Below are 72,089 nucleotides of genomic sequence, written 5' to 3'. Positions count from 1 at the left end.
GATTCCTAACAGTGGTATCAGAGCCACTGTCGCCGTCGCCGCTGATTTTCGCCGTCGGATGCTGGGTCTGTTCGGCCATTACTAGCTTCTCGTCGTGCCGCTGATTTTTTGTCCAACTCGCACAAGCGGCCCTGCTGCCTTTCTTTGTTTCTGCTTTCTGCATGTGCAGGTTCAGAAACGAAGAGCCGTCGCCATCGCCTGGACATCAGCCGGACCGCCTGGACTGTCGCCTCCTATCGTCATCGTTGCGTGTCGTACTGGTTCGTGGGATCGAAACTCTTACTTAGAGTTTCGCTCTGGTAAATTGGCTTGAACCCCTTTTATCGCTTTAGTAGTAGCCGCTGGCCGCGGTTTAGGTACTGGGATTACGTGCTGGTAGATTCCTAGTACTTATGTGCTTATTTGTGTTGGCTGTGTTTTCAGACTGCTCTAATTAGTGAGTTTACTGCCTTTTCTGTGAAAAATTAGCTGGTTTTGCTTTGGTGTTTTTTCTGTGTGAAAAATGTCATTCACTGGCTTTAATCTTGAACCTTTTAATGGGAAAACGGATTTTTCAATTTGGCAGCAGAAAATGAAAGGAATTTTAATACAACAAAAAGTTTTCAAAGCAATAGATTTATCGTATCCTGCTGCCGAAACGGCTGAGAAAAAAACTGAAATGGATGAATTTGCTTACTCCTATATTATCTTGAATTTATCTGATTCTGTGCTAAAAAAAGTGGGTAAACTGAAATCGGCCAAAGAACTTTGGGAAAAATTAGAAGAGCTCTATACGGAGACTTCACTGTCGAGTAAATTGTTTTTACTTGAAAACTTTTTCCGTTTCAAACTCGATTTGAACAAAGACATTGATGAAAATATTGATGTGTTTACCAAACTAATTCAAGATATTAAGCAAACAGGAGATAAACACATTGATGATTACACACCTATTGTTCTCTTGAATGCTATTTCTCATTCTTACAGTGATGTTAAATCTGCTATTAAGTATGACAGAGATAATATAACATTAGAAACTGTTGTGAATGGTCTTAAAAGCAAAGAGATCGATTTGAAAACGAATAGGTGTGGTAATAATTCTGGTGAGGCTATGTTTGTTAGGGGAAGGTCTAAAACTCGTTTTCAAAGATACTCAAACAACCATAACCAATCTTCTGTGAAAAATGGAGGTAAGAGTAAGCAAAGATCTCAGTTGAGGCCTAAAAACAGAAAATGTTTTAATTGTGGTGAAACAGGTCATTACATTAAAGATTGTTCAAGGCCTAAACAAAAACAAAACCAGAATTACAAAAATTAGCATGATGATATTGCTAATATGGCTTCTTCTAGTGAAAACATGGGTGATGTTTTTATGGTGACTGAAGTATGTGATGTGCCTACGGTGAATTCTGTGCATTCAAGTGCTTTGTGTGAAAATGAATGGCTTGTACATTCTGCGTGCACTTTTCACATGTCTCCATTCAAAAATCTGTTTTCTACTTATAAAGAAGTAAAGCATGGGTCTGTTTCTATGGCTAATAAAAAGATGTGTCAAGTTGCTGGTCATGGTGATGTATGTTTGAAATTTGATTCAGGTTATGTGCTGACTTTGAAAAATGTTAGGCATGTTCCTGATTTATGTCATAATTTGATTTCCTGTGCTGTTTTGGAAGATGACGGTCTACAGGGTAGATGGGGTAATGGGGTCATGAAAATCTTGAAAGGTTCTTTGGTGATTTTCAAAGCTGAAAAATTGAGAAACTTGTATGTTTGCCATGCTGAACCTGAATCTTGTATGCAAAAATTTGTGAATGCTGTCTTGAGTGATAAAACTGATTTGTGGCACAAAAGACTAGGTCACATGAGTTCTAAAGGTTTAGAAATTTTGCATAAAGATGGGTACTTTGGTACTGAAAAATTGTCTTGTGTGCCATTTTGTGATGCATGTGTTCTAGGCAAACAATCTAGAGTCAAGTTTCCACACTCCCCAAGTCCCAAACAATATGTCACTTCTGAAATTCTTGAATATTTTCATGCTGATGTTTGGGGTCCTGCTAGTGTGCCCACGCATGGTGGAAATCAATATTTCTTATCTGTGATTGATGACTTTTCAAGGAAAATTTGGGTGTTTTTATTGAAAAACAAATCTGATGTTTTTGAAAAGTTTAAAAACTGGAAATACTTGATTGAAAATCAAACTGGTAAGAAGATTAAAATTCTAAGAATCGATAATGGTCTTGAATTTTGTAACAAATTGTTTGACAACCTGTGTGCTGAATCTGGTATTCAAAGACACAAGACTGTCCCTTATACGCCTCAGCAAAATGGTGTTGCTGAACGTATGAATAGAACTTTACTTGAAAGGGTGAGGTGTATGCTTGCATGTTCTGGACTTTCAAAAAATTTTTGGGGTGAAGCTGTTTGTACAACAGCTTATTTGATAAATAGATCCCCTTCTGTGCCTTTGAATGGTAAGTGTCCAGAATTTGTTTGGTCTGGTACGCAAACTGATTTGTCAAATTTGAAAGTTTTTGGTTGTTCTGCTTTTGTGCATCAGAAACAAGATAAACTTGAACCTAGATCAGTAAAATGTGTTTTTCTTGGCTATCCTGATGGGGTTAAGGGTTATAGATTGTGGTTAAGGGGATCAAGCTGGTTTTAAAGTGTTAATCAGTAGGGATGTTGTTTTCAATGAATCTGATTTTCCATGTTTATCTGCTCCCTTACCCATTCCCCAAGATGCAACTGCTCCAAACAAGGTGGAGCATTTGCCTGGTCCAAGTCTTGTTTCTGAAAATGTGCAGAATGTGCCTATTGTGGATGAAGTGTCTGATAATCTGTCTGATAATGCTATTGATGAATCTGATGTGCATGAGGAAACTGCTGAAAATGTACATGAAAATGAATTGAATGATTATCAATTAGCTAGAGATAGATCTAGAAGGAATATTAGGCCTGCATAACACTTTGATAACTTTCACATGACTTTTTATGCATTCAGTGTCTTTGAATCTATTGATAATGTTGAACCTAAGTCGTATGACGAACCTTTAAAATCTGAAAATTCTGGGAAATGGTTAAATGCGATGAAAGAAGAAATTAACTATTTGCATGTTAACAATACTTGGATTCTTGTGCCTAAACCTGAAAATTGTTCTGTTGTGGACTGTAAGTGGTTGTTTAAGGTCAAGAATGAGTGTGAATCTGTCAGATTTAAAGCTAGGTTAGTATCTAAGGGTTTTACTCAAAAAGAAGGGATAGACTATACCGAAATATTTGCTCCTGTTGTGAAATTTACTACTGTTAGAATTATGCTTGCTCTTGTTGCTCAGTTTGATTGGGAGTTGAAACAGTTAGATGTTAAAACTGCTTTTTTACATGGTGAACTAAATGAGAAAATTTTTATGAGGCAACCTGAAGGCTTTGTGAACTCTAAGTATCCTGATCATGTTTGTTTGCTCAAGAAATCTTTGTATGACTTGAAGCAATCTCCTAGGCAATGGAATAAAAAGTTTGATGAATGCATGCTATCATTTGGGTTTTACTAGAAGTAATTATGATCATTGCTTGTATTTTAAAAAAAATGCTAAAGTTCCAGTTTTCTTGCTTATCTATGTGGATGATATGCTATTGATTAGTTCTTGTGTGAAAACTGTTGAGCATTTCAAAAATTGCTTGAGTGCTAAATTTGATATGAACTTCCTAGAAGATGCTAAACGGATTCTTGGCATTATTATTTATAGGGATAGAAAACGGTCTATCATTTTATTGAATCAGGATACTTATGTTAAGAAAATTTTGAGTAAATTTTCAATGTCAAATGCCAAACCTGTTAATGTGCCTCTTGCTGGTCATTTCGTTCTAAGTAAAGAGCAAGATCCTAAAACTGAATATGATGTTAAATGCATGAAGAATGTTCCTTATTCTAATGCTATTGGTTCTGTCATGTATTTAATGGTTAGCAGAAGACCTGATATTGCATATTCTGTGAGTTGCTTGAGTCGTTATATGTCTAATCCCGGAGTTTACCATTGGGAAGCTCTCAAATTTCTGTTGAGATATTTGAATGGTTCTGTTAATCAAGGTTTAAAATTTTCCAGATCTGAAAATGGTGTCAAATTGGTAGGATATGTGGATTCTAACTATGCCAATGATAGGGACAATAGATAATCTATAACTTCTTATGTGTTTACCTTGTGTGGTGCTTGTATTAGCTGAAAATCTCAATTACAACACATTGTTGCCCTTTCAACCACCGAATCTGAGTATGTAGCTGTAACTGAAGCATTAAAAGAAGCTATTTGGTTGAAAGGTCTCATTTCTGAAATTGGTTTTCTTGAAGGTGAAGTTGTTGTATTTTCTGATAGTCAATCTGGCATCCAACTGGGTAAGAATCCTGTTTTTTATGATAGAACTAAACATATTGATGTTAGATTCCACTACATTCGTGATGTGGTTGCTAAAGGTATTGTCTATCTTGAAAAGATTCCGTCTGAATTTAATCCTGCTGATATGGGAACTAAGTGTTTATCTGTTGAAAAATTTAGATCGTGTTTGAAAATTTTAAACTTTGATACTTCCGACTGATACTGACTTTGTGTTTTTGTTGTGAGGCGATGATGATAACTGTAGGTGACTCTCCAAAACCAGTGAACCGGCGTTGGGCCAAAAGGTGGAGATTTGTTGGACTTTGGCCCAACTAATTATTTTTTCCCAGCCCAATTGATGAGGCCCTTGTTTATAGCGTCCCCAAACCTATTCGGCAGATAGATCGAGAGAGCGTGAGATCGAGAGAGGGAGAGCTTGAGCAGCCGCAAAAAGAACTTGTGCGTTTTTGGCTTTCTTCGTGAATCAAGTGAGCGTTCCTTTTTTCCTTTTCTTGGTTCGTGAAGTGCTGTCTTCTTCCTCTTTTGTTGAGCTTTGTGCTACTGAGTCTCTCTCGTTCCTTCTTGGTGTCGTTGGGTGTTCTCCTACTATGTGTAAGGGATTCAAGCGTGAACAGGGTGGGGATCCTTTTGAGCCTTCGCCTTGGTTTGCCGGTTTATTGGAGAGACGGTTTTAGTTATCTGAGCCCCGAAGCCTTTGTTTTTCTTTACGTTATTATTTGGTTCCTTGCTTGCTGTTTTCTGTGTTCTTAATGTGCGGGTGATAGGTCCAATAAGGCAGGCTAATCGGCTCATGCTCTTTGGTGGATTCCTAACAACCATCATTAATAATTATCCAAAACGCCAATTTCTATCCATTCCCACGTCTAAATAATTTGTTTCCTTTTGAAAAAAAAAATATATGTTCCCTTCAATATTCATAAACTTGAGCAACTGGAGATTGGGAAGAACAAATTGTTGTGAATCGAGGGGCCGAGTAACGCCCTCCAAGTAAAGATTGAGCCAAGAATTTGTAAGCCGCCTCTGTTAAGTGTAAACCATCCCAGCTAATGTACAAAGAAGGATCTTCACAACTCGCCGAAGAAGGGAAGCCACAAAACGCCGATTTATCGTAATTATACGGTCCTCCTCCCCCGCAGCAAGCGCTAAGCATTCTCTTCCCAAATCCTGCATCAACAGATACCCAATTCTACTATGTTGACGAGAGTAATTAGAACATGCATGCATGCTGCCGATATTAAAGTTCAAAAAATTAAAGTACCAAATTCTTCAGGAGAAAGATAAATCTGCATAAGGGCGTTGTAGTAATCTGCGTATATTATGGAAACGTGTGGATAAAGCTCTTGTATGCGGTTCAGTTCCTTCTGCAGCAACTCATTATGGTACCTAGAAATCTCATTCAACCAGTTAATGCAGCCGGTTTCGGGATCGTAGTAGTTTTCTTGGTCTGGCATGAACATTGTAAGAAACGCAGGAAAGCATCCAACTGGAAAGTTTCCTGGGACTAAAATCGTCTTAGCACCGAGCTCTATGAGTTCCTATGAAAAGCATATATTCATATTATACTCCAAGGCCTATTGAAAATGCTTGCGAATTAATATGCAAAAACAAGGGGGTATAATATTGCTTACTTGTAGAGTTCGTCCAATGTATTCAACGACCATTGGAGCAAGAGATCGAAGTATTTCGGGGTTAATTCCCAACTCTAATGGTATGTTGTAATCGTTGCCTCCTATCTCTCCCAGAAGAATTAGGGAGCTTTGCACAAATATTTTACCATCTGATTTAAGAACAGTAGTAACCGTTATATATATGATCTTTTTTAGTGTAGTATTGTTTCCAAACAAAACTGAGAAGTCTCGAAAACCCATATATGTATTATTATTAGAGTTATTTGCATTGAATACTCATGTAAAATATTGAAAATGCACATTTCTCTTCTGTGAAATTTTAATAGGCATTTTCAACCCTGATTTTTTATAAATTAGCACACGCGCCCCTTCATATGAGCAATTGTTGCGCACGCGCCCCTCATGCGACTGGGTCAATATTTTGATTTTTTTGGCACCGAATACCACTGTGAAATATTAAAATTATATATTTGACATCTTTGAGAGTATAATTTTTAAATTTATTCAACTCATAAGACAAAATTATAAAATATTTATCAAACATTTACATTTTATAATTTTTATTTTTATTTTAAATTTATTATTATTAATTAATTTGTTTCTAAAAAAATATTATTACTTTATCTTGATATCATTATTTTATTAAACTTACTTCGTGCTTCCAATATTTTTCATTAAATTTTCATTCATAAACAAGGATTTTTTTTTTTATAAACAACACACACACGGTACAGAAAAACCACATATCCACTTCAAAAGCCATGGTAATCTTTGAAGAGATGTTACAAGGATTTAAATACTTTAAAGTACCAAAATATTGAACCAACATGATAAGTTCATGCATATTACATTTTCAATTTAAGAATATATATGTTTGAACCAAAATCTAAATTTTTCGAGAATATATATTGCACAATTTGCAGTAAATAATAAAAAAAATAAATTGGTTATATAATGATAAAATTTATATTGAAATATATTTTTTGTATAACTAATACTAAGATAAAATAACTAATATTTTTCATATTATTTAATTAAAAATATTATTTTATTCAATTAAATATAGAATTAATAGTGCATTTAATCATTATATAATCATTTTATTTTTTTAAATTATTTATTGTAAATTGGGTAATGCATCTTTTCAAAAATTTAGATTTTGGTTCAATACTATATAGTCCTAAATCGAAAAAGTAATATGCTTGAACTTATCGTTTTAATTAGTTTACTATTTTGATATTTTTACATATTTAAACTCTTGTTTATGAATGTATATTTAATGGAGAAGTTAGAAACACGATGTAAATTTAATAAAATAATGATATCAAGATAAAGTAATAATATTTTTTTAAAAACAAATTAATTAATAATAATAAATTGAAAATTAAAATTAAAATAAAATTCATAAAATGTAAATGTTTGATAAATATTTTATGATTGGATCTTATATGGATTGAAAAAATTCTAAAATTATACTTTCAATGGGTCAAATATGGATTTTTAATATTTCACAGAGATATTTGGTGCAAAAAAAAATCAAAATGTTTGTTCAGTCGTATGAGGGGCGCATGCGCAACAATCGCTCATATAAAGGGGCACATATGTAAATTTTATAAAAGATTAGGGTTGAAGATGCCTATTAAAATTTAACAAGGAAAATTGTGTATTTTCAATATTTTACAGGGGTATTCGATGCAAATAACTCATTATTATTATTATCACAATCATTCTCAAAGAAGATTTTTTTGGTGCATTAACTTGTCTAATTTTGGTTTTTTTTCATTAAGTTTTTAAATTTTGATTTTGCTACACTAACTTTAAATTTCTAACTATTTAAGTTCAATTGCTAGCATTATATCTGACAGTTATTCTAGATGTATGTCTCACATATACTAAATTAATTAGTTTTCGAGGGTTGTACATAGATCTGTTTTTGGTAATAAATTACTTCATGAAAAATATTTCTCATCTGTTCAGATCCATCCATCAATAGCTAATTATTACTCAATTACCTGGCAGCGAGGCCAAGAAATGCTTGAACCAATCCATTTGAATTCCCAGCGAAGCATTGGTGTACGGATTGTAGATCCCCATCTTCTCCAGATACTCGTGGTCCAGCGCTGTTGCTCCGGCCACCGCGAAATTCACCCCTTTTTCGAAACTATTTTCTCGGCCGCCAACATACGGCTGCACTAAAGGAAGCCCCAAACTCTCAGCTACGAAGACAAAAAAAAAAAAAAAAGCCCGAAATTCAATCAAGTCATAAGCGTAAATTCATCCACTTTAATAAAATTTAACGTGTCAAAACGGGTCAACTAGACGAGTCGATCCATATCCCACCAACCAGGGGCGGTCCTGAAAAAAATGTGGCCCGGAGCGAAGTTAAAAATATGATTCATTTCATTAAAAATGTGTGTATATATTTATACATATTTATTAAATAACATTCGCATTAGAAAGAATTTTACCCATAGTTTTTCAAAATAAATTATTCAACAATCAATATTATTTAAAATTCACTCTTATTGCATTTTTTTTAAAAACAAAGTCGTTATTTTTTGACATTTTATGATGAATATTTGTGAAATAATGGAACTATTTAACTAAATTCATAAAAATGTGAAATAGTATTAAATAATGAAGTCAAATACGAACAAAAAATATACATAGAGAGATAATAAATTAATGTAATATAAATTAATAAAATAATGATGCAACAATCCATTAGTAAATGAAAAAAAAATGAAAAGAAAAATTTTACCTTTTGTAAAATTACTCAATTTTCATAATCTACAATCTGAGTAATCAAAATGGTTTAATTGAATAATAAGTAAGAAAATATTGACGATATGTCTACGGTCTACCTAAGATACAACGTAGGTCTGCGAGAAATTTTCGTGCATGAATTAAATTGGTTGGAGGGCCGCATGAGAAAAATAGATAAAAGTTGAACAGAGTTAGTGAACCATTTAACTCATTTGGAGCAAAATTTTTGTCATAAAAACTTATTGATCACGATTTATTTATTTTTTATAACACTATTTATTAATTAAATTTATTTGAATAATAATTTAAATACTATTTTTAAAAAAATAATCGGGAGACCGTCTGAAGGTGGGGCCCTAGGCGGTCTCCCGACCCGCCCTACCTTAGGGTCGCCCTTGCCACCAACTTATAATCATATTTGGTGGGTTGAGGCGAACTCACCCCTAACCTGCTACAACGTCCCGTCCATTGGCAGTTGCCCCACTATTTGGACTGACCGACAAGTTATCAATCCAACCCGTCTTTTGGTGGTATGGGGTCAGGGGCGGAGCCAAAACTAGATACCGGGAGGGCCAATAACAAACTCGAGAAAGATCAAATATTTATTATATATAACAATAACATTTTAAATATATTATATTTGTATCAAATACTACATCAATATTCATCATAAAAAATTATAAATATATATATATATATATCATTATTTCACGAAACTATTAGAATTTAGAAATTCTGTTTGCAAATCACGAAAATCATCTGCGACTAAAGGTGAATTATATCGAACTTTTCAGAAATTTGATTCTCAATATACATTAACAAACAATCATTAAGAATTTCACCTTTCATCGTATTATGAAGCATAATTCTGACTATATTTATAATATAATTACATATTTAAAAAAAACAAAAAAATCAATATATTTCAAAATATTAAAAATTCTCTCGAATACATGTTAAAAATAATTAAAACAAAGAAAGTTATTTTAAAAATCTCGTAATAAAACATTAATGATAATTGATTTAAAAAAAAAACACGTATTACAAAAATTTAAAAGGGAATTATAATTCAAGAGAATAAAAAAAATAAAAGAAAGAAACGCAGCTTTTATTGTAGATTTTAAACAAGATGAAGTAAAGGGGAGGAAAGAGAAGAAAAAGTTAAAAGACATAAAAAAAATTGAGGTATAGATTATGTTTCTCAGTTTTGTAAAATTAAACCATAACATGCCTCCGCCCTGGGGCTGCCTGTCTGATGTGTGGAGCCAATCCATTTTGAGAATTAACTCTAAATATTACCGATGAAATCGATGATGAGACGACCGTTGGAGTAGCGTCCGTTGGGGTGGTGGAAGAAAGTTTCGCCGTAGGGAGGCCGAGAACAGGGGAGCCTGGAAACATTCGGCTCGCTGAGGCGGAAAAGATTTCCGGTGTCGGCGAGTGAATCGCCGAGGCTGATAATGGATTCAAATCTGCAGCTGGGTGGCGATTGGCAGATTGAGAGTACCGGCAAAGTGAAGAGCAGCGATAACGCTAATGTAACAGTTGGTGGTGGATTTTTGGGAGTCATAATTACTTATCACTTGCATAATTTAGTGCACCACCATTAAGTTGAATTTAAAAAAAAAAAAAAAAAAACATCGATTTTTAAATTTGACAAATGGAGCTCCTCCAGGACCCATGAATAATAATTTCCTACCATAACTGCACACACTTGCTGTGTATGTATAAAAGTGACTTTATAATGTTAGTTGCGAAAAATATGAAAATATATATATATATAAATAAAATTAATTTTTTTTATTTATATTGTGCAAGGACGATTTTGCAATAAAAAATTTGGTGTCCTCATTCTATGATACTCAACTATCATATAGATTTAAGTACGCTGTCTCCCTTAATTGCTCCTTTGTTTTATTATTCGATTACTTGTTTAATATTTGAAAGAAAAAAAAAACGAATAATATGCATACTGCGTATATGTGAAGTTAAGAATAAAAATAATCAGTATTTATATTTGAAATAATACTTTAAAATTTAGAAATATTTATTGGTGCAATCTATTGAACAAATGAAAATTTAAGAGGTACGCTTTAGCTAGCTAACACTCAAGTTTATATTTTGAATGATACATTGCAAAAGCATATTTGAATCCAATTACAAGTCGTCTTCGTATTATTATTATTATTATTATTAAAGTGAGAGCATGTAATAGTAACTGTTTTTGGTATTTTAAGTGAACTTCTAAAATTACACTTTACCTAATAAAACCACTTTTAAAAATCAAATGTGCAATTCAGTAATTTCAATTGATTTTTAGATTTTGAAAATTAACTTTCCACTATTTGCTTAACTGTTTGAGGTTGTTGTTTTTTTTAAAATAATAACAACAACAACTATTACATATATTTTTTTCTTCTAAAATGGTAGTTTAATAATATATGCATTAACAAACACACGCAATGCATGTGAAAATGGCTAGTTATTATTATCTATTACGTACCTTGAAAAAAAATATAGTCTTAAAAATAACTTGAAGTGTACATCTAACATGACTCATTATAATGAACAATGTGTCGAATGTTAATGCAACATTCATTTCAAGTTATAAAGTTAATGTAAAATTTACTAGTATCTATGCTATTAATTAAGAGAGTGGGGTAAATAGAAACTAAACTTTGGTGAGGTTTTTGTTAATATACCAATAATACTATTAATTAGTTTTTTTTTGTTTTTAAAATTTTAATTACATTTTTTACAAATATATTTATTTTATAATTTAATTACAAATATTTTAAAAACAAAAATAAAATTATGATTATACGAGCACGAACGCGTGCTCCAAGACACTAGTTATTGCAAATAGACAACTCATTTAGAAAACAATAATTTAAAAATGGCAAGGCAGACGGAAAAAAAAAAATAAATGAAAGCAATAAATTTGGCTAACTTGTGAAAATTTGGGGAATTAACCTTGGTCAACATTTTTTAAAAAGAATTCACCTCCTCAAGTGATATGAATTGCACTAGGGAAACCCTCTAACTTGTCGTCTGAAATGGCCTCTTTAATGGGTAACGAGACCCTATATATTTTTTTTTATTTACGTTGAAATTATTTAGTTGGTGAGACTTTAATGTACGAAATCGATTATATATATATATATATATATATATATATATATATATATATATCTATTAAGAGGTAATTTATTAGTCTCAAATATTTAATTTTGTTCATTTTAAAGACAAATTTACTTACAATTTTTTCAAGTAATTCAAAAACTGATTGCAACTAAATGTTGAAACCGGATATTTGAGATAAAAATAATAATAATAAAGGAAATAAATGTAGCTCGAGATATTTGATGCAACTTGAATGGAATTAATTTATTTTAATTATTGATTGTACTTTTTTTTTGATGGGGGGAATCCGCAGCCGCTACCTTTCGGTGCGCTCTGGGTAAATTCCGAACTAACGCAATAACCTGCAAACTACGCTAGTCAAGTAAACCACACTGGGCAAATCCGGCCCTGTGTGACAGGCTAGTTCAAGAAAGTGTTGGCAAGGGAAATCGAACTCCTGAACTTTTGGCCAAGAGTTCACCTATTCCACTAACTTAAACACCCCCTTAGAGATCATTGATTGTATTATTGTATAATATTCCGACGGCTTTCATGCACACTTGTGCCATTAATTAATTTATATGTAGCCACATCTTTTTTTAAAAAAAACGGAATATAGCCACATCTTTTATTCAAAGAAGATGGAAAGAAAAAAAAATATTATACTCATATCTGTCGGGACCACTACATGTGACCTCAATTCTTCTTCAATAACTCAATAGCTACAGCATCAATAAACCAAGTTGGAAAAGGACCTTCCAGCAAAACAACTTCAAAATGAAAGACCCACTCTAGCTAAATGTGCTACACCATTTGCATTTCTACAAGGGCAGGATTTTAGTCATAGGGGACCGCTTGTAAACTATACACTAAATTAAAAGAGAAAGAATAAATTACAATACTGGTATATTCAATTAATTAAGAATCAATTTGTATTTTCGACAAAATATTTATAAATTAAAAAAATTCAATGTTCATTAGAATTTTCAAAAAATTTCGATGATAATATAAATACAAAGATTTTTAATAATTTTTCTATACGTATAATCAATGTATCAAAGAAAAAATTAAAACATCTTTCATTTTGCTCTAAAGTATAGTTTTGTTAATATTAATGGTTGATAATGACTTTTTTCCTACAGTAGTTATAAAAACTAAAAAAGTAACCACAAATACGATATCTAAAAACAAAATCATATATCTCTCCATCTCCTTTTATTTATATTAAATATTTTTTATTTACTTTTAAAATATATATTTCTATCTTCAAATATATATATATATATATATATATATATAGTTTTGATCACATGAACAACTATCATGGACAACTACGTGAGCAACAGTTGACGTGACAATCACTTATTGGATGTACAACGTGCCACGTCAGCTGTTGCTCACGTAGTTGTTCATAATAGTTGCTCATGTGATCAAAACTCATATATATATGTCATTTTATTTTATACTCAATTCGTGCAACATATTTATTTTTATTTTTTTTACACATATTAATAATTTTTTTGAAAATGTCAATTTGTAAATAAATTTAAAAGTTTACACTTATTTAATGAGTACCTATGTAGTGCAAAACATTATTAAAATAATCAATATATTTAATGATAAGCCTAATTAAATATGAGCATAATCGTAAAGAAGTAGAGAAAATAATACTTATTATCGTAATAATCTATAAATTTTGGACCAAAAAAAAAAAGAAAAAGTGATTTATATACAAGATAGAAAGAATATAATTTTAGAAAATAAATTTTAAAAATCTCGATAAATATATAAATATTTTATATATTTGGAGTTGTCTCTTCGATTAATATAGTACATTCTTCCATTTTATTTGTTATTGTAATATCATTTAATTTAATATAATTTAAGAGAATAAATTTTAAAAATTTCAGCAAATAAATAATTTATTATTAATTAAAATATAATAATAATTTAGGTATTTGGTGACTACGAGAGAGAATAAGAGGTAAAATATGAAATAAAATTCACAAAAAAAGGGACGGGGAATCGAAACTGAATCCCAACAAGTACAAACAAACCTTTATTCCACCAAGCCACTAATTCTTCTCGCTAATTGTAGGGGCCATTTAATTATATATTTCCATTTTTAAAAATATTAATTATAAACTACAAATTTTTTATTTAATTTTTGTGGGAGCCGTGGTCCCCCGAGTCCTATAGTGGATCTGCCCCTGAATTGAATATTTCTACTCATGTAGAAAAAGTCTTTCAAAGTGAGCAACGAACGAATTTTCATCGCTAAAAGAGAAAATTTGAAAGAAAAAATAATTCTCGGTCGTTTTATTCAATTGAATTGTACATCATATATAAAAGATAAGTTTCCAAAAACTACATGATATGCTATAAAGAAATATGCTATAATCTTGTTAATGTAATCAGCCTTTAATTTTATTTCAGAAGATAAATTATTAGCAAAACTTTTGCCTCAACTCATGAGGTTTCCTTAACATCCCCCTCGTCGTATCCCACGTCAACATCCAATCTTAACTGATGTGATCCCGGAGATTTCCAAACTTGTCAGAGGTTGTTTTGACAAAAGTGGTAGAAAAACGGTCAAACATATGTTGATCATGTCAAGTGTCATTAAATATGTTTAAATGTGACTTTTCTAAAAACTAAAATTGATTAATAAGACGAAAAATGATCATAAATTAATGGTTTTATTAGTAAGTGATTGTTAACAATGTTAGAAATGTACAATATTGGATGATTAAGTGTAACGATTATGTGAATGCAATACATATTAAGGGATTTTACGGTTAATATTTTAAAGTAGACTAATTAATTAGTTTATGTTCGATGACACGAAATATGAAATGAATGATGAAATAAATTGAATTAGAATCCACAAAAAATTAATGCATTACACTTGAATTTATTATATTTATTCATTATTTACTCCGTTAATTTGTATGAGATGACATCAATTATAGTTTAAATTAAAAACGTTTTTTTTATTCTTAAGCTCGTAATAATGGCTCTTAAATTTAAAAAGCTTGAAGCTTGTTTCTCACGCTTTGATCTTATATTGAAATACTAAACTAATAAAGAGTTGGTTATAAACCTATGAGGCAACCCAACTCAATAGGCAAGCTTTTTGGGATGGACACCTTAGTGAGTTTATAACCAAACATTGACACGCTTTTTAGAACCTTGAAATAAGGTAACGAAATACTACCAAGGTCACGTACAATTATGTGTTTTCACGAACGTATCTCATTCTCAACATTAAAATCTTTAAGGTACACAAGAAATTAAAAAGAACATTTTTTTTTTGAAAAAATAATTTTTTTGATCCATTAACTTGTCTATGTTTTAGTTTTGGTCCATTAACTTTTTTGAGTTGAGTTTTGGTACACTAACTTTGAATTTTCAGTGTTTTTTGGTCTAACTGCATATGTGTCAACTTTTGATTGGTCCAAAATGATGACGTGGACCAATCAAAAGTTGACACGTATGGAGTTGGACCAAAAAACACTAAGAATGCTAAGTTAGTGTACCAAAACCTACCTCAAAAAAGTTAATGGACCAAAACTCAAAAGAGATAAAGTTATTGGACCAAAAAATTTTTTTTCCCTTTTTTTTAAAAAAAAAAAAAAAAAGAGTGTTCGTCAATATTCGTAAAATCCAGGAATTGGGGATGAAGGGGAACAAATTGTTGAGATGTGAGGAACAGTGCAATGCCCTTGAAGCAAAGCTTGAGCCAAGAATCTGTAGGCGGCCTCTGTTAAGTGTAAACCATCCCAGCTAACATACAGAGAAGGATCTTCGCAACATGTTGCCGAAGGGAAGCCACATAATGAAGACGAATTGTAATTATACACTCCGCCGCCGCCGCAGCAAGCGCTAAGGACTCCCTTTCCAAATCCTGCATCAACATGCAGTACCATTTAGGCTTGATTTACTTTGACGTATTGAGCATTGTTTCATGGACGAGTAGTGAACAAAGGCCACTTATGTAACTGACCAAAAAAAAAAATTAGTAATGGGAACAAATTAAGTAGAAGTTCGAAAAGTACCAAATTCGTTTGGGGAAATAAAAAGCTGCAGAGCTGCATTGTAGTAGTCTGCATATATTATGGAAATGTGAGGATGAAGCTCCCGGATGCGGCTCAGTTCCTTCTCCAGCAAACGATTATGGTATCTCGAAAACTCGTTCAGCCAGTTGATGCACCCTGTTTTGGGATCATAATAATTAGTTTCATCATCATCTGATTTGAACATTGTGAGACACACGGGGAAGCAGCCGATGGGAAAGTTCCCCGGAACTAAAATCGTCTCAGCACCAAGCTTTATTAGTTCCTCAAGTGTTGATCCAACGTATTCAACCACGGCAGGCACAAGTGATTGAACCACTTCGAGCTTCATTCCGAGGGCGAGCGCGTGATTGTAATCGTTGCCTCCTATCTCTCCCAAAAGAATTAGAGATTTTCTAACATATCTGTTACCATCTATGCAAGAAAACAAGTAACTTGAGTTAAGGTTACATTAATGTGCTGTGTGAATTGGTTATTCACGAAACTTTGAAGTCCAAAGTCAGCTTGTTTGGTGTTCTTTGTAAAAGATCACAATATAAGTGGGGTGAATCGAATGATTATGCTTGATTCAAGAAGCTCAAATTACCCGATAAATTTATAGGTGGCGAGGTAGATGTACAAGAGCTAGTTAATCAAACGCTAAACAAGCTAGTAAAACATAAAAATGAACATATATAGAAAATTGAAATTCAGGATATGCACTTCGGTGAAGGCGACAACAACTGATCATAAGATAAGGAAAGGAGAAAAGAATTACACAATATTAATTTTTAAAACCTATAAAAAAAATTAAATGTAATTCATGTAATTTTGTATAGCCGGCCAGAATCAAAACAATTGAATAAATAAAAGTACTCGATTCTAACGTATATGTATTACGTGCGAGAGAGAGCGCGCACACAATATATTTTAAATTATAATATCATCATCATATATAATAATTATTTAATTTGAATGAGATAAGCAAATTTATATATAAATATATATATAACTAAGTTAAGGATTAAATAATTTGAATTATTTTGTTGTTTGACTGAAAAATTGAGAGAGGAAGGTGTTGAATGAAAAAAATTGAGGAGAATAAAAATGGTAAGCTTTTGCAAGCAGTACATCACCAAGGTTCAAAAGGTTTAACTTTAAGGGTAGCTCTCCTATAACATGGGTTGACCCGATTCATAACTAAAATAAAAAGTAATGTTTTTTTTATAAAATAATAATTTTTTATTGATTGGATCGGATCGAAAATCCTTCTAATAAAATAAATCTCTGATATGATCTCATAAGAGTTTCTGCAAAACTTTCCAGTATAAATGGCCAAACTGGTCAAATTAAAAATATATATCAATATTTAATGCCACAAATATATATATATATATATATATATATATATATAAAATGACGAATATTTCAACGTTTGATCCACATTTTTTTGGTTTTATATTTTTCTTTATGTCATGGTAACTCACAATCATTATCTTTTGATACACTACTGAAACCTACGGACTAACGCAATAGCCTGAAAACCACGCTGGTCATCTTTCAGTTCACTAGGTAAACCATCGGACTAATGCAATAGCATGCAAATCACGCTAGTCAGGTAAACCATACGTCCTGTCAACAGACTAATCCAAAAAAGTGTTGATACGTGAAAATGTTTACCTACTCCACCAACTTAAACATCTCATCAGGATGTGTTTTGGTTTTATTTTCCTCGGGTGAAATACAGTTTGAAGACTATAAATTTGAAAATAACATATAATTTTATGAATAAAGTCGCATATTTGTTTTTTAGATAATATTCTATATATCCCATGAATTAAAAATATTATATATCTAACTATATTATTATAGTAGATATCTTCTAATTAACTAACTTGCAATTTATTGGTGAAGTTTGAGATTAAATAATTACGATTATATCTTAACTTGATTCCCAACAAAACAAAAATTATTAGGCAAATTAGTAATTTTATATGGTCTCCTTTTTTTTAAGCCATTAGAAACAATCTTATTTACCAAAATGACACTCTTTATTTTCGTTTGAGCCCATTTAATGAAGCTTGTTAAGATAAGCGAATCAAGCTCCATCTTTATTATATTCGACTTATTAACTCGTGAACATGTTCGTTGTAGACTCGTGAGTCAGTTCTTAGATGAAAACACAATATTTTTTATATTTGATTTATAAATTTTTATTTTTACTTATAACAAATATATAAAAATATATTATTATAATAAATTTTTTAATAATAATTTTCTCTTAATATCAAATGTAGTTTTAATAAATTTAATGAATATTTAATTTATAATTTATATTTATTAAGTTTATTTAGGCTCGATAAAATCTCGAATAATTAAACTCATGAACCATAAAATATATTCGTTAAATAAAGCTCGAGCTCGGCTCGATTATAAACGAACCAAGCTCAAACTTTTAAAAATTCGACTCAATTACATCCCTACACGATATTTACACCTCAAATTTTTTTCTTTTAAAAAAAGACAACTTTCATAAACTTCTCTACACAATCATAAACCCAAAAAACAATTTTTCATGGGTCTCACTAGTCATCTCTATACAATATCCTACATTTTTTATTTATTATCTATATTTAAAATCTTAATTTATATAATATAATAAAATATATTTCAAATAATTATTAATTACATAAATTACTTTGCTTAATGATTGTTTTAATACTTTTTTCAATTAATTAATCTTGAAGATAAAGTTAATAACTAATATATAATTTCTAAATCAATTAAATAAATCTAATATTTTTATATTTAAAAAAACGTTTGAGATCTCTCCACAATTTCAAAATGAATGCGTGCATTTCAATTTTTTTTAAAAATAAATTAAAATTAGGGGTTTCGTGCACCGCACCCCTTGCAGTTGCACAACAAACAGATTAATTTTTTTAAAAAAGAAAAAAATACACCTGTAGCTGGCGTCCATAAGTCCAATAATTTAAAAAAAAAAATGTTGGCCCCGAAAAATAAACCTCCTCATTAGTTAGAGGTCGAGGATTGAATTCGCAACACCGGAGAATTTATTCTCACGTTAACTTAGATCTTACCTAACTCGCTTATGCCTTTGAATGAGGATGTCGAATAATTTTATCCTATTTTTACAGACCCGATAAATAGACTCCAGCTACATAAGATAGAGTTAATTAGGATTAAGTACCCATTTCATATGTTTCATTATCATTCAGTCTCTGTCAGAAAGTTTATTTTTCTGCACTCCCTAATTTAGCAAAAAGTTTGTCTTAATTTCCTGGGCCCACAAAGCATTTTTGAAGTAAAAAATAGGTATAAAAATTTAAAAATCAGGTACAAATATATGAAATTTAAGTACCAACTATTTCAAATCTGGTATAAAAACAAGTGTTATAGGTATAAAGTTTTTTGTGTTATGTTTCATCTCTCTAAAATCGAAAATATAAATCATGATTTGATACTCAATTTGAGGCAGTTGATGTCATAAATATATAGATCCATACTCAAATTAAATATGTTTGTACTCAAATATTTTAAATTAGTACACATAAAATTGTTGATTTTCGTAATTCTTGAAATACTAATGTATGTACTGAATAATAATGAACAAGTGCTTTAATATAAATATTTTGTACATAAACATGTATGTACAATATGCTTTTGATGTTAAGAAATTTGTTCGAATGTTATACTCAAAATCTTAATTTTTGTACCAGATCTAAAAACAATAGTACTCAAACATCATATATTAGTACCATATATTTAACTTTTTATACCAATTTTTATATATGAAAAGAAATGTGGGACCAGATAATCAAAACAAAAATTTATGACATAAAAATTGAATATTAAGTTATTATTAAATTTAGGGATTGAATCCAAGTAGCCCATAAAATAAAACTTGCACGCTGCAAGGCAGACAGCCTGCACTTGAGTTTTGTAAAACCCGCGTTGCAGTCACCCTAATTATTAAAATAACTTTAATTAAATATTAATAATTTAATAAAAAAACATTTATTAAAATGTTTCCGAAAGGACGATAGCATGAAATTTTCCAAAAATAACAAGTCACCGGAATCAATTTGAATATGGAATAGTTACGTACCGTGAAGTGTTCCCAACAATTGTTTGAACCAATCCATTTGAACTCCCAACGACACGTTCGTCGCCGGATTATAAATCCCCCTCGCCTCCAGATACTCGTGATCCAGCGCCGTAGCTCCGGCCACCGCAAAATTCACCCCTTTTTCAAAACTATTTCCTCCGCCAACATACGGCTGTACCAAAGGCAGCCCAAAACTCTCGGCTACACCAAAAACAATTCACGTCAAAATTAGGTACAGTTACGTTTGTGCTTATTACACTCTATATATTATCATGCATACCGATGAAGTCAACGACGAGACGGCCGTCGGAGAAGCGTCCGTTGGGTCGGTGGAAGAAAGTTTCGCCGTAGGGAGTCTGAGAACATCGGGGCTTGACGACATTCGATTCGCTGAGGCGGAGAAGGTTTCCTGTGTCTGCGAGCGAATCGCCGAAGCTGATGATGGATTCGAAGCACCCGGTGTCCGTTCGGCAGATTGCCAGAGTGGGTAGAATGGCGAAAAGTGCATACGCTAACGCAGGTGTTGGTGGCAGAGTACTATCGGCGCGGCGTGGAGCCATCACTCTCTCTCACAAAGAGATTATTTCATTTTATTTTATTTGGCTTGCACGATAAAAATCAATCAATCACCATTGAGGCTGCATTTGTGTGGGTGTGTGAAGTTTGTTTGTTTGTTTTTTTTATGAAAATGTGTGTGAAGATTTAATAATAATAAAACGCTAAAAACGTATCTTTAGTGAATATCAAATCAAGATTAAAAAAAGAAAATACATCAATGAATTTTTCATTTGAGTTCGCAATAAAAAAAATTGTAGTTTTATATAAAATTATGACTTATTATAAAATGGACAGGGTTTTAAAATACATCAACTATGAAATTTTAAAATTCATAGTGGATGGCCACTTGGCTAGTAGCGTTGAATTTGAATCCGGTAGGTTGTAGTTTAACAAGCAATTAATGAACGTCCGCTTTTTATGTGTTTTGTTTTGTTCGCTCTTTATTAATTGGTAGTCGAATAATCGAATTCATCATTAATTTCTTCACTAGTAATAATTTCATTTGTCCATTTTATTATAATTGATAAGTTATTTTCGTTTCCATTATATAATTAAAAAAAAAACAACAACAATCTTATTACGAAAGTTGATACATATATTGTCCAAAACTAATTGATGCATGATTTGAACACTTCCCGATTAAAGAAGCCGACGTGAATTAACCAATATTGAAATTCTATTGAGTTTTAAATGTTGAAATATTTATAATTATTATCTTTTAAAATTATTAATCGAGTGTCAATAATTTATATTTATATATTTTTAAAATAATTCTATTTCTTTAAAATATTTTTATATATTCTAAATAATTTTTACTTATCGATTTGATTTACAAAAATCAATAAATAGTATTAAATTATTGCAATTAAGAAATTAATATAACTCTAAAAATTTAAATATGTTTAATTTTATATAGTATCTTTATTTATAATATATATATATACACACATTCGTGTTAATAAATTTTTAAAAATATGTTAATATATCAATGGGAAATGATCAATAAATCCCCATTAGAAACTTAAAATCTGTTGCCAGTCCCCGTTTCAGATTTTTTGTATTCCAACTCCCTGACATAACACTGTAATATGTTTTAGCTCCCTAATTGAGATAAAATACGAAATTGCCCTCAAATATTCTAGAAAGTCAATATAACCAACAATAGATATTTTTTAATAGCAATCTCCCTCTTTCCATCTCTCGTCTCCCCAACCTCCTTCTACTTCACCTTTAATGGCTAAATCATCAACGATTTGTACATTTGCGTTGAAGTTTGGTGCAAAAAAATGTGGCGCAAGGAGTTTAAAGTGAAGGGTCGGATTTAAAAAATATCTGTGAAGAACCGACATCGAAACAACAATTTCAATGTATGTTTTTGTTTTTTTTAACTGGAAATTAAAAAAAAATTTAGATGCAATTTCATCTTGATTATTGGTTTTTTTTTTTTTTTTTACATTATTTTTTACATAGGCAAAAGGATTTTAAAGCCAAGAAGCATTAGATTTTGAAATTCTTTGCGAAAAAATAGCATCGAACCAACAATTTTATGGTATGATTCTTTTTGAAAAATTAAGGAATTTTGAATAAAGTCATGATTTTCATTATTTATCATATTTTTTTTTGTTGTTGTGTAATATTTTGGAGCGATTCTTTGAGATTTGTTATGGTTTTATTGATTGTATTAAATTTTGTGTCATCGTGTGAATTGTACTTATTTTTTTTATCAATCTTTGGTTTTTTCCGTCTGTGAGTAGTAATGAATCTCATTTACTGCAATTTTGATATAGAGTAACTGAAATTCCTTGTTATTCTCGATTATAACGATTTAATTCTGAATCATAATGGTTTTAGTGCTGCTTTATGACTTAGATATTGATAATTTTTTATCATTAAAATAAAAATGGGATGCTTGAATTTGTTAATGTGTACGGTTTTTTTGTGTGTCATATGTTATATGAATGAATGTATAATTTGTAATTTAGATCTTATTGTATTGAATGTATTTTTTAAATAGTTTGATAATGAAATCTATGAGTAGTTCTTGTAATATTTCTTTTTTTGGTTGCTACAAGTAAAAAAAAATAACATATTTTTTGTGATTTCTTTCATTGCATGTAGATTGATGGATATTTTTGCAAGTCTGTGAATAATGTGCTGAAATTTTATTAGAAACTATGATTCTTCGATACGTATCTCCACTATCATCTGAGAAGTATTCAACTTTCATATCAATGCACTTCATTCGACGAGTTCACTTTTTCTCGGACAGACATCCTGAATTATCAAGAAATTTGAACGACTATTTACGGGGAGTCATCATGTTATTGTTTGTAACATTTTGTAGATAATTTTGTGAAGCTAATAATACTAAATTATTTATTATTCTCTATATTTATTAAAATTTTCATAGGCGATTTTATCTTTTTAAGCTCAATGTAATTTATTTTGTTTTTATTTAGGTGTTGAGAAGTTACCGTCGACATAACTAAAAATATTGGGCTTCCATAATCAAGAAAGCAACGTATGCTCCATCTTTACACTTGTACAGGAGAAAACGGTTATGGAAGTTGGCTCGAGCAAGGACCTTTGAGGAAATATACATGTTCCAGTGGAAGCATTGTTGGTTTACGCTTGATTTAATGATTTTGTGGAACACACAATTGTTTTATATTAATTTGAGTTCTAATTGTAGTGTACTCTGATGTATTGTGTTCTCTTGTGTTGTTCCAACTATATTTACTATTATCTCAAATCAAAGACAATTGAAAATGATTGTAATATCACTTGGGAAAGTCGTCATAGTGACCCAAAATTTTATCATGAGAAGTGAAATATTATGTGCACAATTGAGACATATTTGTACTCTTCTAGCTCATGTGTTGTGTCACACAGACATTGTGGTACAATCTTCAATTTCATTCTGCAAATTAAATTTGTTTTACAAGTTAGAACTTGAAGGAACGAGTGAATGATAGATGTATTATATCAACAGACTCAATAAGGAAAGGTAGATGGTAGTAAAAGCCTTTGATTGATCATTGTTATAAAGCTATTAATTTTTGTTTTATTGTGAGGGTCAAAAAAGTAATTTCAAGAAGATTGGTCACTATCGTCTTGTGCCGAAAATCAAGAGTATTATCTCTAATCTTTCTAAGAGTGTTCCAAATACCTGACATTTAGAGCCGAAATCTTAGACGCTAGACATATTGTAACATCTTGGTGCATGTGCAAACAATTAATCTCAAGTTCACAATGACATGTCATATTGTGCTGGAAATCAAGAGTATTATCCCTGATATTGCTGGGATTGTTCCAAATACCTTTTAGAGCCAAAATCTTGGATGCTAGGAAAGAATGATCTTGATGGCCCAAATGATTGTCCTTCAAGTTGGAACAATTTATGCTCGATTAAGGATAATGTATTCTATTAATGCGTAAGTGTTGTGCCGAATCTTATAGTCTTATATTCTTTGGGATTAATGGAGTTGAAATACATGTGTCGTCTTACAAATTGATGGAATAGACGATAAAAACTCAGATTCAACAACTTATGAGTTTGAAAGTTTGAATTATTACTCAATTGTAGTCATTGGGAGACAATTGATATCAACAAATATGATCTCATTGAGTAATGATCATTGTATTTCTTCTATACCCTAGACAAAGTAGTCCATAAGACATTACATGACAAACATTTGGGTAATTATTCTACCGATCTTGGGGTATTGAAAACTCATCGTAAATGTTTGTTATTAGACATATTGTAGCATCTTGGTGCATGTGCAAACAATTAATTTCAAGTTCACAATGACATGTCCTATTGTGCTATAAATCAAGAGTATTATCCCTCATATTGCTGGGATTGTTCCAAATACCAGACATTTAGATCTGAAATCTTGGGCGCTAGGAAAGAATGATATTGATGGCCCAAATGATTGTCCTTCAAGTCGGAAAAATTTATGCTCGATTAAGGCTAATGTATCCTATTAATGTGTACGCGTTGTGCCGGATCTCGTAGTCTTATATTCTTTGAAATTGGTGAAGTTGAAATACATGCGTCGTCTTACAAAGTGATGCAATAGATGATAAAAACTCAGATTCAACAATTTATGAGTTTGAAAGTTTGAATTATTACCCAATTCTATCCAATGGGAGACAATTGAAATCAACAAATGTGATCTCATTGAGTAATGATCATTGTGTTACTCCTATATATTAGACAAAGTAGTGCACAAAATATTACATGATAAACACTTGGGTAATTGTTCTACCGATCTTGAGGTAATGAAAACTCTTCATAACGTTTGTTATGAGACATATTGTAGCATCTAGGTGCATGTGCGAACGATGAATCTCAAGATCACAATGGTATGTCCTATTGTGCCAAAAATTAAGAGTATTATCCCTGATTTTGCTGGGATTGTTCCAAATACCTGACATTTAGAGCCGAAATCTTGGACGCTAGAAAAGGGTGATCTTGATGGGCCAAATGATTGTCCTTCAAGTTGGAACAATTTATGCTCGATTAAGGCTAATGTATCCTATTAATGCGTACGCGTTGTACCGGATCACGTAGTCTAATATTCTTTGCGATTAGTGAAGTTGAAATACATGTGTCGTCTTACAAAGTGATGTAATAGATGATAAAAACTCAGATTTAACAACTTTTGAGTTTGAAAGTTTGAATTATTACCCAATTATAGCCATTGGGAGACAATTGACGTCAACAAATGTAATCTCATTGAGTAATGATCATTGTATTCCTCGTATACATTAGACAAAGTAGTGCACAAAATATTACATGATAAACACTTGGGTAATTGTTCTACCGATCTTGAGGTATTGAAAACTCTTCATAACGTTTGTTATGAGACATATTGTAGCATCTTGGTGCGTGTGCAAACGATGAATCTCAAGATCACAATAACATGTTCTATTGTGCCAAAAATTAAGAGTATTATCCCTGATATTGCTTGGATTGTTCCAAATACCTGACATTTAGACCGAAATCTTGAACGTTAAGAAAGAGTGATCTTGATGGCCTTAACGATTGTCCTTCAAGATGGAACAATTTATGCTCGATTAAGGCTAATGTATCCTATTAATGCGTACGCATTGTGCCGGATCTCGTAGTCTCAGATTTTTTTAGATTAGTGGAGTTGAAATACATGTTTCGTCTTACAAATTGATGTAATAGATGATAAAATCATATAAATTGTTCTACTTACAAGGATAAAATTTAATGTCACCAATACCAACCTTGCCAAGTGAAAATAAAATAGGATCAAATCGTCTCGGATTAAGAATCATTCCATATTAATTTAGAATAATCTCGAACATTTACGACATAAACATATAAACAATTGGGTATGAGAGAGACTCATTATCTGCACACACACACACACACACACGAAAATGTTATTATTTTGTGCACAACACATATTATAATGTTTATAACAAATTTTCATTGTCGTATGAATTGTTGTCAAATTACATTGGTATTGGTCATATAATATCATTATTACTACTTTGACAAATGCAGAAAATAAATACATTGTTCATTATTGAATGAGATCACATAAGTGATATTGTTCATTGTACAGTTACAACAATTGCATAACTATATGTAATTATAAAATTTAAATTTTTTAAATATAATAAATATTTAAACGTTGATTATCTTAATTAATTAGATTAAACTTATATTTGAACTTCATTATCGAAAGAGCATGTCTGATCATGTTGTTTGGTGCAACACATCCATAATAAGAATACAAATGCGGCATTATTCAGCATAAATTGTTGTACTTACCATGATAAAATTTTAGGTCCGCAAGACCAACTTTGCCAAGTGAAAATAAATTAGGATAAAATTGTCCCGGATTCATAATCATTCCATATTAATTTGAAACAACATTTATGGCATAAACAATTAAATAATTAAAAAATATATAAAAATATTAACATTATCATTCATAACAGTATCATATATACAATAACAAGAAGAAAAATATGAAATTTGGGAACAATATGATAATAATCGAGCACTATATCAGAATTTATGACCTTTAAATAATCATTCAGGAAGTTCAAAGTTTGATCAAATGCAACCATGAAATACATTAATCTCTGGATCTCTGATCGTACAATCATAAGCAAGTTTTATCCATCGTTATATGTGCCATGAATATTATGTCTTGCCACTTCTTGTCTTTTCATACTTTGCGGTATTCTAACTCTACCCTATAATCTATTTGCAAGTTATTCTGCAGAGTAGAAGGATGATAAGAGAACTCATATATCAATTTTTATTTCACCAGTATCGGCTTTACGATGTTATTTGCTATATAGCTTGTTTCCACAACATGTATCCAATTGCGATCCATAATTGTGTGTCTTCCTTACGAACTCTTATCAATTCATATAAAATAGAAATAATATCAAAACATAATTTCAATCTTAATAGATGTAACACAAACCATTATCAAAATCGCAATATGAACACACACACAAACACACACACATGACCTCTCAAAATAAAAAATGTTAAGATGCTCATGTTTGCTCTCTGCCCTCAATTCGATCATTGTGAGTTTTATTCACATATAAAGATGAATCATAATAAGGACATTATTGTTAGAAACACGAACATCTTATGATGTGGTGCTCTGTAGTGTATAATCATGAATTTTGGAGAAATTTCTGCACGTTTTTTTGTCGATACTCACAAATATATCCATCAAAATACGCCCACTACAGATCGAGATCACAAACATATGCTTCTTGTATTTATAACAACCAAAAAACGCAAGGTTGTAAAAATCACTTCGAGATTTTAGTTTCGATATAATCAATAAAAACATAACATCCAATGCAATAAGATAAAAAAAAATAAAGATCATAGCTTTATTAATAGCCCATTCCGCAACAAAAAATATCACAAAATCACACTTTTAAGTAGCAATTAGAATACTATAAATAATATCCATATAATTTTTATATTAATCCAGTACTAAAATATAAAAATTGGCAATAAAATTGTTATAATCAAGAACAATAACGAATTTCATATAATAAATCTATAATTGATTGAGATGAACCACAGACCCACTGAGATAAGTAAAACCTAAATATGCATCATCAACTATGTATAATTCAAACGATGTACGAAACTTCAACATAATCACCACACAATAAACAAAAACCTCAAAAAATCAATGAATTGGAAAGTCTAAAAAAAGAAAAAATCATCAAGATGAAATTGCATCTAAAAATTTTCTTAATTTTTCCAGTAAAAAAACATACCTTGAAGTTGTTATTTCGATGTCGGTTCTACACTGAGATTTTTTAAATCCGACCCTTCTTCACTTTAAAATCCTTTCTCTTTATTTTTTTGCACCAAACTTCGATTCAAATGTACAGATTGTTGATGGTTTAGCCATTAATGGTGGAGTAGAAGGAGGTTGGAGAGACGGGAGATTGAAGGAGAAAGATTACTATTAAAAATATATATATTGTTGGTTAATGAGTTTCTAGAATATTTGAAGGTAATTTCGTACTTTATCTCAATTAGGGAGTTCAAACAAATTACAGTGTTTTCTCAGGTAGTTGAAACACAAAAAATCTGAAGCAGGGACTGACAACAAAGTTTATGTTTTTATTGGGGATTTATTGATCATTCTCCCATATATCAAATTAATATATATCAATCGTATACATAAAAATATTATTATTATTATATTATTATTATTATTTTATTAAAGTGAATAAAATAACTATCGTAAATTTTGAGTTATAATAAAAATTATCTACAAATTAAAAAATTTATAAAATAATTAAAACATCAAATTTTATATACTCATAAAAAATAATTATTGTTATTTTCAATTTATGATCAATAAAATATTATAATTTTTTGTCGTGTAGTATAAATTTTTATTAAAAAAATTAATAAATATGATTTTAAACCTCGTGAAGTTTTGTAATTAAAACTCCAAAATTATGAATGATAAAAAATTTATTTTATTTTATAAATAAAAAAATATTGTTATATATATATATTATTTTTAATATAACTAGTATATATGAGACTAATGTTAGTATAGAGATTATTTTAATAAAAATAAAAAAAAGTTTGTGAGTTTGAATTAAGGGGGGTGTATTCGTTGCAGAGATTTACTGACTTTTTTTAAATGACAAACTTTTGTGGAGTTGATAGATTTCTGCAGACTTTTATAGAATCTCACAGAATTTTAATGACTTTCACAGAATCTTGCAGATTTGTTTTTCATGACTTTTATTGACATTTGTAAACTTTTTTCATGACTTTTATTGGCATTTGTAAATTTTTTTGTAGAACCATATGTTTTTTGTAATTCATGATTTTGATTATGATTTATTTATTGGAATTATTAATCGAGTATCAATACCTTATATTTATCTCTCTTTAAAATAATTTTATTTCTTTAAAATATTTGTATCTATCATATAAATAATTTTTACTTATCAATTTGGTTTATAAAAATCAATAAGTAGTATTAAACTTGTTGCAATTAAGAAATTAATATGAATCTATAAAATTTGAATTATTTAGTTTTATATAGTATAGTATTCTTATTTATATAATATATATATATATATATATATATATATATATATACACACACACATTCGTGTTAATAATTTTTTAAAACTACGTCAATATATCAAGTCAATATATATAAATCATATACATATACATATACATATACATATACATATACATATACATATACATATACATATTATTATTATTATTATTATTATTATTATTATTATTATTATTATTACATATGTATATGCATATTTATAACTAAAGTTTTGTTTTTACTTTAATAACCCTATATATTTTTATATGGTTTTACTTATGGTGTAAATAAAGGACAAAGTTGTTATTTCACAATTGTAAAACTTTGACATTTTATTCACTCTTTTATATAGGTATAGATATAGATGTAACCCTTGATTTTCAATATTTTTATCATTTATGTTCATCATTATTTTATATCTACACTAACAGTTTAAAATAAATATTATCAATAACTCATTTAAACTTATAAATATAATATTTAATATAATTTTACATAATCACAATATTGATATTGAAACTATGCAATTATTTGAGCTAGTGTTTTTTTTTTCTTGATTAATCTTGATCAATAAATAATATTGCTTGAAAGCATACATGCATGAGATAGAAAATAAAGCGAATTCATGATACGAAACAAAATCATAATTCTGTATTTGTTAATAAGTGAGATAAGTTAATTAAATTAAATATTTATTTTGTAATTTTTTATCTTATGTGTTGATTATTTGTGACTATTGATTTATGAAAAACAAATGTAATATAAATAATGCATTCTAAATATTAATTTAAATTATTGCACAATTAATTTTTTTATATTTTAGATTTTTCTCTCTCTCACTTTTTTTTCCATTTAACATCCATTTTTTATTTCTCTATGAAAAAATCAATATGCACATCATCGTAAAAGAATTTTTTTGATGATTTCTTTCTTCATCAATCATTTACATTTTGCTATCATGATTATTTTATGTTTTCATTTGACATACTTTTTTATTACTAAAAATTTTTACTTGTAAGAATAACAATAATTTCATCGTTCTCAACTGCATTCTGGTATGAATCGTCTTCTATTATTTGTATGTCAATATCATTAATGATTGATGTAATTGTTGGACATCCTCTTTTTTTTAAAAAAAAAATTCTTGTTTTTCAAAATCTAATAATCTCTTTTTGCTTATAATGTTTTCGTTGCTGAAATTTTTATTGAATTTTAAATGTCATTAATTACAAACGTTTACATTTAATCGTTTATTTCAACCTTTTTTATATTTGAAAGTAAATTCATATTCTTATTTATTTTGGTGTATCTATATACTTGTGATATATTGAAATGTTTAACGACTTGTCTTCATATACGTGTTTAACGACTTGTCTTCATATACGTAAAACAGATTTTAATAATAATTTCTAATCATTATATAGTTTCATTAAAAATAAATAAATTATTTATATATCTTGTTGATGGATCGAATCGATATAATATAAACACTGCAACCATAAACATATTTGCAACATTTTCTAACAATGTAACTGTAGCAGTTTCAGTGTCGTCATTTATGATAATATTTTTTTTCTATATTTACATTAATAGTTTAAGATAATACTTTTCAATAACTCATGCGATCTTATAAATATAATGTTTAAATATAATTTTACGTTGACACAATATTAATATAATTTATCCAGTTATATATTTCAACTAGAGTTTTTCATTGTTTTTTTTTTATTGATCTGAAAAATTACTACATGTTTCGTGTCATGGATTTGTCTTTTTTTAATCTTGTGTATGTACGTCTTGAAGCAATATAATTTATTATATATTTTGTAATAAGTAATAGTGATTTTGTAATTTCCTATATATCTCTTGTTTAATAAATGTTAAAACATAAAACAATTACCTTTAAACTGGTATTTGTAAGTTATAGAAATCCATAACCGATTTATTCATCTCCATATCTTATAAAAAATATTCATTCGTTAATTTTAAGATCATCCCATAAATAATTTTTATATTTTTTTACCCTTTATGATGAGGAAAAATATTTAAATTTTTCATATTTATGTTTACAAATATGTTATAAATGTGTTAGTGTGTTATTTATTTAGATTAAGATCATCCCATAAATAATTTTTATATTTTTTACCCTTTATCATGAGGAAAAATATTTAAAATTTTCATATTTATGTTTACAAATATGTTATAAATGTGTTAGTGTGTTCTTTATTTAGATTTTGAATTAAAAATTAACTCAATTTGAATTGATTTATTTCAAATCGGTGTGTAATTCAAATATATATTTCAACAATGGTTAGAAATCTAATATTTTTAATTGCAAGACCGGACATCTCATAATTTTTTAAAATTGTTTTAGCTTTTATGTGAAGGAAAATTAGTTAAATTTTTTTAATTTCAACTTTTATATATATGATATGATATGTGTGTTTTGGTGTGTTTTTTTATTTATTATTTTATAGTTAAACTTGACTCTACTTGAATTGATTTATTTCAACATCAGTATTATTTTATTAACATATATATATATATATTAATAACTTTTATAAATCTAATATTTGTATATATTTAAATATGAACTCATGAAATAATTATTTATCTCAATAGATCCTTACACGAATTAAAATATATATGATATTTTTAAAAAATATATGTTTATCCAGTCTATTTTTGGAAACCGAATCTTTATCTAATATGCACATACTTTGTCAATTTTGATCTTATCATAATAATAGATTTTAGATATAATCTAAATATTGATCACTTTATCTACATGAAAATAAAAAAAACAAAGTATGTAAGTATTTCAATCTTTTTGAAAACTGAATCCTTATCTAATTTGCACACACTTTGTCAATTTTGACCTTATCATAATAATTTATTTTACATATAATATAAATATTGATTTACGTTTATGTCCTATAACTAAAGTGTTGTTTTTACTTTTATAACCCTATATATTTTTATATGGTTTTACTTATAGTGTAAATAAAGGACAAAGTTGTTATTTCATAATTGTAAAATTTTGACCTTTTATTCATTCTTTTATATAGGTATAGATATAGATATAGATATAGATAGATATAGATATATATAAATAAAACATTAAATAATAAAATATTTTATTTTGATATTAAAATTTAATCTTATTTATACATTATCTCAAAATTTAGCATGATATACAGAATATTAATCAAAATTTCCCCCCAAAAAAAAAGAAATAAAATTAGATGTGCAAATTTTGATTTAATAAAAAATTATTAAAGTTTCGTATAAAATATAAATTAATCTTAAATTTAAGACTAAATTAATATTTCTAGGTTATTTATACTTTTTATTTTTAAAATATCTTTAATTGATTGACAACAAATGATATAAATATATTATTCAACTCAATTTATATTATGTATATAAACACTAAATATTAAAATTAATATGTGTTTATTTTATTTTATTTTTTGAAAAATGATAATACACAAATATATTAATTATAAATTTAATAAATACATTTTTAAATCTATTTCATAAGATATTATAATTAATTAAAAGTTTATAATAAGATCAAAATAAAAATAACATTTAATTTTTAATACTCGACTTGTGTATTTTTTATATTTAATGTTATTAAAAAAATTAAACTATATTGTTTTGAGTAACTAAATAACTTATTTTAGGAATTGAAATTATGAATGAATTTACTAAAAATAAAACCAATCAAAGGCTAAAATTGTCAATTTTTAGTATAAAATTGAAAATGAAATTTATTTAACAAAATGTGAATTGTAAATAACACTCTCCATATATATATATGAAAATGAAATTTATTTAACAAAATGTGAATTGTAAATAACACTCTCCATATATATATATATATATATATATATATATATATATCATGATCATGTACAAACAATATAATTATACTCTTTTAAAAGTGCTCATAATTGGCCAGGGTTATTTAAATATATAGACATGATCTATTTTTTAATTCAGTGGAAGAGACTTTTGAGTTTTTAATTCAGTCCAAGGGTCTCAATTTAAGGGTAATTTGATCTTTTCATTATAAATATATTTTTTGAAAAACAAAAAACAATAATATCTCATACTGTCTCCTTCCCGAGTTTTGAGCCCAGCTCTTCTATCTCCTCCCGAGTTCTGACCACTACACCAACAATATTTTTTATTTATTATTATTAGCAACAAAATATATATAAAATTATAAGACACTCGAGGGAGGGTCGACCAAGCAACTACCAAAGCTTGGGTCGACCCAAAACCTGGGTCTACCCAAGATTTGGTCGACCCAAGCTTGGTCGACACCCAAGTTTGTTCGACAGCTTGGGTCGACCGCTTTTGGGTCGATCCACGGTGAGTCGATAATTATCGACCCAAGCTGGGTCGACCATTTACATGGAAAGAAGAATGAGAAAATAAGAGAGAGAAAAATACATATCTACACTTTATTTAATATTTTAAATAAGAGATAATAGTGTCTTTTTATTCGAAATCCTATCTATTGAATTAAAACCAAGACCCGATTTATATCCTTCATTTTTCCTAATCGGCCATGGGATGATGGGAGGAGTACGATAAGGGGGATCGGAATTTTTCGAATTTCCTTCCTTTAAAAATAAAAGAAAAAAAGAGAGAAATAAAAAGAATATTCCTAAACAAATTATTTAGATATAAACTTCTTTACTCTTTCCGCCAACATTACGGGCTAAATTTGCACATATCACTTTTGTGGTTAAAGGTGTTCATCAGTCGGTTGGATTTTAATTTGTCAAAATTCGATTCGGTTTTCCGATTTTCGGTTTATGGAAAATGTAATCCGAATTCAAACCGTATTACTTTGATTTGGTTCGGTTTTATATTATAATTGACCGATTTATACGGTTCGGTTTGGTCGGTTTGATTAATAATACATAACACAATAAAATATAGAGGTGTTCATCGGACGATTCGATTCCGTTTTTGGTTTTTTACTTCGTTTATTTCGGTTTTAGTTTTATAAATATATAATCCGATATCCAAACCATTTTTTTTTCGATTCGGTTCAGTTTTCTACCAAAATGGTTCGATTATTTTGGTCAATCGGTTATTTTGGTTTTGATACGATTATTAAACTTAATAATATAAATATATTGTAACAAAATAATTTGTTATCTTTTTAAATGATTTCTTAGTAAAATTTTTAAAACTAAAGTTTAAATAAATTACATAACAAAAATCAACTAAAAATTACAATAAACAACCATTAATTAATCAACTATGAAGTACAAAAAGAACAATGAATTACATAAACAACAATCAACTAAGAATTATTCAAAATTATTATTCATTCATTAAATATCATCTCATAACATATATAATATAAATACAAATATAAATAAAATTATTAATTTAATAAAATTTCAGTTTTTTGGTCCTTTTGGTTTTGACACATATAATCCAAAATCGAACCAAATAAACTTCGATTTTAATATTTATATCTGAATTACAAAATACTGTTTTTGGTTCGTTTCGGTGTTTGATTTTTCCGGTTCGGATTTACGGTTTTTTGGTTGTATCCGAAATTTGAACATCCCGACTTGTCAATTATAGACGGTCCAACGTATAACGGTGAGTTTGAGATCTGATATCATGTTAAAAAATAAAATTGGATCTTATATACAAAAACCCGACCCAAACACAGATCTGAAATTTGAACACCCTTACTTGTGATAAATACAAAAACATGTGCTTTTAAAAATCTGTGTTCGGGTCGGGTTTTCGTATATAAGATCCAATTCTATTTTTTTCTCAAACTCACCGTTCTACGTTGTACCGTCTATAATTGAGCTACCCGTAGTTGGACCATCTGTTAATATCTTCATGCTCCAAATGTCCATTCCTAGCATGTGGGGTGTGTGTTAAGATATGTCTCACACCGGTTGGTGTGTAGAGTTCCTGGGAGTTCAATATATTTTCTTGGACAACCCTCCTCCCTTGAGGAATCTTTTAGGGTAGAGTTAGGTCCAAGTGGTAGAGTTCAACGTAACCTACCTTAAGGGTATTATCCTAACTATAAATCTAATGTCTCGTGATTTGTCACGTCAACAGTATATCATTAATTAATTATGATGATGTGTAGAGATATGGATCATTAGATACATAATTTGGGTAATACACATAGTGTATGATCTCATTAACCAGTCCAAGTTCATTTTTTCACACACACACACATACACATACACACACATATATATATATATACATATTATAATGCATCAACCCCTTAGAAAAACTATTATAATTATAAATTAAGTGGTGAGACTAAATTACCTTTTTTAATAATAAATTGTCATGATGTTTCACAAGAAATATTTGAATAAATCAAATTTGAAAATCTCACTAACCCGCTTCATAATCCCAAATCCACGTCGAATTTGCAAACCGTTGAAATTTCACAATTTTTTTTTCCATCCGTGTTAGCATTTCATATCGTCTTATATAATAAATTTTATTTCTCATTTTTAAAATTATTCTTACCTCCCTTTATTCTGAGATACCTTTCTCTATGTATATTATCAATTCAAAAATATCGCATCTAAATTACATTCATTTATATTTTGATGTTGATATTTGTATAGTACTATATATGTGTGGCTTGTATATTTGATATGTTGCACACCTATGTGTGGAATGCTGAAGTGATACACACCAATGGAATGTGATGAAAACATATTAAAACTAGGATAATGCTACGTGTACATAAAGTCGTATATTGACGGTTACATACCCTATTAAATTTGGAAAGTATCTCAAAATTCGATTTTCTAAATTTTTTTCTTTTCAACCTACAATTCTCTGTCTTGCTAAAATTTTTTTTTAACTAAAATATTATTTTTTATTTTATTACTCAGAATTAATTTTACCGAGTTCAACAAAAGTAATTATTTTATAAAATTTTAAAAAATAATTATGATAATATATATAATTTTTTAGTGAGTTCAAAAAAAATTAAACTTTAAAATTTAAATCATATATAAACAAGATTTTATTATTATGTATTTAAATTAAAATATATTTATTATTATAATGTGTAATATTAATATTTTGTTAAAAACCAAAATAAAAAATCAAATCATGTTGGTTTGAGTTGATCGGGTTAGTCGAGCTCGGTTCGATCGCTATTGATTTATTCGGGTTTGGTTTGAGAAATTGTTAAAATGTTTTTGTACTTAATTATTTATAGATTAATTAAAAAATATTTATTATATTTTTATATATTGTATGTTTGAAAAAAAACATTATTTTATATAAGTATATTGTATCATAGATTTTCAACATGTAATAATTATTTGGTAAAACATTGATTTTTAAAAATAATTTTTATTTTGTATAGTAAGTATATTTTAAATTTCTTACGATTAAACTTTCAAATTTAAATTATATAGAACTATATAATTGAGATTTTGTTATTATATATTTAAATCAAAATGTATTGATTATTATTATGTATATTTAATTATTTTGTTAAAAATAAAAAAATCAAATATTTCAGGTCCAACCCGAACCCCAAAACCTCAACCTTAATCCGATAATTTTCTGGTCAACTCGGGTCGGGTTCAATTTTGAAATCCCTAAATCTGCACAATAAATAATAAAATAAAAAATAATAATATTTTCGTTAAGAGTTTTTTTTTAGCAAGACAAACAATTGAAAATAAAGATATTTTAAAAGAATTTTGATATACTTTCCTAAAAATTAGGCTGTGTAACCATCTATGTACACATAACATTATCCTTAAAACTATCACAAAAGTTCTTGTGATACGTTTTGAACGATCAATTTTGTGACGGGTCTCTTATTTGACTTGATCCATGAAAAGGTACTGTTTTTTATGCCAAAAATATTATTTTATTCCAAATATAAATCGAATTAACCCATGCCACAAACAGGGTCGGCTGTAGGGGGAGGCCACCTAGGCGGCTGCCTAGGGCCTCCACTTAGGTGGGGCCTCAATTTTTTTTAAAAATTTATTATATATAATATATATATTAATATATATATATATATATACTTTATTCTTTTATTCAAAATTTTAGATAGGTCATGAGTCTCTAATTATTTATTTTAAAAATACTAAACATTATCAATTTTTGTGTTTTTGCTCCTCCCTTTCTTTTTCATGGATACAAATTTTTTTTTTTGTTAAGTTGTTTCATTCAGGTGAGTTATATATATGTTTGTGTATTACGGTTGGTGTATGCTTTAAATCTCATATCAACAATCAATCTTTGTTAATATTTAAATTTTTTAATTTGTTTTTTTTAAAATTCGCATTGTGAGTTATGACGGGAAAAAGAAAATTTGAATCTGGAATATTATTTAAATTTGAATCTTTGTGAGTTGTGACGAGGATAGCTTATATAATATTATTAATCATACCGGTTATGGTAGCTTCTGCTGAAAGAAGTTTTTCCAAACTCAAGTTGATAAAGAACTACCTCCAATCAACTATGTCATGATAGATTGAATGGTTTGACAATATTGTCAATTGAAAAAAAGATGGTTGCTACTCTTGATTATGATGATTTAGTTGATAATTTTGCACAAAAGAAAGCGCGAAGAGTTTGAACATTTTGTTTAAATTTAGTTTATATATATCTTTTTTGATATTTAATAAATTAACATGGTATATTGGTATATGAAATTAGATGTTGGTGATCATTATGTTTATTTTATTATCACTATATAAGTAAATATTTTTATATTTTACAAAAAAAAAATTATATTGACCTTAAGTTAGCCTAGAGCCTCCATTTATCTGGAGACGGTCCTGGCCACAAATATAAATACATGAAACCGTCATGCATGAAACATTACGTGAAACTAGACATACTCCCATGGTCAATTATTATTATATTAAGAATAAATGTGCAAAAGTCACGCGTTGGTACAAAATAGTTGACTTATAAGGTGACAAACACTTAGTTTGTCCTCGTAAGATAGAAAACATGCAACAGTCTCAGAACTCCAAAACCGAATCGTTTGGCTCCTCGAGAAATCGTTCATGCTGATACTTCAATTCTCAGTGATGTTGAGGATCTGGTCCTTCTGGTGCCTCTCTGCGTAAACCTGCCATCGCCCGCCGTCCGTTCATTTGCATCGACGTCTTCTTTCCAAATTTCAACTTCATTTCCTGCAATATTTTCCTGCTATCGATTCCTTTTCGCATGTTTTCAAGCCCTCCAGTATTATTACTAGCAGCCATTACAACACAAGAATTTGACAAGATTATGAAAACAAATAATATTAACATAGAGATTGATCTTGTGGAGAATGAAGCAGCCATTTACTGATGATTTACTTAGAATGTATGGTTAGTATAAAATTAAAATACCACATAGGCCATGATTTATATAGTGATGTATATATATGTGTGTGTCAGTGTGTGGGCGTGTGACAGCAAAACTACAAGAATTTTAAATCTTTAATTTGTAGAATGACAAATACATGCAAAATTGTTGGCGTGTGCATTTTCATTACATTCCAATAAAATTTTGTCTGCTTATCACAAATGGAGTTGCTTTTTTTGCCTCAACACACTCTTTGGTTTAATTTCCTACACGATTTTGTCATTCAATACGCAGAAAATTGGGATTACGAGTTGTTGTCTAGTCATCTTTTTGTTTATTTTTAAAGGGTATACTGTTCGTATCTGGGACAAATCAATAGATTTGGTGGTAATGGGGCCAACAGTTTTTAATGGGATAAGATTTACAACATTTTGGAGTATAAAATATAGATCTCACAAAATTTAAATACAAAAATATGACTTTTTGTCGCCTTATCCAGTTGTGGTTATGCTCCTGAGTATAAATGAATATTTTTTGTTTCAGAAAGGGCAAGAAAAGGGAAAAAAAAAGTATATTAGTTTTTTGGCCCGAGTTTGTAATCTTAATTTACGCGGATGTGTTTTGATTTATCAATTAGGTATGGATGGATTTTTTGAATTGAAAGAGCTGAGATTTGTTATGATTGAGTCTCGGATCGAAGATCATGTTCTAAACTTAAAATTTTGGGTGGTATGGATGAATTTTATGAGCTATAAGTTATCGGTGGTACATGGATGAATTTTAAATCCACGTATTTAATTGAAGAATTTAGTATGACTTGATATCATATTTTTCAAATTCATATTATATATATATATATATATATGTACATCGGAATGCAATATGTAACTTGAATATACTAATTACTTGGGGCGATATTGCATTATTCACTAAGTTCGTCCTAATCAATTACGACAAAACCAAAACATAGGTAGGGGCACTTCAATGTCTGCACACCGATAATATTGGTATGGTATTGGTATATAATTAATAATTGAGTTATTATATCATTAGGCCGTCGTTAGCATTAAACTCGAATCGCCACGTCAAATTTGACCGCGGCCAAACAATATTAAAATCTCCTAAAGAAAATGGCCTTTTGCATTCTTGTTTGGGCAGTTTTATATTACCACCACACACTTTTGCCCCTATCCCTCAATGTGTGTGTTTAGCCACATACCAATCCAACAGGGAAGGGATCGGATGGAGTCACGAGGGAACCGATGGTTGCATCCGCGGCCCCTTTGATTTTGCCATATAAATTTTATTGCTTAATATGTTATATACATACACACGGAAAAAATCTTGTCTTATAACTTTTAATTTGTTACTTAACAAAAGATTAATTCAACCAAAAATATATAGAATATTTTCGTAATATTAAAAGTGTCACCCGGATAAAAGGTGGGGTGAAGCGAATAATCGGTTAGTGGGGATGGAGGCCTAATCACAAATTTCTATAATAATATAGGCAAAAAGAAAATGAAGATAACTTTCATATGTAGTGGTCAACGTTGTACTAACTAAACCTTAATTTTACATGAATTTACATGCAAAATTATATATATACAGGTCTGACTCTGAGCAAACCAATTACTTTCCATAAGTCTTTAAGCTCTATGCGCCATTTGCTACAAATAATTTCGCACACAAACTAACCGAACTGAATCAAATCTTATTATAAATTTAAGGGTTGAATCGGGCTCGAATTAGTTTAACTACGTTTTGAAGCTCGAAAATTTTAAAATTTTTGGTTCGAGTTCGACGCGAAATTAATGAAGTTTCAATTTGAGTTTGACTTGAAATATTGTTCAAACTATTTTGCGAGCTATATATTCGAGTTGTGCTTGAACATTAAGCTCCGATCATGAAGGTTTGGAATCGAAATATCCAAAAGCCTTGACATGTGTGTATATATTTAATATATAATTTTATTATATTAATAAATTATTAAAGCTCGTGAACTTTCGATAAAATAATTTTGACTCGAGTTCAGTTTAGAAAAGACTTCGAGCATATTCAAGTTTGGCTGAAGTCTAATAATTTCGAATACGAATCAAATATTTATCGAACCAATTTTAAAAAATCTTGAATCGACTCGATTTTTTTACAGCCTTAGAATATTTTATTCAAATTTAAGGGTCAAATAAGGTTTAGAAGGAAAAATAGGATGAATCGTACGCATGAGCCAATCTAATCGTAGGTTGAACCAATTATTAAACTTTATCCGGATTTATCGAATTTCAATTGTAATATAATGCTATGGGAATAGTCTGACTAATGAATTGTAATACGAATAGTCAATTAAAATGTACAATAATTACATGAAGCAATAACAAGTTGTTTGTTCCTCAACGAATGTGCAAGTTGGTAGAGTATATGAACGCTTAACCAGAGGTCAAGAGTTTCATTTTCCTACCAACACTTTTTTGGATCAATATGTCGCACAAAACTTGCTTAGTATTGTTTATCTGAATAATAAAGTTTACAGATTATTATATTAGTTCAAAGGTTTACCAATACACACCAAAAAAAGACGATGATGGGTTCCCACGTCACAAGAATAAACAAGTTGTTTGAATTATCCATCCAATATGAGCGTAACAATTTTTTTTAATACAGTGAAATTAAAGCCGCTTCTCACATGCAGAATCCCACTTTCCAACATGCCACTAGTATATTAATATTGTTTCTTATTCTTTATTTAATTAAAAGTTGCATTCCTTTTTTAATGACATATACTTTAGTTATATGTCAACGACGAAAAATGGAGAGATGACATGCAACTAATATTTAATTCATTCATTCATTATGGTGGAATTCCGATCCATGTTTTATCAACTTACAAAATTTTATGTTGGTTTGTGCCGCATGATCTGATACAATTATGTATCTATCTAACGTAGTTGGAATCGAGTTAACCTTATCTGATGTTTTTAAGAATTTATCGCTGAAATTGCATTTTTGGTGTCATAATTTATATATATATATATATTTTTTCATTTTTCGTGTCATTATCATCGATGAATTCACAATCTTGTATAGTACATACACACATTAAGTTTCACTTTTTTTCTTGATTTTATCTCTCTCTCACTCGAGTAATGATCAGTACGTGACATCACACACATTGGCATTAATTGGCAATATATGTCGGTCGTCATATCAAAATTTTTTTGTGCGGTAATTTATAATTCAATACCTAAACCCAAACATAAACTCGTGATAAGTCCCTGCCAAAAAAATTTTTGTTTAAACTTCATGTGCCCACATGTTTTAATTTGTTTTGGATGAAATTCGGTATAAAACATGAAAAATATGATACAAATAATATTTGAGTATCAACTGTTTTAAATCTAATACTAACGTATGATTTTTGAGTACTCAAATATGTAAACAAATATTGATATAATGACACATTTGTCTATTTTAGATGACAATCGGTACAAAATATTAGAAATACAATACTAATATATTATATTTGAGTATCAAATATGTTAGATCTGATACAAATATATGATTTTCGAGTACTAAAAAAATATTGATATTAAAAAAACATTTATATTATTTGGATGGAAATCAGTACAAAATATTAAAAATATGGTACTCATATATGATATTTGAGTATCCAATGTGTTAGATCTGGTACAAATATATGATTTTTGAGTATTCAAACATATGTTGCAAGTTCACATGAATAAAGATGTTTAGATTTTATACTCAATTTTTTTTTGTACCCGATCTTGAACAATTAGTTCTCAAATATCATGTACATGTACCATATTTTCAATATTTTAATTGTACCAAATTTTATCCGAAAAAAATAATGTGGGACCAATGAGTACAAATAATTTTTTTTCTGACAGGTACTTATTAATAAATTGACTTTTGGGTTAGAAACTGAACACCAATTCACCCTTTTTTTGTGCTACATCATCACTGACAAGGACTAAATTCGAAAAAAAAAAAAGGTGCAAAGACAGTAAATAAACATTAACAAAATTTGGAAAACAAGAAAATTACAGTAACCAGAATGCTTTTCTTGCAATTTTTAAATTAGATCTGATTATTTTGATCCAAATTAAAACCCAAATATGTGTACGCTGTTACATGGTTTTCTAATATATATAATATACGTAAGGCTACAAAGAAAAAAAAATTGTAAATGAATTTCAGTTCATGGTAAAAATAATTTCTGATGGGACGACTTTTATATATATATATATATATATATATATATATTGTCTTGTGACGGATGAATTCACGATCTTAGTATACACACTGTGGTACCGTTTGGTACGAGTACAATTAGTATTTGTACAACTTATCTTATTCAATCTTGCGTTCTTCTCGTCATATTATTTATTTATATATTAATTATTTATTTTACATTAATTAAATCATTAATCATTTATTTTACATCAATCAAATTATTGAATTTAAATTATTATATTACCCTTATAAATAATATTATTCATATTTTATTTATTCTTAAAAGGACAAAATGATAATTTATATTTTTAATATAAAATTCAATCATTCAAATCAAATATATAAACTATAATCTATTAATCAAATCAAATATCATATTAACTATCATTTTATATATTTTATATTACATTATATTACTTATCCAAATATATTTATCCGATCCTCCAGCCAAACAATGTGTTTGATGTCACGTACGTACTGATCATTACTCCAGTGAGAAATAAAATTAAGAAAAAAGTGAAACTTAGTGTATGTGTGTACTAATATCGTGAATTCATCATCACAAGACAAATAAAAATAAATTAAAAATAAAAAAGCGCAAGTTATGACACCAAAAATGCGAGTTCAGCGATAAATTTATTTTTTTAAAAAAAAAAACTTTCTTTGTACGTACGTAGTGCCACGAAGAGCTTCTCAAAATTCAATGGCAATTTATGTAAACTACCCATTAATACTTGGCATTGGATCATTTCTTGTGATCGAAATCTTGTAAATTTGATACAATGTTTTATTGCAACTATCTTATACCAATTTCAAAACATAACAAAATTACGTACACCTCAAATTTCACACTAATTCCAAACTAATTATGTGATCGAGACACCGGATACGCAACTGTATTTTAGGAGTGGAAAGAAGCTGGTAACGAAACTCATGAAAGATTTGTTTGCATGTCAACGACTAGGACAAAGATTTTGATACGATGCTCTCCATTATATATCAATCGCGAATAAAATGATGGTGCGGATCGGGTCCTCCAGGGCTCACTCTTTCCGGCCATTCGTTGTAACGATCATGACCCTTTTCCCTTTGGAATTGAACCTCCAGCGATAGTCTCGCCTGAGTTATATGCTTCACGGGACGAGCTCCATTAACGGCTGCAGTTGAAATCAAGAACCAAGTTATAATAATGAGGCACGTCGAAAAGCTCAGACCAGACATTGTAATTATTATGATCTTCTTAACTAGTTAGGTGATATCGTATATATGTAAATTGTAAGATAGCATATGCATGCAGGCCTAGGCCTAGGCCTTATTATATATATATGCAGTTTCTTGATCAAATAAAGCACACGGATTCAAAACAAAACAATATACTTGTTTGTCTTGTTTCTTGATTTAATTTGTACGTACAACGACCTTATTTGCCGTTGAAAAAGAGCAAATTAATTAATTAGTCATTATCAGCCAGTGAAGTTCGAGGGTGAGGTGTCCGTCCATTAACTAAGCCAAAAAATGCAGTGTAAAGCTACCATATCTGGCGAAAGACCACAACATCCAAATTAACTTTTATATATATATATTATCAAAATTACAGCAAGTTGAGATCATGCAAGAATTTCGAAAAAAGATTCAGAAACTCATTGGATAGACGGCGGCCGAGTTTATCGACGTAACTACGTGTGAATTCGATCGATGCATGATCAGCAAAACAAATCGGCTAGCTTTCACCAAATTAAAGTACTATGCTAGCTGACCAAAAGATATACGAAAACACATCAGCAGCTTTAAATTAAATCGTGTGAACATCAGCGATCGATAAAGTTTTGGATATATATGGACCAAAGATACTTTATGGTCGTCTATCTTCACGGGAAGCTGCGATGAGTCATGACCTAATGAAGATGCATGGCCTATCTTTAATTCAAGAAATAATTCTTTGTATGCGATAATCTATTGTTTATCCGACTCGAATTCAAGATTCAATCGCGACATCATCCTCTCCAAGTTGAAAAAAAACACATGTATGGTTGATGATTTATCGCACATATTAGCGTGTATGTATATACGTGATAGCTATGAATGTGGCGAAATTGGTATTACTTTAATTTCATAGAAACTAATTAATTGTGTGTTTTGAATTCAATTGAGACCAAATTGTAATCAATTATTTTTAAAATCATTATGCATATAAAGAAATTAGTTATAAATTAAGTATCTGGTCAATTCTTATTTAATTATATATATATATATATATATATATATATATACATACTGAATTAATCCGTACAAAATTCGGATTGGTTCTGAATTGATTCGATTCATTAACCGGCCTTAGACCAAATCGACAAATATGAAAGGAAATGATTGGTTTTCACACTATTGTAAAAGAGGGGGTTGTTGCTGATGCATGCACTATTTGGTTTGTATTAATTAGAAGATGCAAAGTGCAATTGATTTACATTTATAATAACGATTTAATAGGTTACGATCTACCAAAATAGTATTTCAATATTAATCGATCGTTAATTAAAAGTACTTGGGAATGTTGGAAAACACATATTTGTGCTTGTTTAGGTTAATATTGGTCTCAAAATTAGTCAAAGCTTCATTTAATTCCAATAATTTAGATTTTGACATAACAATCAAACACATCACTAATCTTCGACATCATGTCAATGATTTTAATACAGCGATAATTTATGGACATGTTCCATTTATGTTGGGCTCTTAATTGTAATACAAACACTTAGGCTGGGAATGAGTTTGCTTTGGGCCGAGCTCACTAGGATTTGAGACCTGACCCAACCCATGTAAATCTAAGCTCATATCTACCTCAATATATATATACCCAAAGTTAACGAGTTTTACCCGTGAAATCTGTTAGACAATTAAATTTATAATATTTTTTGACATCTTTTATTTTTGATGTGTACAATTAACAATACTTACAACCAAAATCCAAAGTAACAATTCTGTGAAACCAATAATCCATATAAAAAACTTGTCACAATTCTTCATCAGAATGGTCAAGTATATAAAGGCCAGTACTGAGACTAACAAATCAATAAAAATTGGATCTTTTAGTAGCAATATCGTATGTATCCGTACGCTAACTTCATTAGTCTACCTAAAGTGTTTTCTCAGAGCAACGACGCTCGAATTCTTGGACATGGAAACATGCGGACCAAACCCTGCAGCTCCCCTGAAGCGATTTTTGACTTGGTAAATCAAACACTTGCGGAGGAAAAGAGAAGAAGGAGCGTCGGATGATAATGGGCCCGAACACTCCGGGTGGAGTAATTGATTGGTGATATCCTGCAGCGGAATCCTCGTGATTTTTCTCTTCTTGTTGGAAGAAGAAGAACTCGGTGCGTTCTCCTTGCCGGAAAGAGACGAGGCTGCCATTAATACTTTTTGGTGTATTTGGAAGGAGAAATTAAGGAGGTGGTGGGAAGTATTTGTAGGCATTTGTTTTGGAGGCAATTGAAATTCAATAATGATTTTGATTCAGAAGCGGAGCTTTGGGCTCCCTGACTTTTGAGTGATGGAGGGAGAGGAGTTTTGGGAAATGCACATTACATTCGCGCTAATTTTTATGCAAATGAACTTGAGGGATCCAAAATTTTGGAGGGCCGATTAAAAAAAAGTACGAGTTTTTTTTTTGTTTTTTTTTTAATCGAATATTAAATCAATGAGAAAAAAAAAACCGTATCTCGACCCATTGGCCGCTAAAGTTGAAAGATAGTTTCTTTCATCGAAACCACAAATTGCAAAACATGGCGGGGCTATTGGGAGCTTCTTCGGCTGCGGCAATCTTCTACTCCAACGACCTCCTCTCTCTTTCTCCCCCTGCACAAGGTGTGACAACCCTGTTCTAGTTTTCTTGCCATTTGGTGCTGCGGTGATACTATTGTGTTTTAAATTTAATTTCGTAGTGAAGCTTCGTTTCCATTGTTTCACTGTACTTAAAGGTCGAATTTCATTGACATTAGGTTATGAATCATGGGTTGTGGGTAATTGCTACAAAGTTGATTACTTTTTGTTGATTTGCTGCAGGTTTGAATTCGGGGAGGAAATTTTTTGGTGGGATTAGAGTTCCTCTTAGGAAAGGGCGTTGTCAGTTCTCTGTCACTATCTCTAATGTTGCCACTGAGATTAGTCCTCATCAAGAACAGGTATCAAGAAATGATGAATAAGCCCGAGTTTAGTCTGGAAATAATTCCTCTAACGTGTAAATGTATTGTGCAGAAGCTTGCTCCTTCAAAGGAGACCCAGAGGCCAGTTTACTCTTTTGCAGCTATAGTTGGCAAGAAAAGATGAAACTATGCCTTCTGCTGAATGTGATTGACCCAAAGATCGGAGGCATGATGATAATGGGTGACAGAAGCACCGGGAAGTCTACCACGGTTCGTTCACTGGTGGATCTACTTCCTGAAATCAAAGTCATTGCTGGTGACGCATTTAATTCGGATCCGGAGGACCCAGAAGTGCAGGGTCCCCAAGCACAAGAGAAGATTGTCAGAGGCGAAAAACTCCCTACTGTGCCGGTCAAAATCAACATGGTTGATTTGCCGTTGGGTGCCACAGAGGACAGAGTTTGTGGTACTATTGACATTGAAAAGGCCCTTACCGAAGGTGTAAAAGCATTCGAACCTGGCCTTCTTGCTAAAGCCAACCGAGGAATCCTCTACGTGGATGAAATGAATCTTTTGGATGATCACTTAGGTAGTGTTTGAGAGATCTTCTAGACAGCACAAATTTGTTAAGAAAAAGCTGGGAAGTGCTTCTTAGAAGCTCTCCCAAACACTACCTTAGTGGACGTGCTTCTTGATTCTGCTGCCTCAGGTTGGAATACGGTGGAGCGGGAAGGAATCTTGATATCGCACCCTGCCAGGTTCATACTCATAGGCTCTGGCAATCCAGAAGAAGGAGAACTTAGACCCCAGCTTCTTGATCGGCTTGGAATGCATGCTCAGGTCGGAACAGTGAAGGATGCAGAGCTCAGGGTGAATATTGTCGAGGAGAGGGCGTGGTTTGACAAGAATCCTAAAGAATTCCGAGAATCTTACAAGGCAGAGCAAGACAAACTCCAAGAGCAGATTTCCTCTGCTCGGAATTCACTGTCTTCTGTCACGATTGATCACGACGATAGAGTTAAAATCTCCAAGGTCTACGCTGAGCTGAATGTTGATGGATTGAGAGGCGACAGTGACGAATAGGGCAGCAAGAGCTTTGGCTGCTCTTAAAGGAAGAGATAAAGTAACTGCAGAAGATATCGCTACTGTGATCCCAAATTGCTTGAGACACCACCTTCGAAAGGACCCTTTGGAGTCAATAGAGTCAGGATTGCTCGTGATCGAGAAATTTTATGAGGTTTTTAGCTGAGATAGGTACGATTTTTTCTTCTTTTTTTGTAGCATAATTATATCACAGATGATCAACTTTCCAGCATTGAATTCAACATGAGTTAAGTATGACTGTATGAGTTGATCAAGAAGAATTTTAGATGGTGTGACATCAGATTGATATGTTATATGCTTCAATATTCATTCATCTTACACTTGGATAAGTCGAATGCCTGTCTTGGGTTGATGATAATCTCTCATCCTCTCAAAACAGCTCACGTTCTGCGGCGTGGTGGCAGGACTGCTAAAGGCGTTATATAATGATGTTAAACCGTCAATGTGTGCTGCTCTGTTTATGCTTCAAGAATTTGGAAATTCGAAGCTTATAACATATAAGTGTGGTTTTGTGTGAATGTTTCTTTTTCATGTTTATAGTGCAAAAAATTGGAATGTAAATATTTTCTTCGAACTTAATGTGATCTTCCTGAAAGAAAAAGAACACGAAGTTAATGTTCTTGGAAATTTATTAGAGACGGTTCGAAATAAGAATGACTAATGCGATTGAGGGAGATGATGTAGCGGTCAATTGCGAACAAATCTATGCGGTTAGAATTTTTTAAAATTCGAAACAGATGGTCCAACTCCAATACGTTGTTCAGAAATCCAAGCTGTATAATGAAAATTATATTTTGGTTATTATCATAACTTTAACTTAAGTTCAACAAAGAGGTCCCGTAGCTCAGTTGGTTAGAGCGTTGGTCTTATGAGCCGAAGGTCGCGGGTTCGAGCCCCGCCGGGACCACCGTTATTTGAATTTTTTGCTGTTCGAATTTTTTGAGACGTTTCCGGGGATATACTATACTTTCGTAAATAATGAAAAATGTAATTATATTTATTCGTAATATTCGAAATCCAAACTTCACCTATTTATTTCTAATTATTGAAATCCATTTTTTTTTAGAAATCCATTTTATGGAAGAGATTTTTTTTTTTAGCAAATCATGTTCTCCAAAATTTGTTCCTAAAAATTTGTTAGCAAACAATATATACACATATATATATATATATATATATATATATATATATATGATTTTTTTATTTTTTTTTTAGCAAATCATGTTCTCCAAAATTTGTTCCTAAAAATTTGTTAGCAAACAAAATATATATATATATATAAATTAAAACAAGAAGTATTTTTCTATAAATAATTTTGTACCCGAAAACTGTAGTTTGATTTCGTTGGTACTTTAGATTTGTACCAACGTGCTATAATTTCAATGATGTATACTAAAGAATAATATTTCGGATATAAAAACAATATTTCGTCATGAAATATTTCGGATATAAAAAATAATATTTCGTCATGGATAATATATAATAGATATTCATCTAACAAAACTGACTCATAAGACTGTGTAATAGAAGTTTTTTGAAAACTGAAATTGTAATAATCCGAATTCCATTTTACAAGCTTAAATGGTTAAACTTTATCAAGAGATTTTAATATGATTAATCGGACCAAGAAATTGACTCCAGGATGTCAGAAAATAGTCCAAGAGTCAAAGTTAACTCGGGGCTTCCGAACCCTTACCTATAAATAGGCCGAGAAATCTCACAATTAGTGTGTGTTTGGAGGTGTTTTAGTGTATGTTCTTAGGGTTTTTAGTCATCTTCTCGAGGGTCGGGCGATAGAGAGGTGCTACGGGACTTGTAGCGGAGCTATGTTTGGGTCAAGACCTTCGACATCAGTGGGCTGATGACGGACGCAAGTATAGTCCGAGATCCCTATTAGTATTAGGGAGTATCTAATAGCTTAGTTTAGGCTTTTAGATCAATATTAGTGATGCATGATTATCTTGACTTGTACTGATGGACGGTAGATACCTGTAAATCTAGGACAGTTGTTGAGGTACGTAAGTACTGACTGAAATATCAAACGAGTATGCATGCTTATGTGTTGCACATTATTTTTCATGATACATTTTTTACTGTTTTGATATATTTATGTTGCATGTGAATATATCGCGTTGAGCATGTTTCTTCTTCGAGATAAGCCTTTCTATTAGGGTTCTCAGCCCTTGTTTTTGGATGGTTAGACGTTGAGAGTCACAGTGGCCGACGGGTCGAGCGAACTTTAGTGTTCTTGGACATTGTATATCCACGCCCGGTTTAGAGTGAGGGAGTTACCCAGTGGTTTGTATCCCCGATAGTACTACTCACATCTTGGCGCCAGTCTGAGCAAGATTGATCAGTATATCCAGATTACCCAATCAATCATTTTTGCATGAATCATGTCAGTATGTTTACTCTTGCTTTACGTTCTGAGCGTAGTTCGCTCACGTCCATGTTATTGTGTTTCTTGGACACCCCTCTCGGCGGGACAGTTGCAGGTGGTTTACCTTGGACTTGGTTGTAGTTGGTGACCAAGGCTGGATTGCAAAGTTAGCTGCTAGGTTGCAGTTACTTTATTTAAGTTGATATTATGTCAGTATGTTTACTCGTGCTTTACGTTTTGAGCGTAGTTCGCTCACGCCTATGTTATTGTGTTACTTGGACATCCCTCTCGGCGGGACAATTGCAGATGATTTACCTTGGACTTGGGTGTAGTTGGTGATCAAGGCTGGATTGCAGAGTTAGTTGTTAAGTTGCAGTTACTTTATTTAAGTTGATATTTCGATTGAGTTGTATTATTCTTTCGCTTTGGGTTTTATTTACCGGTTGTATTCTGTTGGTTTAGCATTTTGATTTATTTTTCGCAGTATCTCTGATTATTCTGTTGTATGCTTATTAAGACTCTAACTAGTAGGTGATCTGAGTAAGGTCACTATATAAATGATAAGACACGTAAAACCAGAGTTAAAACAAATTTTGAACTGGAATACGTGTGGACCATAGAGTTAAAAGAAAATGGATAAGTTAGATCCTACCTATACATGCATTGTCTTGACATAGATATAACGGTGGACATTTACCAATAAATGTGGGGCTCATTATTTTTTAGTGGACCCCGCATGCATTGATAAATAAAAACTATTAGATTTATCATGACGGTGATGTTTGTAAAGATAGGTTGAAATGAACTCTTTGTTTGATCCCAAATTCCCATTAATTTTATTATAATTTTTTTACCCGTAGTGTTTTTATAATCATTGGTACCCACTTGTGATATTTGAAACCACTCTAACGTTGCAAAATGTCCAACTTTTAATTTTAAAAAAAGATAGAAATTATTGTGAGATGGTTTCACGTATTAATTTTGAGAGACGTGTATCTTATTTGAATTATCCATGAAAAAATATATTTTTTTATGCCAAAAATATTAATTTTTATTCTAAATATGAGTAAGATTGACTCGTCTCACGAATAAAAATTCGTAAAATCCGTAAGATCGTTCAAAAAAAAGACCTGCTCATTAAAAACAAATGAGTTATTTGCACCAAACACCCTTGTGAAATATTGAAAATGCATATTCCTTCCCTGTAAAATTTTAATAGGCATCTTCAACCCTGACTTTTTAAAAAATTATCACACTCGCCCCTTCAAATGAGTGATTGTTGTGCACGTGCCCCTCATGCGATTGGACAAAGATTTCGATATTTTTTTTGCAGCAAATACCCCTGTAAAATATTAAAATACATATTTGACCCCTGTGAAAATAATTTTTAAATCTATTCAACCCATAATACACAATTTTTATTAAAATCTAATTATAAAATATTTAGCAAATATTTTTCGTTTTATTAATTTTATTATGATTATATATTGTTTTTTAAAAAATATTATTATTTTATCTTGTTATCATTATTTTATTAAACTTTCTTCTTGTTTCCAACTTCTCCATTAAAAATGCATTCATAAACGAGATTTAAATACCTAAAAGTACCAAAATATTAAATCAAAATGATAAGTGCATGATAAGTACCAACCATTTTTAATTTTATTTGTTTTTATTTTTTATTTTAAATTTATAATTTTTAATTAATTTATTTCTAAAAAAACTATTACTTTATCTCGTTATCATTATTTTTTATTATTTATTACAAATTGTGCAATGCATATTCTCGAAAAATTTAAATTTTGGTTCAATAATGTATAATCCTAAATCGAAAAAGCAATATGTTTGAACTTATCAGTTTAGTTCAATATTTTGGTACTTGAAATTATTTAAATACTTGTTTATGAATGCATGTTTAATAAAAAAGTTGAAAATACGAAGTGAGTTTAATAAAATAATGATAACATGATAAAGTAATAATATTTTTTAGAAAATATATAATTAATTAATGATAATACATTTAAAATAAAAATTAAAAATTAATAAAACAAAAAATGTTTGCTAACTATTTATAATTGGATTTTATTAAAAATTGTGTATTATGAATTGAATAGATTTAAAAATTATTTTCATAGGGGTCAAATATGCATTTTTAATATTTCACAGGGGTATTTGGTGCAAAAAAAAATATCAAAATCTTTGCTCAGTCGCATGAGGAGAGCGTGCGCAATAATCACTCATCTGAAAAGACGAGTGTGCTAATTTTTTAAAACATCAGGATTGAAGATACCTATTAAAATTTCACTGGAAAAAAATGTTCATTTTTGATATTTCACAGAGTGATTGATGCAAATAACTCAAAAAAAAAATAAAAAATACATGTCCATCTTTCCATTCACGTTAAAATATCCTGAAGATCTCACGGATATGGATCTCGTCGAACGAACGAGAGAAGCTAAAGGGTTCATTAACTAAAAATTAACCTCAACTACCAAACTATTGCTGGTAGACCAAAACTGTTGTAATAATTCAAGAAATTGGAGGTCTACGATCCCCGAATGGTAAGCATGAATGATACTACTAATGGAGGCTATTAATTATAATTCGGTGCACATGATCTCACTTCTCAGAAGAACCTCTATTTCCGTAATATCGAAATCTTGCCAAGCCCATTTGCTCTCATCATCCGTTTCATATTCTTTTGCCGGGATCGCAATCATGGATTCTCGCAATTTCGGGCCTTCTCGAAGGCTCTTGTCCTTGGCCCAACAGCTGCGCTTGTACAGACCGCCGCCGGAGGAGGAGGATGATGATGCGAAGGAGCAGAGGATTGAGGATAGTGTCGGGAAAGTGGTTTCCCAAGTGGGTTTTGCGGAATCCGTCACTTCGGTGGCACAACAGCCCGCCCAGAGGTTCACGCCTAAAAGAGCGGCGGTCCTCGTCTGTCTTTTTGAAGGGGATGATGGGGAATTTAGAGTAATTCTTACCAAAAGATCGTCGAGGCTGTCCACTCACTCTGGTAAATTTGATTACATTTTCTTGAACTGGATTTGAGGTTTCATGTAATTGCATTTCTATTTCTGGTCTATTTTAATTTTTTGAGTAATTGAGTTTTTGGTTCAAGTGGATAATGTGAGTGTTGATCGAGGTAGAATTGATGATTGATCAAACCTTTTTCTGTTAAGTGATGAAAGATGAAACTCGATTCCTTACTTCTGTGTGGAACTAAATTTGTGGCATTTTGGGAAGGTGATGTGTAAGGGGCTTCTTTTTTTCGTTGGTGATGGGCAACCATGTGATTCTTGTGAGGATGATCATTGACCGTTTGGCTCATTTACTGATTGCCTTTCAAAATATGTTTTTTTAACTCGGATGATTCGAATATAGGAATCCAAATCTTGGTTTTTAAATTCTAAGTTTCCCCGCTTCAGAAATTGGGATAAATAAATTGTATTTCTAAAGAGATGCCGGTAGTGTGTGACTCTGTTAGAGTTTGGTTGATGCTGACTGCAGGTAACTAAGGTTGCTTTGTGCATGTGGTCACTCGGTTGCTGACTCATTCAAGGTTTTTTCATGAATTATTTTCAGTATTTTAACTCTGTAAATTATGTGAATTACAGGTGAAGTTTCATTGCCCGGAGGGAAGGCTGAGGAGACAGACACCAGTGATGCTGAGACAGCAACAAGAGAAGCAAAGGAGGAGATAGGGTTGGATCCTTCTCTAGTAAATGTTGTCACATGCCTTGAACCATTCTTATCCAAGGTATGTCAACCTAGTTCAACCGATCTCCTCGGTTTTTATCTGTCAGAAATTTTTGATTCATCAAGGATATTCCTTTGTGTGAATACATTTACCAAAGTTATTATTTAGACGTATTCTTAGCTTGTGAACACTTGCTTCATTGGGCGGGGAAAATTTTTGCTCGAAGAGATCTACTCACTGTGGAGAGCTGAAACCTAAGGAACATGTTGAAAATTAAACTGTTACACCACACCCCAAAACCACGAGCTTGTTCAAACAAAGCTCTACACAATGGGCTCAACTAGCATCTCTTTGCATTCATCCTTGTTTTATATTAAATCAATATGCAAGTTGCTAGAGAAGTTTTCTTTTTACTCTTATAAACTGTTTTAAACTTGTCCCTCAAACCAATATGGGTATGAGTGCTATGGAAATGTGATGAACTGTTCCTAGAAGCATGTTTTGTGAAAGGATAGGACATAGCTGATTGAAAATCGGGTAATTTAATGGGACACTTTGTCATAAAGGTTACAAATCTTTGTTTCATGTTCAGTTAACTATTTAAATAGGTTTGCATGTTCTTTTGACTCAATTCCAACCCTAGAGTTTAAAATACTTTGTGTAGGACAAAAAAAGGTATGGAAAGATTACATGTTAAAAACAAGGCAGTGTATGCTCAAATTTATAATTTTTATCAAAGCCAAGACTTGCATGTTCGATCTCATAAGTTGCAAGTCGAAATAATTGATGGGTGGGAATATCAGGGAAAAAGAATCACACAAATATCTAGCGTGTTTATTTATGAGGTATAATGATTTAAAATGACCTTTGCATTGCTTGCATCATTACCATCAGCTATATACGTGGGTGTAATGACGTATTTGTTTTATCCCACCTAAAAAATATTAAGATGTAAAAAGACCTTCACACTTTTGTTGGGGTGGGGAGTTGTGCCCTCTACTCTTGGAATAAGTAGGCTAGAAAGGAAAAGTATGTTATGTTAAGAGCCACAGGTTTCTTTCAATTTATCGACCATAGTTCACAAAATAAAGGAGAAAATAAAGTCATATTTAATATTATGAACGGAGAACATAGATCCCAGAGGAAATCCTCTGTACAAGAGATGAACTCTCTTTACCCTAGCCAAAGCTAGTAATCACTCTCAAGGAAACCAAATAACCGAATGAATAACAAGTATCCCCTTTCACATTTTTATTCCCTTCCTTCTTTCTAGAAGTTTTCTAAAGGCTTTTAACTCGTGGGGCTGTTTATATTCAAGCCCAACAGTAGTTGGGTCCCTAACACATTAACAGTAAATACTATAGTTAATCCATTATCTTCAATTGAACTCTGTACTTGCACAAACCTTTGAGTTTATTCTGCTTCACACATTAGCTAACTTTAGTAGTATCTGCGCAGCACCTTCTCAGAGTGATCCCTGTTATCGGCATTCTTTCCAACAAGAATGACTTCAATCCCTCTCCTAATGCTGCTGAAGTGGAAGCCATATTCGATGCTCCGTTGGAAATGTTTCTCAAGGTATTTTCACAACTATATACCTTTCCTTTACTCACATGCTGTTCGCACGTACTTTTATATCTGCTGTATTCATGAAATGTTCGTTCATATTCAGGATGAGAACAGAAAATGGGAAAGAAGGGAGTGGATGGGCGTCGAGTATTTGATTCATTTTTTCAACTATGATATCAATGGAAACAAGTACTTGATATGGGGTTTGACTGCCGCAATCTTGATTAGAGCTGCATCAGTTGTGTATCAGAAGCCACCAGCTTTTCTAGAACAAAGCCCCAAGTTCAAAGTTCCTAAAGTTGTGCTTAAAGATACTACCATGACTTGAGATGGACCATTTTATCTCCCTCTTTCTTTTGGCTGTGCTGTGATCCATGTCTCAGTTCGGGCAATTATTCGTTTGCAAATTGTAATTGTCATGTATTTATGGAAATATATTAGTTTTATCTATACGCGTGGGATCCATACTATATTAGATAATCCAATGGAGCAATGTTTACTTAGTCGAATAGAGATCAGTTCATAAAATATTACCTCTGAACTCGAATTCAACACTTGGTTTTATAGTGGATATTGATTTCGAGTTTGAATGTTCGTCTATGAAAAGTTTGTGCTTGAATGGAAACTGTTTGTGCTTGAATGGAAACTGTAGTCCGTATCAGCCTATTCAGGCTCCATCTTCTTAGGTCAATCGAGCTCGAATTCAAAGTTGGAAAATCACTATCATATGTGTTCTTACAAAAAGGCATTACGTCGGCTCTTCTTTCATTTGGGGTCAATGGATTCCAACAGTATCGGGAAATCAGAAACCCTAGTCCGATTAGCCCAAAGCCTCCGCCTTCTCAAACCCAATCAGCACGACCACATCTCCAATAATCAAGCTCCTGAATTGGTTCCTCAAGAAATCAACATCAATACAGCTGCGGTTTTGATCTGTTTATTTGAAGGTGAAAATGGTGATCTTCGAGTAATTCTTACCAGAAGATCTTCAACGATGTCCTCTCATTCAGGTACCATCTTGTTGCCGTAGCGAAATTATTTATAGGGATCATAGATTTTGTGGGCTAATTTATCTAATGTTCAGGTGAAGTCGCATTGCCGGGAGGGAAGAGGGATGCGTGCGATTTGAAAAATGTTGATACAGCTTTAAGGGAAGCAAAGGAGGAAATTGGACTGGAACCTTCCATTGTAGAAGTTGTTGCTGTTCTTGAACCTTTCCACACGAAGGTGCTCGAAATATTTGCTTGAATGTTAAATTTGTATCTATCCCCTGTTTCTTGTCGATTAATTTTTCTGCCAGCCAAAGATGTTAAATTTCCTTGTCTTGTTGCAGAAAAAGATTAGTGTGTTTCCAGTGATTGGAATATTGTGGGACAAGAATGCCTTCAAACCAGCCCCAAATGCCGATGAAGTGGAATCTATATTTGATGCTCCTCTGGAAATGTTTTTGAAGGTGGTCTGGGTTTCTTGGAATTCATTCATTCATTTTTCCAGAGTCTGAAAATCTTTGCATTTTTTAGAAAAATGATAATTAATCATTATTTGATCAGGATGAAAATCGAAGAGGAGAGGAGAGGGAGTGGATGGGTCATAAATATTTGCTGCATTTCTTTGATCACCAATGGGAGAACGAATCGTACGTGATATGGGCGCTGACTGCTGGAATCTTGATCAACACTGCTTCCATTGTGTACCAGAAACAACCTGCTTTCGAAGAACGTAGGCCTATATTCTGGAATGGGAGAAGATCCGATGATCATCAAGATGGTGTTCTTGCATGACAAGTCCCGCATTCTTACAACCTCGGACGATGGAGAGAGTGTAAATTAATTGGGCAAAATGCTCATTGGTTCTTTCCAACTTGGAACTCTATTTTTTTTTAAAAAAATTTATACTTGGAACTCTACTTTGTACTACTGATTTCTGAGATTCGAAACTTGTATTTAATTGTAAGACAAAGTTTTTAATGACGAGCAAGTGGACACAATCATGCAATGAAAGTTAAATAGTGTTTTTTTAAAATAAAAAAAAAACTCACGAGAGATTTATATTTGGATTTCGGTGAAAAACATTAATTTTTATTTTTATTGTAAATATAAAATACTTGCTCACAATTAGGGGTGAACATTCGGTTAATTCGGTCAGAAATCGAACCGAATTAACCGAAACCGAATTAACCGAATTGCATTTTGGTTAACCGAACCGAACCGAATTTATACTAAAACCGATTTAACCGAATCGAATTAAAAATCGATTAATTCGGTTAACCGACCGAATTAACCGATTTTTTTAAATAAATTAAAAAATTAAAACATTTATAAAATTAATAATTTAAATATGATATTTTTATCATTTTAAAAATATATTGAGCTTAAAAAATTAAAATAAGAAAAATTAAGTAAAATATTAAATATAAAAACATTTAAAATATATTATAAATTATATATAAGGCCTAATAAAAAAAATTCAAAATTTAATTATTTATAATTCGGTTAACCGAATTTTTTTTAAGAAAACCGAAAACCAAACCGAATTAACCGATTTAACCAAAATTTTATAACATAAAAACCGAATTTCCAAATTAACCGAACCGAATTTTCGAATTGATTCGGTTCAATCGGCTAATTCGATTTAACCGAAATTTTGCTCACCGCTACTCACAACAGCCATATTCTCGTTGTTTAAGACGGACACTGTCTCATACCTATTCTTGTTTTATTAACAAAGCATAAAAAATTATTTTTAGAGAAGAGAAAAAAAAATTCCGTTGCCGGGACTTGAACCCGGGTCTCTCGGGTGAGAGCCGAGTATCCTAACCAACTAGACTACAACGGATCCTGTTATCTGGAAGCATATTTATTAATAATAATACTTAGTTCCTCCTTGAGGGGACACATGAGCAGTATATATATAGAGAGCATTAAATAATTTCGACTTGTACACGTACTAGAAAATTACTTTCCACGGCACTTGTAAATCCATTTTAATTGCTGTATGGAGTTAGTTGGCCTACTCACTGATGCATATCATGAATGTAATTGATTGATTGCTTTCAAAAATCTCTCAATCATTTAATATTATTGCTGTATGGATCAGTTATACAGTTTGGTGTACGTACGTATGGCCCTCAGTCACCCCAACAACAGTCGCATTAATATGATGATACATACTATACGGCATTGTTTGATTCATGGATTAGATAATGTTGGATAAATAATCTAAGGATTTTAAATCAATATATTTGAATTAGACAATGGTTCATGACACCAATCCTGGAAAAACTTGAGCCAAGCATTGGACATAGCAAGGATGATTAATCAATCAATGTGTTATCCTTCACACCAAACGGTGCCTACATATTTTATTTCAAATAAAAGGCATTGAAGATGACATATATATATCATATCCTTAGTTATTATTTTAAGAAATAATCAATTACAGGTCGGATGGACAGGAAAATATAGTAGTATGCTGCCTCCGTTGGGTGTATGGCATCCCAAAACACATACTTGGAGTCATCTAAACAGAGGACCGACTCCGAGTTGCAAGCGAATGATGCCTCTAGCAGTCCACTTCCACAGCATCCCACGTTTACTTTCTCAAACCCTACAAATATATATAATTCGGTGGGTCCGTGGTCGCACCTCGTCAAATTTACGATAATAAAAATTATTTTTCTAAATGATTTACCCACACCGACCCTCACTCCTTACTCATTTCCTATGTTTTATTTCGCTTTTCTAATGAAATTCTCAAAATCCTTACCGAATTGACGAGGGTTCTTGACGATGTCGTCCAGGGGTTTGTATATGTCGATATAGGCCACTAGGGCACCATGACTCATGTGCATGCCCGCGAGTGTGGTCTGGAGCATGCGGTTGTAATCCCGTGCCACGGTGCACAGCGACTCTATGCACCCACGGTGGTTTAAAGCGTCGTCGGAGTTCAGCGTTATGACGGCTGGCACGCATCCTATCGGCGGCAGCCCTACTATCACGATCTTCCTCGCCCCCAACTCCACTAAACCCTACATGCAAAATATTTAAAATTCATATTGATGCCAAAAGAAAACATTAATGGAGAATCTCCTAAAATTTTATGTATCTTAATGTAAAGGTGCATAATGATGGGAACCCGCGTGAGTTGCATTATTAATGTTTGCATAACATATGAAAATATACGTAAAGACAAAGATATTAATTAATTAAAGAGAGAAAAATGTAGCTGTCTCGCAGCTATTTGTCAAGACAATTATTAAGCTTTGAAGTTACTCTCATTTACATTACATAAGGGTCATGATGGACTTGTACAGGTATGCCATGCTGTCTCATATTAATTCGCAATTTTCGTGTACTCGAATAAAGTATTCAGTCTATAGTGTGTGTGGCACCCTACACGCATTTTCTTGCTTCAAATTAATACTATATGTTACCGTTGAAACATCATACTAGTAGTTAGAAACCAACTTTCGAGACAAATATTATTGTTATAATATATAATAGTCGATCTAAAATGGATATCATAAGTTATGAATAAAAAATGTATTAATTTAAGAAAAAATAAGTTTTTTGGTCCATTAACTTGTTCATATTTTGGTTTTGGTTCATTAACTTTTCGGATGTGATTTTTGACATACAAACATTGAATTTTCAGTGTTTTTTGGTCCAACTGCATACGTATCAATTTCTGATTGGTCCAAAATGATGGCGTAGACCAATCAGAAGCTGACACGTATGCATTTGGACCAAAAACACTGAAAATGCAAAGTTAGTGTACCAAAACCCACATCCAAAAAATTAATAGACCAAAACCCAAAGGAGATATAATTACTGAACTAAAAAACTTATTTTTTCTTAATTTAAATACTCAATTACCACATCTCTTTCTTCATGGAAAAAAATAGAGAGAGAGAAATATCACTAAATTTTCCCCTATTTTTATAGTTATCTAGATTCTGCAGGTGCATCGCTAGTTACTGCATACCCCCATGACTACATATATAGCAATGGACCTGCATATATTCGTGTACCAACTATATATATGTACGAACAACATGAATATTGTAGCCATTAATCATATATGCATGTATGAATATTATATCACGTTTATAAAGACAAGTATAGCTAAATGGAAACGATTGTATTGTTCCATAAGGTCTCATTGATCATGCATATATAAAAGAATAGAGTTGCACGTGACAGTAGTACTCGTTCATACAGAAATTAGAAAATTAAATTTCAAATCTTGTATATATAACTCATAAAAATTTAATAAATTAATTTATATATATAGGAATTGAAGCTAGAAGTTTGGTACCTGTATGAATAGCTGCACGTTATGTAAAATGAACTTCTGGTAAGCGGAGATGGTGTAGGTCAGTCTCCGCACAGGCAGACCATAGTAGTTGACTACGAAGTCATTTGTGCCCGCACTACATATAAACAGAGCTTTATTTATCAGATTTTTGGCTCCCTCTTTCCCAATTGAGGACTCCATTCGAGTTTTATACTCTTTGAAATTGTCCAATTGCGTTTGCAATGGAAGCACACCCTGCGTCCAAATCATTTTTTTTTTAAAGAAAAAAGCTTATTCAAAGTAAGTTCAAATTTATAAGATATGAAAGATAATAAGGAGCTAAGTGAATACATCTAGTGTAGCCGTAAGCGGGTCGATGCCGGAGCCAGCAGAAGCAAAGCAAACTCCGGTCTTGAGTTCGTCGAGGCTGAGTGTGGAATCCAAATACGGTGGCACATAATCTTTGATGCCCAAGTAACGAGCTGTTATATATATATGAAATTAATGATATATATCAACTATTAATGAAGCAAATGGAATTAAGAATATATATGTATATGATGTACGTACGTACGTACCCACAAAATCGGTGGCAAGGAGGCCATTGGTGAACCTTCCGGTGGCGAGATGGTTGGGAAATCTCCGACCGTAAGGTGGGAAGTTGCTTTTGAAAGTGGTTTTGAAGAAATTATTGTTGCCAGAATCAACTGTGGAATCTCCGAAGAGAAAAATGGCGGGAATGGAAGCATTCTTCGGTGGAGAGGTATGCTCTTTCAAGCTTCTGGTGGCAGCGGTGGTGTGTAGTACTGAAACGACAAGGAAAAGTAGTGTGGCTGTGGCGACGCAGTGAGATGAAGAACAAGAGAGAGACAGCATCGTCGGAAATCACACACTACTCCACGCACCACCCAGTTAAAGAAAACATCTATATGTATATATATACCTAAATTTGCATTTTTATTTAAAAAAACATATTATGCATTATTGGTATTAAGATTTAAAAATATTGAGAGCTTATATATATTGTGGAAGCGTTGACCCAAGGACGCAATAAGTGTACGACGGTCTTATCCATGGCTCGAATGGGGACGTGAAAATATCTCAATTGCAAAAAAAATTTGGATTTTTATTTGGACAGTATCCAAATGGGAAGCAATTTGGACAGTATTCAAATGGAGTAGCATAAACAAGATCCGTCTTTGAATAACAAAAACATGTATCAATTTGAAGACGAAATTTAACTGATGAAAAAAATATAAATTTTAAATTAAAAGTATTATTTTTTTACTATAAAAAAATAGATCACTTCGATTTATTTCATGTATATAAATCAATGAAATGATTAAAAAAAAAAAAGGAAAACTACTTCCAAAAGAACATCATTTTATTTTTCATTATGGTGTGGTGCTGTTTGGTCCAAACTGGAGATATGAAAGATCAAACTTAAATTTAAAAAAATAAATAAACAAACAAACTAAAAGACAAAATAAAATGGAAAAAATAAACCATATATCATATCAATATGATAATACTGGACGAATTGAAAAGTGCATTAAATGATGTTATCCTGAACAATACCATATATTGGCGCCATGGAAATAAACTGAGGAGTGAGGGATGCAGCCCACGTTCAATTTGCTAGATAATTTTACATCATGCGCTGCAATCTTTATTTATGTGGATTAATAAATTAAATTAAACAGTATTTTTGTTGAAGAATACATTTTACTTGTTAAGACGATAAATTTATCGCCAAAAGGTCATCCAAGTAGCACGCATAGAAAATGGGACCAGAATATCATACTGGAAAAAATATATATTGTCACGCTAAAAAATAAAGGTTGATTGACACTGACGTTGTTCTCAAACAACAAGTCTTAGAGTTTATGAAAAACTCAAAAATGAGTCTATTCATTCATAAAACTTAAATTTGCATTGTTTTTAAAAACTAAAATTAAACTGTCTTTACAATGCCTAACCGAAAACAAAATAAACTGAAACAATTAAACAGAAACTAGACAATACGATCAATTTTCACCAACCCCTGAATTGGTTTTGTTCATCTTCTTCGATTTCTTCTTCATTCTTATTTGAGATGGTTTTGAGTGAATAATATGGTCGTCACTCAATAAATGGTATAATCATCCCAAATTTTAAATCATCTTAACATAAATCTCACTTACATATACACATAGAAACAGACATCGGAACAAAGTTTCAAGGATTAATCATCACAAATAATCAGGATTCAATTTTATATATGTACTAAAATGTTTATGGACTTCGTGGCTAACAAATATCATCTCAGCTTATACCGTTTGGTTTGAGTGATAGGATAAGTAATCCATGGATAAGTAATATAATGTAAATTAAAAATAAATAAGAAAAATTAGTTAATACATTATTTGATTTGACGGATAGATTATAATTTATTTGATTTAATTGATGTAAAATTATTAATTAAAAAATAGATAAATAATATGACGAAAATCAAACGAAATTAATTGAGATAAGTTATACATAGATTAATAATACATTAAACCAAACAATGCCTAAAGGATTTGGCAAATAATCAGTAATAGGTAATGTTTAGAATACGTATTCTTATCATTTAGTTCATAATCGTTTAGTGCAAAACAGTTGTCATAAATACAGATTTTCGAGTCAATCTTTGAACACAGGATACACATGCTAGAATAGTTTTTTTAAATCATAATAACAAGTTAAAACATCAAGCATGCACACTTATTGGATAATGCCAATAGTCCTGGAAATGTTTTCCCTTGCTCAATTGGTCGCTCAACTGGTCTTCTTTCACTTGATGTTTGTGTGTTTTGATACAGAAGATTGTGTAACAATTTCTCAGAAATCTAAATGCTATTTAAAGGCAAAATTATGACCATTAAGCTCCCATTTATTGTCAGTATTTGTCATTGATTCGAGTTAATACGTCAGTTAAAAATATGGAGCAGCTAGCAGTTGTCTTTTGAAATTTCAGTCACGCTCGTGGAAATGGACTGGTCTAGCTTAAATGAATTTGTTCAACTGAAACTGAATTTCGGGACCTCAACTGAATTTCGGACTTCAACTAAATTTTAACATCAAATGAATTTCTTCCTTAACTTAAATTCGGGTTTTCACAAATATCATCAGTAGATGTATTATTTTAAAAGAGTAGCTCTTTTGTGATACGATTTTATTGATCTTTAAGAGATCAGTCAAGTTCCATCTTTTGAAATTTTAGTCTCGTCCGCGGAGCTGGACTGGTCCAGCTGAACTGAATTTGATCAACTAAAACTGAATTTTTGGATCTCAACTGATTTTTGTCCTCAACTAAATTTCGAACCACAACTGAATTTAGTCATCAACTGAATTTCGGGACCTCAACTGAATTTCGTCCTTAACTGAAATTCGGGTTCTCACAAATATCCTCAGTAGCTTTATTATTTTAAAAAAGTAGCTCTTTTGTGATACAGTTTCATCAATTTTTATCCGTGAGACAAATTAATAATGCTCATATTTACCATAAAATTATTTTTGAAATAAAAATGATATTTTCACGGGATTTTTTGTGATTTTAAAATAGCTTATCGTTGAATTTTTTTGAGTAACTTATTGTAACACCCGGTATTTTTAATTACTTAAATCCGCCTGCATAATTAGGATATTTAATTATTTAAATTTATGATTTATGGGTTAAATAATTATGTGAATTATTTATGCATGATTTAATTTATTTTTAAGCATTTAACCCATAATTAGTGATTTTTATGATTTTTAGTATTTTTATTATTTAATCGCGTAGACGGGACCGTGGACGGACGAGATGACAACTTTCCATCCAAATTATTTTATGAGTCTTTTTAGAGCCTTAAATTATTATTTTGAGTTTTATTATCCCAAACCGTCCCACGTTCGTATTCCTCGTCATTTATCGGTGAAAGGCATGCGTTTCTTTCTCTTTTATCATGCTATATCAGTGTATATTCGAGTGTGTGCGTGTGCATCAGAATATTTTTCTTAAATTTTTCAGAAACAGTCGGGTTTAGTTTTGTATCATGTTCATGTTGAATTTAATTTTTATTGCATCGTTTTTCTTGAGCCATGATGAGTTCTAGCTGCTGGTTCAAGTGTCATAGTAAGCCTCAGGGTCCCTAGAGTCGGCTGTGGTCAGGGGATCGAGCCAAGGTAGGGCTGGACAGGAGCTTTATCGGCAGATGGTGGAGACGGGCGCAGTTTAGGGTTCGGGAGAAAGAGGTGGTGGCTCGGGTGGCTGGGCTGCATGGGGTTGGACCACCAAGCAGGTTAGGTCCGGCAGGACCTCGGGAGGGTCCTGCCGGCGATGGTCCGGCCAGGGGTGGCCGGACTGGCGCGGCAGCAGCCCTCGAAGGGCTGCTGCACGCAGCCGAGGGAATTTGGGAGAGGGGGCCATCGGGTTGGGCTGGGTTAGGGGTCTGGGTCGGGTCTGAGTGGTCCGGGTCGGGTCGGTTAGGTAGTGGGTCGGGTTAGTGAGTCCGGGTCCGAGTTTGGTGGGCCGGGCTCGAGTTTTTTTATTTTTAAAGTATTTTACAAATTTATGGGTTTTTGAGTCAAATAAATTGAAATAAAATTATTTGGACCCCCAAATAATTTTATTTGGACTTTTAAAATTTTAATTAAGTTAGTCCATTAATTTTATGGGCTTTTGGGCCCATAAAAGTTATTGGGCCAGTCTTCGAGTTTTTGGGCCCAATGGGTCAGTTTAGGTGTTTAATGGGCCTAATTAAATCTCAAAATTTATTTGGGCTCCATTTAATTATTTTGGGTTGAGTTTAATTATTTTGGGCTTAATTAAATTAATTAAGTGAATCCATAAATTTTTATGGGCTTGGGAGCCCATGAAAGTTATTGGGCTTGTTATTGGGCTTTTGGGCCCATGGGGCCAGGGATAGTGTTATTGGGCCTAAGCTAGTCTTAATGGGCTTTGTTATGTTAATGGGCCAAGTTTTAAGTTAATGGGTTTGAGTGTAGGACCAGCAGTCCAGAACCATCCATGAGAAAATTTCATGTGTCCTGATTATATATTTAATTATTTTTATGCATTTAAGTTATTTTAATATATATATGTTAGTAAGAAAATTAAATTAAATATATCTGAAGGACACACAATTTATTTAAGTACATGCATTCATGAAATAAATTTTATGCTATGATTGAATTTCTATGGTTGAGCAAATAAAATATTTTAGGTGGAAATTGAAGTAGTGTGGCCATTTATGTATGGGCAGTTTCTGCCATTTATGTATGGGCAGTTTTCTGCCATTTATGTATGGGTGGTTCGCCACCAGCCTCGTACGATGGTTTCCTAGACTGATCAGTCGCACTATGGGTCACACTTACGGATAGGACCATACGATGTTCAGAAAACAAATGCTCAACAACTTATGTATGTATGATATTATGTATGTTTATTTATGTAATTTATGTTATTAATTTTTAAGCATGCTCATTCATGTATATGTATGTATTAGTATTAAATTGATTTAAATTATTTTAAACCCTTGTTAGTATGCATGTTGGGCCTCTAGGCTCACTACACTGATATGGTGCAGGTGAGTACATAGAGGAGCAGGTTACTCCTACCGGTGGTGAGGACGTATGAGCGGCGCCGCAGTAGCCCCGTGACCGTGACAGCTTCTGAGTCACCGTGCTGATGTCTTATGATACATTTTATTATTTTATTTGGGTTGAGGTGTTTGAAATATTTTATTAAATATTTTTAGTGCATGCACATTTTATTTATTTTATTATGCAGTATATTATTAATTCTAGGGTTGACTCAGATGTTTAATCATTTTAAAGAATGCATTTTATTTAAGTATTTAAATTGTTTATTTATTTAATCATGAGTTTATTTTGTGTATTTTATTTGGTGCATATATGTATGGGCATATATGTACTTACATATTATATTTAGTAGTAAAAAAAAAAAAAAAAAATTTCCGCATATTTATTTATTAGAGAGTTAGGGTCGTTTCAGTTGGTATCAGAGCACGGTCCTTGGAGGGGTCACTAATGCTTTGCGAGCTCAGAAATACACGCTACCGGTCTGTAAGTTTTAATGTTTATAGTATGATTTAAATTTCTAGAATTTAAGTTAGCCTTAATTTTAAAACACTTAGTTATGCATGGCGATTTACGTAAATAAATATGTGGTGGTGCAGAATGCCTCCCAGACAGGTGAATCGACGTGGGAGACCTCCACATCCACCTCCACCTCCACCGCCACCTCAGCAGCACCCTATTACAGCACTGGAGCAGGCCAGTGCCACTATGATGGCGGGTATTACTGCCTTGCTGGAGCAGCAGGCAGCCCGTCCCAGACTGTCCCACGAGGAGGACGTCGCCGAGAGGTTCCAGAAGAAGGGGCCTAAGGAGTTTTTGGGGACCACCGATCCGTTGGTGGCTGAGGGATGGATTCGCTCACTTGAGTCCATCTTTGACTACATGGGGATCACAGACGCCGACAGGGTGAGCTGTGCTACATATATGATGCGAGGCGATGCAGCCTCATGGTGGGAGGGTGCAGTTAGAGGGGTCCATCTACCGACATTGACGTGGGTTGAGTTCAGGCGTATCTTCTTCGCCAAGTATTTTACTGAGGACGTGCGCAGCCGCATGATCCGTGAGTTCATGAGTCTCCGTCAGGGGGACCGATCTGTGGTGGATTACGTGAGCCAGTTTGAGAGGGGCTGTCGTTTTGTGCCCATGATTGCTGAGAGTCCGCAGGAGAAGCTGCGGCAGTTTGTGGAGGGCCTGAAGGCTGAGATCAGGCATGACGTACGTATGGCAGACGTCTTTACATATGAGTCTGCAGTCAGCAGGGCCTTGCGTTCCGAGGAGGGACGGAGGGAGATACAGAGAGAGCAGCAGGGTAAGAGGCAGTTTGTGCAGACAGGGTATCAGCGACCATCTTCGCAGCCACCTGCGAAGAAACAGTCTACAGGGCCATCTAAGGGCCCGAATCAGCAGAGGCCTCAGGGGAAGCCACAGCAGCAGACGAGGGGCGGGGCCCCTACTCCAGGGAGATATCCAGTATGTCCGAAGTGTCAGAAGATGCATTCCGGGCAGTGTCTTATGGGAGCAGGAGTCTGCTATCGTTGCAAAGAGCCGGGGCATCAGATTGCCAACTGCCCGCAGAGGCAGAACGTCAGTGGGCGAGTATATGTGATGCAGGCAGAGGAGGCTGACCCAGATACCTCCTTGATCACCGGGAGAATTCTAGTGGGAGGCAACTCCACGTTTGCGTTGCTAGATTCAGGAGCCACGCATTCGTTTATCTCCCGAGATTTTATCGGACGGATAGGCATTTCACCGGAGGTTGTAGACAGTGGTTACGATGTTACCATGCGATCCGGTCAGATTATCACTACCACTAGTGTCATCAGGGATCTGGCATTGGAGTTGCAGGGACACTCCATTCGAGCAGATCTAGTGGTTCTTCCATTGACTGGGTTTGACTTGATTTTGGGTATGGACTGGCTATCAGTTAATGGAGCTTCGATTGATTTCTGACGTAGGACAGTGTCAGTGAAGCCAGCAGGAGGTGAGATGTTTACTTTCTTTGCATCTCAGTCTAGCAGTATTCCTCAGATGATATCACTTGTTCGTGCGAGGAAACTGTTGCGCAATGGATGTCAGGGTTTTCTTGCTAGTGTGGTCACTACCTCAGACGTTTCTAGCAGATCTTTATCAGACATAGAGGTGGTACGTGACTATCCAGATGTTTTTCCTGACGATGTTGCAGGAGTTCCACCAGTGAGAGAGGTGGAGTTCAGTATTGAGTTGTTGCCGGATACTGTGCCTATCTCTAAGGCACCGTATCGACTTGCTCCTACAGAGATGAGAGAGTTGAAGGAGCAGATTCAGGAGCTGTTGGAGAAGGGCTTTGTTCGTCCTAGCTTTTCTCCATGGGGAGCTCCAGTGTTGTTTGTGAAGAAGAAGGACGGCAGCATGAGATTGTGCATTGACTACCGAGAGCTCAACAGAGTCACAGTGAAGAATAAGTATCCACTACCGAGGATAGAGGATTTATTCGATCAGTTGCAGGGAGCTTCGGTATTCTCCAAGATCGATCTGCGATCTGGTTACCATCAGCTGAGAGTCAGAGATTCAGACGTGTCTAAGACTGCCTTTAGGACACGATATGGACACTATGAGTTCTTGGTGATGCCCTTTGGGTTGACCAATGCTCCAGCAGTTTTTATGGATCTCATGCATCGTGTCTTCCAGCCGTATCTAGATCAGTTTGTCATTGTATTCATTGATGACATATTGATCTACTCGAGAAGCATTGAGGAGCATACACAGCATTTGCATACAGCCTTGCAGACTTTGAGGGAGCATCGACTGTTTGCAAAGTTCAGTAAGTGTGAGTTTTGGTTGGAGCAGGTGGCGTTTCTAGGCCACATTATTTCTAGGGATGGGATTGCAGTGGATCAGTCCAAGGTGCAGGCAGTGAGGGATTGGGGGATTCCAAAGAATGCTTCGGAGATTCGTAGCTTCTTGGGTTTAGCAGGATACTATAGGAAGTTCATCAAGGGTTTTTCCTCTATTGCAGTACCCTTGACTTCCTTGACCAAGAAGAACGCGAAGTATAGTTGGAGTCCAGATTGTCAGAGGAGCTTTGATCAGCTGAAGGATTCACTTACTTCAGCACCGGTGTTAGCTATGACAGTGCCACATGAGGAGTTAGTGGTGTACACCGACGCGTCCAAGCTTGGTTTGGGCGCAGTACTTATGCAAAGTGGCAGAGTTATTGCATATGCGTCGCGACAGTTGAAGATTCATGAGCAGAACTATCCGACGCATGATTTGGAGCTTGCAGCAGTGGTATTTGCGTTGAAAATCTGGAGGCACTATCTTTACGGCGAGAAGTGCAAGATTTTCACCGACCACAAGAGCCTCAAGTACTTCTTCACCCAGAAGGAGTTGAACATGAGGCAGCGCAGATGGCTTGAGCTTGTTAAGGACTATGACTGTGACATTAGCTACCATCCGGGTAAGGCTAATGTAGTGGCAGATGCTTTGAGTCGGAAGTCGTCAGTGATATCATGTTTGACTGTACAGCTACCACTACAGACCGAGATTCGGAGATTTGGTTTGGAGTGCTATCCGAGAGGCCATGCACCGAGCTTGTCAGTGTTGACAGTGCAGCCAGTTCTGCGAGATCGGATTAGAGAGGGACAGTCTACTGATGAGGAGCTACAGCGATGGAGACAGAGAGATGAGGCCAGAGGTAATCTCTTGTATACAGTGGAGGATGGCATCGTTCAGTACCGTGGGAGGATGTGGGTACCGAACGTTGATCAGTTGAGAGCCGAGATTCTAGCAGAGGCTCATGCATCTCCGTACTCCATTCACCCCGGAAGTACGAAGATGTACCGAGATTTGCAGTTATTGTATTGGTGGCCTGGGATGAAGAGTGACATCGGGAGAGTGGTGTCAGAGTGCTTGACTTGTCAGCAAGTCAAAGCAGAGCATCAGCGTCCAGCAGGACTTCTTAGACCTCTCCCTATTCCGGAATGGAAGTGGGAGAATATTACGATGGACTTTGTGGTTGGCTTGCCGAGGAGTGCCAGAGGTTGCACAGCGATTTGGGTGATTGTGGATAGACTCACCAAGTCAGCTCATTTCTTGCCGGTGAGGACTAACTATACTTTGACACAGTATGCAGAGCTTTACATTAGAGAGATTGTTAGACTGCATGGCATACCAGTGTCTATTGTGTCAGACAGAGATCCGAGATTCACATCTGCGTTTTGGAAGAGTCTGCACACGGCTATGGGGACTAGGCTTCTGTTCAGTACAGCATTTCATCCCCAGACAGATGGTCAGTCCGAGAGAGTGATCCAGGTTCTCGAGGATCTTTTGAGAGCTTGTGTCATCGATTTTCGAGGATCTTGGGAGACTAGACTGCCATTAGTGGAGTTTACCTATAACAACAGCTTTCAGTCGTCTATAGGTATGGCTCCATATGCAGCACTTTATGGGAGGAGATGCAGATCTCCGGTGCATTGGGATGAGGTTGGTGAGAGGATTTTGTTGGGTCCGGAGATTGTGCAGCAGACAGCTGACATTGTGACGCAGATTCGAGATAGGATGAGGACCGCGCAGAGTCGGCAGAAGAGTTATGCAGATGCCAGACGACGCGATTTGGAGTTCGCAGTAGGTGATCACGTATTCTTGAAGGTGTCACCTATGAAGGGAGTAGCGCGTTTTGGACGGAGAGGCAAGCTTAATCCGAGATATATAGGGCCATTCGAGATCTTGGAGAGAGTTGGCACGTTGGCCTATCGTTTAGCTCTACCTCCAGGGCTAGCGGCAGTGCACAACGTTTTCCATGTATCCATGCTTCGGAGATATGTCTCCAACCCGTCGCATGTGTTGGATTTCGAGCCCTTACAGTTGCCACCAGATCTTGTGTACGAGGAGAGACCAGTGCGGATCTTGGCTAGGGAGGAGCGGAGGCTTAGGACGCGGGTCATACCGATGGTCAGAGTCCAGTGGCTGAATCACTCGGAGGAGGAAGCTACTTGGGAGACCGAGGAGGATATGAGGACTCGCTACCCGGAGTTGTTCGGGTAAGTACTTTAATTTCGAGGACGAAATTCAATTTAAGGGGGGGAGAATTGTAACACCCGGTATTTTTAATTACTTAAATCCGCCTGCATAATTAGGATATTTAATTATTTAAATTTATGATTTATGGGTTAAATAATTATGTGAATTATTTATGCATGATTTAATTTATTTTTAAGCATTTAACCCATAATTAGTGATTTTTATGATTTTTAGTATTTTTATTATTTAATCGCGTAGACGGGACCGTGGACGGACGAGATGACAACTTTCCATCCAAATTATTTTATGAGTCTTTTTAGAGCCTTAAATTATTATTTTGAGTTTTATTATCCCAAACCGTCCCACGTTCGTATTCCTCGTCATTTATCGGTGAAAGGCATGCGTTTCTTTCTCTTTTATCATGCTATATCAG

The 72,089-nt window shown here is 32.4% G+C and overlaps 5 protein-coding genes, 2 non-coding genes and 1 pseudogene across 8 annotated transcripts; 4 read left to right on the top strand and 4 right to left on the bottom strand.

The window, feature by feature from the left end:
- Window positions 1–5,231: 5,231 nt before the first annotated feature.
- Window positions 5,232–10,448, bottom strand: LOC140891086 (GDSL esterase/lipase At1g28580-like). 2 transcript variants are annotated; one of them, XM_073299357.1, is made up of 5 exons: window positions 10,061–10,448; window positions 8,008–8,211; window positions 5,996–6,144; window positions 5,626–5,902; window positions 5,232–5,531 (listed from the first exon to the last, which is right to left on the bottom strand). In XM_073299357.1, exons 1-5 carry the CDS (start codon window positions 10,329–10,331, stop codon window positions 5,275–5,277), a joined length of 1,158 nt encoding a protein of 385 aa, XP_073155458.1. In that variant the 5' UTR covers window positions 10,332–10,448; the 3' UTR covers window positions 5,232–5,274. The 2 variants fall into 2 exon arrangements, with proteins under 2 accessions (XP_073155458.1, XP_073155459.1); XM_073299358.1 differs by having other exon boundaries at window positions 8,008–8,182; window positions 10,061–10,309.
- Window positions 10,449–15,516: 5,068 nt separating this feature from the next.
- LOC140891985 (GDSL esterase/lipase At1g28590-like) lies at window positions 15,517–20,798 on the bottom strand. The gene is made up of 4 exons (XM_073300705.1): window positions 20,349–20,798; window positions 20,069–20,269; window positions 15,943–16,374; window positions 15,517–15,791 (listed from the first exon to the last, which is right to left on the bottom strand). The coding sequence occupies exons 1-4, from the start codon at window positions 20,626–20,628 to the stop codon at window positions 15,535–15,537; spliced, it is 1,170 nt and encodes a 389-aa protein (XP_073156806.1). The 5' UTR covers window positions 20,629–20,798; the 3' UTR covers window positions 15,517–15,534.
- Window positions 20,799–46,607: 25,809 nt separating this feature from the next.
- On the top strand, window positions 46,608–48,308 carry LOC140892683 (magnesium-chelatase subunit ChlI, chloroplastic-like; annotated as a pseudogene).
- A 632-nt stretch (window positions 48,309–48,940) lies between these two features.
- TRNAI-UAU (transfer RNA isoleucine (anticodon UAU)) lies at window positions 48,941–49,014 on the top strand. The gene has a single exon. It is a non-coding gene; the product is annotated as a tRNA-Ile (tRNA).
- A 3,934-nt stretch (window positions 49,015–52,948) lies between these two features.
- Window positions 52,949–56,268, top strand: LOC140887722 (nudix hydrolase 15, mitochondrial-like). Its single transcript, XM_073295161.1, has 4 exons — window positions 52,949–53,506; window positions 54,108–54,250; window positions 55,649–55,768; window positions 55,863–56,268. Exons 1-4 carry the CDS (start codon window positions 53,059–53,061, stop codon window positions 56,085–56,087), a joined length of 936 nt encoding a protein of 311 aa, XP_073151262.1. The 5' UTR covers window positions 52,949–53,058; the 3' UTR covers window positions 56,088–56,268.
- Window positions 56,269–56,464: 196 nt separating this feature from the next.
- LOC140887723 (nudix hydrolase 11-like) lies at window positions 56,465–57,719 on the top strand. Its single transcript, XM_073295162.1, has 4 exons — window positions 56,465–56,769; window positions 56,844–56,986; window positions 57,093–57,212; window positions 57,310–57,719. The coding sequence occupies exons 1-4, from the start codon at window positions 56,487–56,489 to the stop codon at window positions 57,538–57,540; spliced, it is 777 nt and encodes a 258-aa protein (XP_073151263.1). The 5' UTR covers window positions 56,465–56,486; the 3' UTR covers window positions 57,541–57,719.
- An 802-nt stretch (window positions 57,720–58,521) lies between these two features.
- On the bottom strand, window positions 58,522–58,594 carry TRNAE-CUC (transfer RNA glutamic acid (anticodon CUC)). Its single transcript has one exon. It is a non-coding gene; the product is annotated as a tRNA-Glu (tRNA).
- Window positions 58,595–59,078: 484 nt separating this feature from the next.
- On the bottom strand, window positions 59,079–62,041 carry LOC140892420 (GDSL esterase/lipase At5g45960). Its single transcript, XM_073301297.1, has 5 exons — window positions 61,633–62,041; window positions 61,406–61,536; window positions 61,076–61,309; window positions 59,525–59,786; window positions 59,079–59,365 (listed from the first exon to the last, which is right to left on the bottom strand). The coding sequence occupies exons 1-5, from the start codon at window positions 61,928–61,930 to the stop codon at window positions 59,175–59,177; spliced, it is 1,116 nt and encodes a 371-aa protein (XP_073157398.1). The 5' UTR covers window positions 61,931–62,041; the 3' UTR covers window positions 59,079–59,174.
- Between the last annotated feature and the right edge of the window lie 10,048 nt (window positions 62,042–72,089).

Source organism: Henckelia pumila, chromosome 3, assembly GCF_033568475.1.
Source record: "Henckelia pumila isolate YLH828 chromosome 3, ASM3356847v2, whole genome shotgun sequence".
NCBI lineage: Eukaryota > Viridiplantae > Streptophyta > Magnoliopsida > Lamiales > Gesneriaceae > Henckelia > Henckelia pumila.
The sequence above is the reverse complement of the archived record's forward strand: the minus strand, read 5'-3'. Positions and strand labels throughout refer to the sequence as shown.

Bases quoted from the DNA above. Each gene is read 5' to 3' on its own strand.
- LOC140891086 (XM_073299357.1), bottom strand. From the start codon at position 10,331: ATGACTCCCAAAAATCCACCACCAACTGTTACATTAGCGTTATCGCTG. The intron at 8,212-10,060 runs GTAATATTTAGA...TTGTCTTCGTAG, and splicing joins TCTCATCATCGATTTCATCG to CTGAGAGTTTGGGGCTTCCT. The intron at 5,903-5,995 runs GTAAGCAATATT...TGCTTTTCATAG, and splicing joins ACATTGGACGAACTCTACAA to GAACTCATAGAGCTCGGTGC.
- LOC140891985 (XM_073300705.1), bottom strand. From the start codon at position 20,628: ATGGCTCCACGCCGCGCCGATAGTACTCTGCCACCAACACCTGCGTTA. The intron at 20,270-20,348 runs GTATGCATGATA...TTTTTGGTGTAG, and splicing joins TCTCGTCGTTGACTTCATCG to CCGAGAGTTTTGGGCTGCCT. The intron at 16,375-20,068 runs GTACGTAACTAT...TTTCTTGCATAG, and splicing joins ATTGTTGGGAACACTTCACG to ATGGTAACAGATATGTTAGA.
- LOC140887722 (XM_073295161.1), top strand. From the start codon at position 53,059: ATGATACTACTAATGGAGGCTATTAATTATAATTCGGTGCACATGATC. The intron at 54,251-55,648 runs GTATGTCAACCT...GTATCTGCGCAG, and splicing joins TTGAACCATTCTTATCCAAG to CACCTTCTCAGAGTGATCCC. The intron at 55,769-55,862 runs GTATTTTCACAA...GTTCATATTCAG, and splicing joins CGTTGGAAATGTTTCTCAAG to GATGAGAACAGAAAATGGGA.
- LOC140887723 (XM_073295162.1), top strand. From the start codon at position 56,487: ATGTGTTCTTACAAAAAGGCATTACGTCGGCTCTTCTTTCATTTGGGG. The intron at 56,770-56,843 runs GTACCATCTTGT...TCTAATGTTCAG, and splicing joins AACGATGTCCTCTCATTCAG to GTGAAGTCGCATTGCCGGGA. The intron at 57,213-57,309 runs GTGGTCTGGGTT...TTATTTGATCAG, and splicing joins CTCTGGAAATGTTTTTGAAG to GATGAAAATCGAAGAGGAGA.
- LOC140892420 (XM_073301297.1), bottom strand. From the start codon at position 61,930: ATGCTGTCTCTCTCTTGTTCTTCATCTCACTGCGTCGCCACAGCCACA. The intron at 61,537-61,632 runs GTACGTACGTAC...TATATATAACAG, and splicing joins CCTTGCCACCGATTTTGTGG to CTCGTTACTTGGGCATCAAA. The intron at 59,787-61,075 runs GTACCAAACTTC...TTTTGCATGTAG, and splicing joins ACGTGCAGCTATTCATACAG to GGTTTAGTGGAGTTGGGGGC.